This window comes from Sarcophilus harrisii, chromosome 3 (genome assembly GCF_902635505.1).
Source record: "Sarcophilus harrisii chromosome 3, mSarHar1.11, whole genome shotgun sequence".
Taxonomy (NCBI): Eukaryota; Metazoa; Chordata; class Mammalia; order Dasyuromorphia; family Dasyuridae; genus Sarcophilus; species Sarcophilus harrisii.
Genome location: NC_045428.1, coordinates 38411206 through 38483294, shown reverse-complemented (window position 1 = coordinate 38483294; position 72089 = coordinate 38411206). Strand labels below are relative to the sequence as shown.

Here is a 72089-nt window from a genome sequence, read left to right as displayed (position 1 = left end):
TTTTATCTGTTTTCCTGCTACTTAAAGTTTTATTGATATTTAGATGAGTAAGCAGAGCTATAGAGGAGTTAAATGACATATGGGAATAGTATTTACTTGTAAGTTTACATCCTTTAATATAAATGGTATTGATCACCAACAGTCATAGTTGAATACCTGAGAAAGGTAGAACCAGCTTGAATAGAGAGAGCCAATTGTTAAATTTTCTGTGTGAGCACTTACTCCTCAGAAACGAGAAAACACTACAAGTCCAGGCTTAACTTATTTTGTTGATTTTTGAGATTTAAGAAAGTAATTGAAAAATGTTAACTCAGGTTCAATTTTAAAGTATGGTGCGTTTTTTGGTTTGTTTGTTTTGTTTTTTTTTAAGCGCCAATTGTTAAACATTGGCCTCACTAGAAATACATAAGGTAATGGATAGAGCATCAACCCTGAAGTCAGGAGGACCTGAGTTCAAATCTGGCTTCAGACACTTAACACTTCCTATCTGTGTGACCTGGGCAAGTCACTGAACCCCAGTTGCCTCAGCAGAAAAAAAGAAAAAGTAAACAAATACTTAAGCTTTGTATACAGGGGGTTTTGTTTGTTTTTGCAGCAGACATCTTAATGGTCACATACCTTACTGAGAGATAGTGTAAGCCTGCATAGTCCCTATGATCTGATAATTACAAAAAAGCACTTGATAATGCAAATTTCCACATTTTCTTTGAAGAAATATTACTCTTTTCTCTGTGAAGCATTTAAAGGTTATACAAGATTCCATACCAGATCTAATCCCAGAAATGATGTTCAGGGATCTACTAGTAAAACCATAGTCATAAAATAAGCCCTGTACTCCCCTTGCCACTGTAATGGAGGAGCTCTTACACCCAATCCAAAGAGAGACTTCTTTGTAGAGATTCTACGGATGCACTCAAGGGTGACTTGCATCAAAATCTGGAATCAGTACAGGGCCTCTTCAAGGAAATCCATAGTCACTCAGATATCACCCTCCTGATGTCATTGGTCCTCTTCAAGAACAATGACTCAAAAGATAACAAACTACCCATTCACAAGAGAAAAATAAAGTGGATTTTTTAAAAATGCGTATTAACCAGATCATGACATGCAGTTGGCTGGGCAACCCAATAAATTAACCTACCGGTACATCTATCTTAGTCTTTGAAGCCTGATATAAGTCTAAGATTAAATCGGGCAAGCACATTTAAATTATACTGGCACACCTGCATGCTCCTATCTCCCCCCACGTTCGCACATGTCTGAGTGCATGTTGGTTCTCTTCCTTTTGTGCTTATTGTTTCCTGAATTTAAGTGAATGGATATCCTGGTTAAATGAGAAGATAAAAACCATCAGATGATGGTCTCTCCAACCCTCATACCCGTGACAATAATTCTGTAAAGAGCAGCCTAGCCTGGTGAGGCACCAAGTAACCACCAAGCAATCTGCTTGACCCGGCCCAGAAGATCAAGGGGTGATTCAACTATTCATCACCAATGCCTCACCTCAAATTAATTTTGTGGGCACTCCAAAAAGGGAGAAAAGGGCTTTCAAAGTCTAAATTTGTGAGGTCCTTTGTGTTCCCTACATGGGTTTGTACCTCACTACCTTTGTACTCTAAATTTGAGCCCACATACACTCCCAAGGGACTATGTTACGTGCAGAGGGGGAAATGAGTCTCACTTGGGGGGACGCCAATCAGTCAACACACATTTATTAAATGTTTAAGATGTGTCAACACTGAAGATACAAAGATAAGCATGGTCCCTCCCTTCAAGGAGCTTATTTTCTTAACTAGGGAGGGTTGTCACAGATCTGGATTTTGGGGAACTCACTTGGGCAGCTGAGAAAAATATGAACTGGAGTGGGGAAATGGGAGGCAGGAAAACCAACCAGAAAGTTCCTGGTAATCATCCAGAGCCGACCCACTATGATGGCTATGTGAGTAGAGAAAAGGGAACATACATGAGCCATGTTGTGGATGCAGGAACGAGACTTGGCCATAGAATGGAGAGTAAGGCATTGGGGATGACGGTGAAAATGTTAAATCTGTTTAACTGAGATCAGGATGGTGTCCTCAGCACTGATAAGGCATCAGTTATGGTGGTTTACTTTTACTAGAGAATAGTAAAAGTTTGTAAAATGGGAGAGTTTGGGGTGAAGGGGATGAGTATATTTTGGACATGTTAATTTTAAGTTGCCTCTAGGGCATTCAATTTGAGATGTCTAATAGGTGATTGGTGGTAGGAGATTGGAGTTAAGAAAGGATAAGGTTCTAAAATTAGAGCTGAGAATCATCTCCATAGGGGTGATCATTGAACCCATAAGAGCTGATAAGATTGCCAAGTGACAGTATACAGAGAAAAGAGAAGAGATCCCAGGGCAGACCCTTAGAGGAAAGCCACAGTTATTTGCCATTATCTGGAATATCAAGCAAAGGCATCTGAAAAAGAGCAGTCAGATAGGTGGAGAACCAGGAGAAAATAGTGTCAAAAATCTAGAGAAGAGAGAGAACTCTGGGAAAGAGTGAGATTGGCCCTATTAGACTATACAGAAGTCATGAAAGATGAAGATAAAGAAGGTCAACAGATTTGGCAAATGAGAGATCATAGGAAACTTTGGAGAAAAGAAGGCTAGTTGCATGTTTTGTAACTTGTATCCTTGCAATATTTTCCCAACCAATACCCTTTCATAAAAACTAAAAAAATGACCAAACAAGTACATGTTTTTGTCATTGATGTCTCACCATTTTCTCTTGAAAAGGTCAGTATTTTCTTGATGCTGCTATATTGGTATGAAACATGGAAAATCATCAATCAGAAGAGTTGCAAAGGAAAGGTGTGTGATGTTTTTAAAAGGCTGCAGGTGATTAACAAGATCAACTTGCTCCAAAGAAGTGTTATAAAATACTTGATATCAAGGACAAGTGTGGTCAAAAATGGTGAGCCTTTATTACCAGAGCTAGGACTGAAACCATGGACCATCTTCCTTTCTGTTTTACTACAGTTGCCTAATTTACTTAAAGAAGTTGAAAATAGCAGATGAATAAATGAACAAACATTTCTAAAATGCTTACAATGTGCCCAGGTCCTAGGCTCTCAAGGAGCTCATGTTCTATTGAGAGAGATCACAAGTAAACAACTACATACAAGCAAAATGTAGCTGAGATCAATTGGGAATCATTTCAGAGGGAAGATACTAAGATTTAGGAGGACTTGGAAAAGATTCTTGCAGAAAGTGGGTCTTCAATTAAGACTTGAAACCAACAAGTGACAGGGAGGAGAGATTTCTGGGGGGAATTTGGGGCACAGCCTGTGAAAATGCACAGATTGGAAGGTGATTGAGTTTTCTTTCTGAGAAACAGGAGGATTGTGTCTTTGAATCGGAGTGGAAAGAAGTGAAGTGTAAGAAGGCTGGAAAATTAGCAGGGGCTTTGAATGCCAAACAGAGCCTCTTATGTTTGATTCTGGAAGTGAGGGGGAGCATTTTTTATGACTAGGTAGTGATAATGGTTTTAGGAATACTGGCTGACCCTGTTGCTCACTCAGTTTGCACATCCAGGTGATGCAGACAGCCAAAGCCATCTTCCTGATACGTCAAGGAAACTGTGACAGGCTCCAAAACTTGCTTTTTTGGAAACAAAGTATGATATCTTCTGTCTTTTTGGTCACAAAGATAGAGGGCAAACTATGTTCATAACAAAACTACCATTCTCTAAGTCTGACTTTCCACATTTGGAGAATATAGCATGGCCCCAGAGGGCAGGGCATCCAGGCACTCCCAGTGCCACTTGGACACCGGCTCAGAGGGACCCACTTGCAGGCCTCGGGATTCTGAGGACAGAGGTCAGAACTGGCCTTGACAAGTATCAGGTTCCCTGAGCCAGCTAGCTCCTGGCTGGGCCTCCCATCGGGTCACCTTTCATCTCTGCCAGCAGCTCAGCAAGGCCGGCACGCTCCTGTCTGGGCGAGGGGGTCCAAGTCACCTCCAGCGCTGCTCTGGTGGCGTAACTTTCCCAAAGTAGAATCCCTGGGTCTCTGTGCTTGGGATCACGGCCTGTGTCTAGGCCCTGATGGCTCCCACCAGCCATCCCTTGAAAAAGGGCATCGGCCCCTCAGATGAAAGGGCATAATGACTTCCAAGGTGCTTGAAGGAGCCATGGTTTCATGGAGGTGGGTAGGACCTTCCTACTCATGAATAGACCTCCAGTCACCTCTCTTTGGGCTTCTCCACTGTGCACTGTATCCCTGGGCCCAGTGACTGCCTGCTCGCTATAAGGCATCCCATCTCCTAATTATAATTTCTCTAATGGCTCCTCCCATGCCCGGAAGTCCGGCTTCTCTGGTCGTGTCCTACCTGCCTCGCGACTCCATGGACCACACAGTGAACCAGCACTGTCTGAGGGCTTTTCTGGGCAAGGATCCTGGATCCTTTCTCTAGATTAAGGCAAATGGAGATCAGATGACTTGTCCAAGATCACAGAGCTAGTGAGTATCTAAGGTAGGGAACTCTTTCCCCTAAGCTTGCCCTGGTTGAATGGGGATTGGGATCATGGCCAAACTCCTTCCCAATGGCTGCCTTGACAGCTTCGATGTCTGACCATGTTCTTAAGTGCTCCCAAGCACTTCCTTCAGTGGCCTTCATGGCCATTGGACATCTCCCTAACTGAAGTATGATGTTCCGTGAATTCTTACAGCTTCTAGACTTAAAGGGTCACAGACTCCTTTTGACTTTTCTAGGTCTTCACCAACTGGCTCCAGACTGTCGCTCCAGATTTACTGAACATAAGTCCCTTTCACACATTCTGTGGTCCAGTCACACTGGCTTCTTTGCTGTCCCTCATGAACAGTGCATTTGCCCTCTCAGTGCCTTAAGCAGGGCCAATGGCCAGCCATGTCTAGATTCTGATGTTCTTTTACCTCCATCTCTTAGAATCCCTAACTTTACAAATCACTCGATCCATCCACCTGTGACAGTAAGGTCTTTTCTGACTCCCATCAGTCATCCACACTTCCCCTCCCATACTCCTTTGCATTTATTCTGCAGGAATTTTGCATTTCTCATCATACATGTTATTTTCTCCCAGAAGAGTGTCAGCACCTTGAGGAGAGGGCTTTTTAAATATTTTGTTTGGTTTTATTCCTTAGATCTGGAGCACTTAGCACAGTACCTGGTGCTTAATACATTAGCAATCAATGGTAAATGCTGGAAAGAGATCAGCGTCTTCGTTTCCAAGTCATTCCTGGAGGCAATTTACACGACTAAGTGTACAAAGAGCTCCTCACCTGAGAGGGTTTTCCTTCTTTAAATTTTCCAAGAGCACTTTAAGCTCGTTTCTTGGAATCCATCCAATCCAATGTGATTGGTGCCCTTAACAAATCCCTGTTACAACTCCAAGGTCATGGATAGTAGACACTTTTTATTCTCTAGTTTTAGACTTCCTGGACCTTGCATTCATGTAATTAGGCCCTAGATGAGAAGGGAAGAAGAGTCTCATTTTGCTGGTTGGGAGTGGGCACTCGATTGATCAAAATAAAAACTCCAGTTACTTCTTCTTATCTCCAGGATCAAATATGAAATCGTGATTGGCTTTTATAAGCTGGCTCATTCAACATTTTCAGTCTTTTTATATTTTCCATCCTTACATGTAATTCTTAGATCCAGGGATTAGATCCTGGCTTCCTTATAGTCCTCCAGTTTTGATAGGCAGGCTTCCAAATCCGTGCATTTTCAGTGACTGTTCCCCTCATACCTAGAATCTTCTTAATCTTCACCTCTGTCTCCTTTCAAGTCTGAGTTTAAATCTCACTTTCTGTTACAGGCTTCTCCCGATCTCTTCCTCCTCCCCCACTCTCATCTCTCTTCTCTGAGATGATGATGATGATAATAATAATAATAATAATAGCTAGCATTTATATATTGTGTTAAGGTTCCCAAAGTGCTTTGCAAATATTTTATCCTCAAAACAACTCTGGCAGATGTCTGGTACCTAGAAAGTGCTTAATAAATGCTTACTTAATAAACTGCTTAATTCAATAGGCAATGGGGAGCTAGTCATAGCTTTTGAGATGACCGTTGGTCCATTAAGGTCACATTTAGGATGGATTATGGAGTCACAATTATTTCAAAGTTGAAAGAGAGCTCATGTGAGTTAGTCCAACTAGCTCCTCCCAGTGGCTGGTACCTAAGTACTTAATGAGACAAGTAGTCATTCAAACTTTGTTTAAAGACTTCTCAATGGTTATAAGTGCTTTCCAAAATCATCTTGTCCAACTTCACCAGGAAAGGAATATGTTCCTGTAATATCCATGAAAAGACCTCAAGATCTTCAGTGAAGGGGGACCTGATACTTTTTTTTTCCCGAGGCAATTGGGGTTAAATGACTTGCCCAGGGTCACACAGCTAGGTAGTGTTAAGTGTCTGAGACCAAATTTGAACTCAGGTCTTTCTGAGAACCCAATACCTTTGATGCAGTCCATTCCACTTGGGGTCCTGCTCTCCCTCCAAAGGTCTCCCTCCCTTTGACTCCCAGCCTTCCACGTTTCCTAGTTATGAAAAAATCCAGCAACCCTTTCAATGCTTGAAATAGCTCTTCCCTTTTCCAGGCTAGATGTGCCAGGTGCCTGAAAAGATCATTTGACACGGCCTCCAGTTCCCTGGCCTTCCTTAGTCTTGGACTTCTGAGTCCCAAGGGCAGATGTCTTTCTACTCCGTGCCCAGTGGGCCTGGACCACCTAGTTCGGACGCTCCAAGGACTGTGACACTGCTGAAGGGAAGGAGGGAGCAGACTATCACAGAAGTAACATCCCTAGCTGTGAGAACTATTTTGGTGAAAACCCAGCAAGGTCCCACACCAGGATGGGGAGGTCGTAAAGAAAAGCCAGTTTTCATTGGGGGCGCATTGAGTTTGGATTCCCCACACCAGCCAGGATGGAGCGACGAGCTGGCAGCCACCCCTGGCTCTCCAGAGAAGACTTTGGGGGCAGCGAGTTCAAATGGGACCTCTGACACTGGACGCCTCCTCGACCCTATAAGAGTCACTTAGCCTAATGTGTCACAGAAACCAAACCAAACCAAAGCGAGCCTGTGGGCCACAAGCGTGGAAATGATGGTTACGGTGAAGTACAGGAGTTAATGACCTAAAACGAGCCAAACAAAAGTCAAGACGGTAACGTACACCATGGTCACAACAGTGCAAAAGGAACCATCACCACAAAACAACTGCCTGTGACGGTTCGAGCTCACCAACAAGAAGCCTGGCTCCAGTGAAGGGACAGGACAAAAGCCTTGCTCCTTTGCAGAGGTTGGGGTGGAGGGACAGGAGGAGAGGTGGCCCAGAGACACACAATACTGCCTGTGCCGTCAGATTTTTGGATGGGCTGGTTCTGCTGTTTCATCATTTTTTTTTTCTTTTGAAAAGAAATTCCATTATATGGAAGGGATAGTTGGAATTAGGGGAAGAGATGAGGAAATGACCAGAAAATCTTCTCTCCAGGAAAGAGGAAGAGAATTTCTGAGATTTCAGAGGTGGAAAGATTTGAAATCAGAGCGTTGGACTTGGCGACAACTCTTTGGTGAGAGAGCAAATCCAATGTCAGCAGTGCTGGGTAGAGAAGCCAGAAAAATGCATGGGGGTGAGGAACAGAGCAAAAGGTGGAGGAAGTTTTCCAGCATGGTCACCACAGAAAAACACGGCAAGACATGGCAACTTATGACCACCATCAAGGAAGCAAAAAGCAGAAGAGAAAATGACCACACAATAAAGACCAGAACCGTTAACCTAAAAGAAGCTGTGGCAGAAATGATCCGGCCCAAAAAGAGAGAGAAGCACCCGTTTGCAGAAATGGAGGGCTATGGGTGTGCAGCACTGCCTCAGCCTTTCTAATACATATTTTCTTTCTAATATACTTTCTTTCTAAATACTACTTCCCCCACATATAATTCTTTACTAAAAAGGGATGATTCTCAGGGAGGGAAAGGCAGTAGTATTACACTGGGAAATGTAGTTGATCAAAGAAACCCTTCTTTTGAAAAAGTTTGACAGTGAAATCAGATGCTAGATTGACTGCAAATCAATTCATAAATGACATTTACTCAGCACTTATGTACCTGTAACTGTGCTAAGATCTAGGTGAAAAAAAAAAGTCTTTCTTTCTTATTTATATTTATATTTGTTGCATGTTGTCTTCTCCATTGGATTGCAGGGCAGGGCCTTTTTCTTCTTCCAGTATCCACAGTATTTGCCATTACATGCAGTAGGCACTTATTGTTTATCGATTGATCAACTGATCGATTTTTAGGGCATGGGAAATCTAAGCGTGGTTTTAGATGGAGAACAAGTAGAGAAAAAAAAGATTAAAAAAGGCAAACTCCAGAATGGTATGAAGATAGATCTGAGTGAACTCAGATGCTAGAGGAGTTAGTATTCATAGAAATTTTTTCTGGAGACAAGGCACACACAAGATTTTGAGATGGAGAGGTCATATGATTTCTAGTGAGGTAAGGCTCACTTTGGTCTAAGGTAAGGGCTTAGGAAGTCAAGAAAGGGATAAAGGGATGGAATATAACTATCTGGAAGCGGACTTGGGGGGAAAGAGGAAGGATTAAATAAACAAAAAGGATTATGAAATAGCTGACCAAGAGCACGCTTTAATTCTTCAAAGCGATGACAGTCGACCAAGAGTGAGAGTGGCTTAGGGAGGGTGAAAGGCAGCAGGTACAAGCAGAGAAGGGTCACTAAGACAAAGCATTTCTTGCTGATCAAGGAAGGGTTCTCTGGCTTGAGTGGGTTTGTAGAGCTATCAAATGATTTCAAATTCATCTGAGTTTCAAGCCTAAAGTTTGAATCTTTGTAGGCACCTCTTTTTTTGGGGGGGGGTGGTGAGGAAATTGAAGGCCTGGAGAGATTGTGGAATCAACAATAGGTATCACATAACAGAACCAGGATTTGAAACCACATTCTCCAAAATCCATTTACTGTTAACAAATTCTAGTTGTGAATAGGATAGATAGAAAATATTTGCCCTCAGAATTTTTGAGGTGCTCTTGGCTCCCAAGAAGGGAGTAGAGCCAAGAGAACTCCCAGAATTCAAATCCCACTCCCAACATCTCAGCTTGTGGTCCCTTTCACTTTCAATTCCTTAACCAACTACCAGAGCAGCAGTATTTGTGGAGGTACACGTCAGACAAAGTTAATAGCTCAAGCAAATAAAACAAAGCTCCCACAAATATGAAGGTCCATGGAAGATAGACTTGACTTCTCCCACTGCCCTGGATGCACCATTTCCTCTGGGTATTCATCAATTGTCCCTCTTCAGGGCAGTTGTCTCCCTTGGCCTTCTGTAAGCTTCAGTTCAGCTAAGACCCCTATCTAAGTCCTTCCTGGACCTCAGTTTTAGGGATTTCCCTCTGGGATATTCTCTCCTTTATCCTGTATATATTTATAAATGTTTGCATATCATTTCTCCCATTTAACAACGGGATCTTATAAGCAGAGTTTATTTTTTGCCTTTTACTGGGGGGAAGGGGATACCCCTTAATTGGAGTGAATTCCTCAGCGATCTTACAAACAGCACCAATAAATAAATTTAAGTCCCACCACCTACGTCGCCGTGTCATTTGCTCCCTTGAAAGTTCAGAAAGCACAAAGATATGTGCTGAGCGTATTTTTCCAGTGTAGGATTGCTGGACCCATTGATTCTACTTTAGGGATAGGAAATATGGATGGCATCTGATGTAGGACATAAAGGAGACCAATCAGTTACTAGTCAACACCCCAAACTAACTGAATTATTCTATTTCAGCACTGAAAAGCTAGGTAAAGACCTGTGGAGGGATAGCCACTCCAAGCCCTCCCCACACCCCACTTTTTAAATGACCACTCTCTCCAAAATACAAAACCAAGGAAATGCAGTCCTCTTTTGCACTGTAACAATTTTCACAAGTTTGATTTGAAGTTCAATATTTTAACTGATTTCACTGAGTGCTATGTCAAGGCTTGTCAAGCTTTCCTCAGATCGCCATCTGTAGCTGAAGCATTTATGTCTTACGTTTGATCACCCTAGGTAGATAATTTATTGGTTTAAAAGCTGTTCTACAATTTCCTTAATCCAATTTTTCACCTAAGGTACAAACCCCCCCCTCACAATTCTTCCCAGGCTTGATACCCACAAGGTTAGAGGATTCACGGCTAGAAGTAATCTTGGTGATATTCTAATCTCTCATTTTAGGCCCAAGGGAGGTTTAATATGGGGTTCATGGTAACATTTCAATGGGATGTTTCTTATGTATTTCATATTCTGAATTTACCAACATTCTTTTTTTGAATTGAACTTCTTCAGATTGACAGGAGTATCCTATGAGGGAAAAAAAAGACTGTGTGTTGTGGCAGAGATGGTGATGTTCCCCGTTTGAGGTGATCTAAATGATTCTCTGAATCCAGATCTAACATACTTTGCCTATAAACCACAGAGAACTGAGGGGAATGGAGGGGGAAATTCAGTAATACTTTCTTTCCAATGAAGGACCCCCTATCCATTTTATAGCTCATTTATAACTTGGGAAGTGGAGAGCAAAGATGAAAGGGAATAAAAATTAACAAGTAATATGAACTTTGCCAAAATTTTGGTGGGAAAACTTAAAAGATTGAGTTTACGTATTTAGTTTTCCTCTTATCCATAACAGTGAAGAACTTTCCCTCCCCATTCCCAACCCTCCTGAAACCAAGTGCAGTCTTTGCAGTCAGTATTGGATGGCAGTAACCCAGTCTGCTTAAATAGTGCAAACATGCCCATCAACTGTTTTGTATCAAGAAAATTGTGACAATTTTTTTTTTCCCTGAGGCAATTGGGATTAAGTAACTTGCCTAGGGTCACACAGCTAGGAAGTGTTAAGCGTCATTTGAACTCTGGTCCTTCTGACTTCCAGGGCTGGTGATCTATCTACTCTGCCAACTAGCTGCCCCATGACCATTATTTTTAAATGGGGACAAATTAAAGGTTTATTTTTTTTTTTAACCAAATCAGTAGTTTTAGTTTTAAATAAATAACTGAAGTTTTAAAAGTCCAGTTTAAAGTCATCACGTTTTCCAAGCATGCAAAAAGTGCAAACCACACAGCATCAATGATAGACCCCAGGAGCCCAGGAAAAAGTGACTTGAGCAATCCAGTCACAGCAAGTAGCAAAGCCAGACTCGAGCCCTAATTTGATTGCCAGTGTGGTTTCCACTTTTGTAGCCAAGTCATGCACCCTGGGAAACTGCCTCTATGAAACCCTAACAATTTCCAAGACAAAAGGGAAGATCCATTTCTTAAGTGCATTTTCTGATAGTTTTAGACAGACAGATTATCAAAGATTAAGTGGCTTAAGGGGCAGAAAGACTTTAAAAGCATACTATTTGGCAACTGAAAAATAAGTCAAAAATTCCTTTTTAATAAAAAGGAAAAACATAGGGCAGTTAAGTAGAGAGCCCAATATAATTTAAGGTCGATCTCAAAATGCTCTGAAGTCTGATTAACTTGTTTTAAGAATATTTCTAACAGATAATTCAAACATTCATGTGAAGAAAATGAAAAAAGCATTCAAATGTCTACTGTTCAATCAGGTTTATCTTCCTAACAGGATAGTGAAGGGAAAAAAAATATATGACATTAAGCCATTATTTACAGATGGGTCATCTCCAATCAATGATCTCAAAAATCTCTACTTCACTTATTAAATCAAATATAAACTTTTGTTTCAAAATACCTTTCACATACTTTCTAAAAAAAAAATCAAATTCTTTTATCCTAATATGAAAGTTAATTTCTGGAGAATAGGTGAGAGAGAATGGGGGTGGGAGAAAAAGTGACCCAAATCAGATTCAGCCCAACTAAAATGACTCAATTTTCCAATTTAATCTAAAATAAATGAAAATGGGATTTCTTCCATTAGGTTTGCAAAATGAATTTGCTGGATTGCAATGCTACCATAAAAATTTTCACCAAGATATAAATTTTTTTCTGGGACTGAAAAGGGAAGAGTGTGAGGGAGGAGAAAGTCACAATTTCAATGGAAATAGAATCTCTTTATGGCTATACCATACTCAAATCTTCAAATTTGCTCTTTGGAATAAAATTTTCAAGTCAATTTTTCATGGCACAAATTACCTAACTGTCTTCAGGGCATTCAAAAATCATTTTAAAATTCAATAGAAAATTAAATCTAGATTTAAATTTATAATTCATGTCCATAATTGCATAAAAGGCACTGTATTTCAAATTAAGAAATTAGTTTTTATGATTAGCAAAGGGGAAGCTTCTCTAGGCCTATTCAGGTTTGTTTGTTTGTTTGTTTGTTTTTTTGACTTTGAACAACTGGGATAGAAAAGTAAAAGTTAAAATCCAGCAAATGGAAGATCAAAGTTTATTTTTTACTACCTGCATACAAAAACATATTGCACATCAAACAACCAAAACAAAAATAAAAATACTCTACTAAGGACTAACATATGTAGTTTATACAGAATAAACCTTCTGGAAATTGATCTTTTCAGTAGTTCAGGTTATGTCTGAATGGACATGACTAATTCAGCTTAGTGTTTTAACTAAAGCTATGTTTGATTTTTAAATACTGTACAGTTTAATAAATAAACCAAACAAAGCCTCAATGTAGAACAGTCACTGCCAATATCACCCAGTGTCCCTGCAGTTTGAGAATTTAACAAATGTATTCCAGTGGTCTGCAGCTTTTCCTCTACATACAGCATTTAAAAAACATGTATTAAAACAGACCAGTTTCCAGACTAAACTAATGGAGAAATTACAATTCAGTGCAAAATATTTTAGACTGCATTTCGTTCTAGTTTTCCTCAGGTGAAGAAGTGGTTGCATATTATTAAAAATGTAACAAAAGCAGCTAATGCTTTCATAAAGAATATTACGTTAGGGATCCCCCCTCCCCCCATCTCTGCCATATTTCGAAAACAAAATAACATTTCCTATAGCCAGCAATTCTTTTTAATGTTACATATACTATCTCAAGGCACATCTGATGATATATTTATAACACAGTAGGTGTCAAAGAATGTTTTAACATATGATTTCTTCAGGATCCCTCCCCTTTCTGTATTCCAAATGGAGGAACTGAAAGTGCGGTGTCAAGACTGGCGATCCATATCCTATCTTTGGCAAGCTGTACGAGCACTATTGTAAAATGTAATGTAAAAGAACTGTAAACTAGCAACTTCAGTTTATGACACGCCGTTGAGCACAGCGGCTTCCTCAGGAGAATTCTCTTCTTCTTTCAAGATGCTGGACTTCTCTTCTTCAGGGCCGTGCTGCAGTTTAGATGCTTCATCGCCAGATGCACTCGTTGGGCCATTGACAGCCTTTTCTGAAGGAGCATGCTCTTCAATCACGTCTTTTGCCTGCCAAAGGGAGACAACTTTTTCAGCTTTGTTATAAATGTCATCTAGGGCGGTGGAGGAACAGAGCTACGTGAAAGTGTCCTAGGCACCAAGAAAAGCATGGAGGAGCTTCATTTCCCTGTCCCTACCTGATTCCAAGCTTAACGAAAACCAAGAGACAATCTAGTCTGCTCTCCAAACAAGGTCTGTTTCAAGTGCTCCTGATTTACACCACTTTCTCATAGCCTAATAGAACCTGGGACCACCTCCTCACTCAGGAAGCCTAGGGCCAAGAAGCTCTCTCTGCCCAACTCAGGCCCCCCTGGCCAAACGCTCCACTGGGCAGACACGCCTGCTCAAACCTCAATGATCCAATGCAACCTCGGTGCAAAGGCCTTTTAATCTTTCACAATATTAGAAGTGACCATAACTCGTAAGTCTTAAGACTTATCACAATGCATATGATAAGGAACTCACTGTGAAAAGGAATCACAACTTTTATTAATTGGATAATCTTCCTCTCATTCATCTGGTTTGTAAATCCAAACTGTTCAAATTTGGTCAATGCAGGATACACATATATTTAAGATCGGAAATTTCAGGATTCCCAAGATTCATCATTTAAGAAAGAGTTGTACAGAATACTTTGAAGCATAGATAATTAAGAGCTGGAAGGGAATTTACAGATCACCTCTTCAAATGCCCTCACTAACAAGGAAACTGAGGCCCAGAGAGATCAAGTCGCTTGTCCCAAGTAACACCATTAGTGATGCAAATGAATCATGGCTCTGAATTATGCCCCTGAATACCATCAGTTCAGTGCTCTATGACTCCAAAGAACTGCCTCCCCTTTTCATATAGCTTACTTCCCAAATCAAGAATGGGACATTTCCTAAGAGTTTTTATTTGTTTGTTTGGTTTGGTTTTGGTAACCAAGTTGATCAATTAAATCAGGTTTTAACTCAATGACAAACACAGTGCGTCAATATAATTAACTGCACTTTTTTTTTCAAATTCTCACCTAATAAATCATTAATTACCTGATGTTAAGCACAATAGCAAAGAATCCTTTTCTGAGGGAAAGGAAGTTATGTAGATTTTAAATTAATATAAACTTCATGAAGGCACAGAATATATAACACATGTGGATTTGTAATTCTAGTGCCCAGCACATAGTAGGTGCTCATCAACCTATTGTTTCTAAGTTTGCAACAAAGAGAATTAAAGAGGAAAGGGGGGAGGGGCTACAGATTTAATTCTGCTTACCATTTCTTTCTTGTTTTTAGTCAAAGTTTCCCTTGGCAAGTTTCTTTGTCTGCTCTGAGACTCAGCTCTGGATATATAATCTGCAACTGTGACTGTTAGAGATGAGAGAGAAAAATTACAGGTACTGAAATATAACAGAACATCCCAAAATGTTCTGGATTTAAAGGGCAGTTCCACTACTGAAGGAGGACTAATAGGTTTCCCATTTCTCTATAACTAAGTAGAATGGATCATATCATACCAACATTAATGGAATGTAAAACTTATCTACACTGGCTTATGGCAGCTGAAGAAAACGTGGGCAAGACATTCCTCAGCCAGAGTTTTGTTGCTGATGATGTTCAGATAGGCAAGGGTTTGGGGACTGAGGACTATGGTATAAAAACAACCCCCACAACCTCAGATCCCACAGGGAAGAAGAAAAAATAGTTGACATGAATGTGTGAAGGCATAGAAATTGCCAACCTCTTTTTGAACCTCCCCCACTAATTTCAACTGTTGAGCAGAACACAAAAATTAATAAACTAATAATTCACCTCCTACACCCTACAGCAAAATCAAAAGAATAAATTTCTATGAATACTAATTGATGAATTTTAAAAATGAGACATTTTTAAAAGCTGAAAACCTCCATTCAACTTTAAGGAATAAATTATATAGCTAAATCCTGCACAATGTTTTACAAATTTGCACTTGTCAAAAAATAATGATGCAGGAACAATATTCTTGTAAGTGGAGATATTTAATCAGAAAACTCAAATTGTCACAGATATGCAAGTTTGTTTTTTTTAAAATGGCTTTTGAAAAAACACAAATGAAACATTTGCATGTATATTTTTACCATTTAATGCCAACATACTGTATCCAAATCAGGGAATATAGGAACACCAATGAAAAGCATCATGGGGAATTATGTAACTCACAAGCAGTTGCAGAACAACATGCTAATAAATGGGCCAACACTGGGCAAAGCACACATCCTTGAAGAGAAAGAAAGGTGCAAAAGGGAAACCTGGAATCACTCTCCTGGTCCTGTCACCTGTGGCTGGCGTGGGGATGGTGGAAATAAAAAAGTACCAGCACTGTACATCCAGTGATCTCATGTGAAGAAAACCTGAACTCTTGTGGAAGACCATGAAGGTCACCCTTGGTTCTGTGCACAGAGGGTAGCCTAGAAATACCACGATGTCCTGATATAACTTATATAAATATATAAATTAACTAAGCCAACTTCATAGGCAATTATTTACCCACAATTGTTGACATCTCAAAGGGGACGTGTACATATGCTATGTATATGTAGGAAACTAGACACCAAAGCTCAGAGAATCTTATTTACGATGGCTGTTAAAACCTGGGGGGGCTTCAACTCTACGTGAAAAATGAAAACCAAAACCAATCCTCTTAAATAAAACCAAATATGGGGGCACATGTCAATAAATCTCAGGTTCAGACAATGTCCTCAGTGGATGATCCATTAGGAAGATTGGGGGTGTCTAGAACTGTTTTCATCACTGCAAGGGAATGCCCGGGGCAAAATTTGCCTCGGCTCATTTATGAGATTAGCAATCCTATCCTCTTCTAATTTAAGATCAAGGCACAGAGATTAGGTGGCTTGTCCAATTAGACTGTTGTTACATGTTAGAAGTGAAAAACCCCAAGTCTTCTGATACACATCAGCTTCTCCTATAAGCTGTGCTACAACGACTATCTCAAAAACACTAACTGAAGAAACACTTCCCAATTTCAAGGAAAATTTCCCCCAAAAGTTAAATTTCTGGTTCACTTTCACAAAGTCTTCATTGTGATTACTTCAACCTAATTATTTACAAACTTTAACTGGCTAATTTCAAGTATTTTTTAAAAATTGTGTGTTGGTGTTTTCGTCGTTTATTCCAAACTCTGAAATAGGAATTTACAAATTAAAGATAGAGGAATGGTCCCACACATTTTTGCTCACAAATACCTTGGAAATCAAGATTTCAATTTTGAAATTATCTCCTGCTTTTTCCATTGCAAATGTGCAACTAAAAAGGAGACTTATGAGATAAAATGCTTTGTTCTTAAGAGGGCTCCATGTGTGCACAAATGCATGTATTTACACATGCATTTCTTCACAAGTGCATCTATTTTAAAAAGATTCCCAACATTATTTTAACTTTGCTTCTGAGTAAAACTACTAGTCAGTTTAGGAGTTTTCACAGTGGCTCCATTCTCGGCCATAGGATAGGAACATTGCTCTCATATTACTAGGTTCAACAGCAAGTTTTTGGAATTTTTTCCCTTTAAATGCATGGATAGGATATACATGAAGTTCTGATATTAGATCAGTTAGAGAAAGAGTGTTCTGTTGATCATCCAAAGCAGGGAGCCATGTGCCAATAAGCTAAATATACTATACTGGGTCCTCTCAAAAACAGCTAAAATCCAGCTTCCAAAGCCTAAGAAATAGGTAAATATATTTCCTTATGATAATCTAACTCTACTTGGTCCGATGTACAATTTCAAAAGTGAGCTGATACACATTTTCGAGAAACCTCTGGGATGAGATCTATCCCTAGTCCACCTTTTGCCTAGTTTAAAATCCATGCTGAAGGAGGAGGAGATAGGGAATTGTGTGAGTGAGGTAGGGAAAACAGGAAATTGTTTCATTTTACTGTAAATGAGAGATGCGAACGTCCATGTCATTCATATTGTATTTTTCAACTAGGCCTGTGATCTGGTAGTGAAAGATGATGAGAGAGGACCTCAGACTCCTAAGCCTGCCTGGGTCATGAGGAGACCGGCCCCAGGTCATACAAGCCAGGACATCTCAGAGAGCATTAGAGCCCAGCTTGTCCATGAGGCCAGGCTGATTCAATCCACTACATCAAGCTGGTTCTTGCAAAACATTTCCGGACTATTTTCAATAAAATGCATGTCAGAGTTCAATGCCAACGGCTGTGTACCAATTTACTGGATGTGCCCTAGCAGGGAACCTCCTTCTCCCGGGGCTGGCTCCTGGACCTGGAATTCAGGCTGCCAGGCGCTTCTCCTCTGTGGGGTGAGGTGGGGCCTAGAGAGTGAGGACAGGCCCTCAAGAGTTGGGGGGAGGGAAGGGGAGGCCAGTGGGACCAAAGGGCAGGCCAGATAATAAAGCACCTGGACCAATGATCACAGATTTAACATAAATGGGGGTGGAAATGGTTTTAATAGTCTTCTCAAATTTGGGGACAGCTACAGAAGAATGGAGGACCTTGGAATAATACCCTGTGATTGATTAAAAAGGATTTGCTGTAGGCGTGTAGTGTCCAATGCCCTTTAGTCTACCAAAACCCAACTGCATCACAAAATTAAAGGTATCAAAAGGACCCGAATCCACATAAAACTTTTGATTTCATGAACTGTATTTAAGTCCTTCTTTTGATGTTTCAACTAATTTTAAAAGCTTTATCAGTTTTGCAATGGATTTTTATGCCCACGATATTTAGATTAAATAATAAGGGTACTGGCATTTTCAGGTTTTATTTGGGGAGAACCACGAAAGGCTGTTATGAAAAAAATCAAAAATTGCTGAATTTAAAAGGGTTTATTTCTGGCTTACACAATTTCTTCACTGGAACTATACATGTGATTTCTCTGAACATAAGAAATAGAAATGTGCTCAAAACAACAGACAGAGCAAATAATTTCCTTTAAAGTACAAATCATGATCATTTCTTTTAAAATAAGTTAGCATTCTTTAAATTAGGTTAAGTATTATTAATTTGTAAAAGGTTAGTAAGTATAAAGGAAGGGAATCACACACACCATAATAACAGAACATGCATTTGCCTTGTTAGAAAAAAGGGACACTTTATATTTGGTTCAAAAAACTCATCATAATGGCCCATAAAAATGAGGTGTTGGATCCAGGTCCAATAAACAGGCACCACCATGCAAGCTGCCCACACGTCAGTCCATCTCAATCACAATCTAGAACACACTCCTGAGGACCAGAGCAGACTTCCTTCCATCTCAAATGTGAAGAGTCTGACAATTATGTCAAAATTGGAGTAGGGAAGGGGTGATGGAGTAGGGAGAGATATTCTTCTTATAAAATTTATTTGTATAGGGCTGGGACATGGAGGAGAACAAGACAAAATATTAGTTCAATTAGACAGGTTATTAAACACTTATTGTGTCTTATTAGTTGAGTCAACAATTTATGCAATGCAAATCTTCAACGTATATGCACACACGTGTGCACTGTTAAGTAGAAAATAGATATTTTTTAAAAGCAGACATGACATTTTTTCATGCTTGTGACCTGATGTTATCAACAGGTCCACACTCAAGTTACCTGGCTGTCTATCTTCTGCCTGACCCCTGAAGCGACGCCTGCGGCTACGATTGCGTCGCTGGGGTTTTTTTTCACTATCATCTGCAATTGCAAAGTTTACCATGAACTATTCTGACAATAAAAAGTCTTTCCTTCAAAGATTTAAGGGGGAAAGAAAAATTGTTTAAACAAACACCAATGATAAACAATATACAGTACTTTTATGAAATACACTGCTATACAGTAAACACTCTACAAAGAGATGATAAATTGAATATAGTCTACAGATTATGGGATGCACAACATTTAAGAATCACAAACATTCCTCAGACTAATGAGAAGGTAAGGCATGTTTATCTAGGGGATTATGGGCTGAGGAATATTTTCTATAATACTGACATTTTAACCTGCTCTTACAACCACACACATAAATATGGACAGAGATCTATACACCTGCACAAGTGAGGTGTTAACAGAAATATATCAATTAAAGTTCCAATTCTGAGGTTTTGCTCTCTACCTTGGGGTGGTATCTGGGGAAGGTATCTTAAAAGAGCAATGAGAGCAAGGTGTGCCTTATATTGCTTCAGTACTTCACTGATTCAAGAGCAGCTCTGATAGGCACTCCAGCTACGCCACCCACACTGACACCACCATGGCATCTGGCTATAAAATGGACTTTAAAGGCTGAGAACTAGAGTCACATGGGTCTCTACTTAGGTCAGACAAGTTACCAATGCTGCTTATAATAAGTTCTCAACTAAAATACAACTTGTAAATCACATTTGAAATGTCACATCTTAATGATAATATGTACCTAAGTGTTTACATACCTAGACCATTTTCATTAACAGAAGCAGTGTCTGACTCTGTCATCCCATCCATAAGGACAGCATCGTCATCAGTCCTCCGTCTGCGAGACCGCCGGCGGCGGTTAGTGCTGTGATGAGACTCACTGGCATCAGTGTCTGCAGTCTGGTCAGATTCTGTGTTGTCCAGCAGGCTGTAAGGATTGCTGTCCGGATCTTTAAGCACTACATTGAGTTGAAGAAAAAAAATTATGTTCCAGTTAGGACTTTTATTTGCACTATCAACAATTTCATCAAAGATAAAATATTTGAAAATAAAAAGATGGGGGAAAAAAAGTTCACACTATCCAGAAGTGTTTTTCTATATAAAATTCTAAAGTTCAGAATCCAAAATCCAACTATTACTGAAATAAATTTTTCCTTTGCCAATTACAGGCTCATGATGGCTACATGATGTTACTCTAACAGAAACAATCAGAACCACAGACAAAAGCAGAAAGAACACTGAAGCTGGGAAAAGTCTATTGCTACAGTAACTGCTAAACTACAACTTGTAAACTACAAAAGTGGTTCAAATCATCGCTCTAACCGGGAAAGAAAACGCCAATGATTAATTCGATTATTTATGGTCCTTTTACATTTTTAAAGCAATTTACCTACAATTAAGGCTTGCCTCCCAGAAATCTTGAAGTTGCTGCTCTATTATTCCCATTTCAGAGACAAGAAAAGGAAGAAACTCAGGGGAGTTAAACGACTTGGTCATTCCGCTTTGTCTTGAGATTGAGATTCAAATCTAGGTCTTTCCTAATTCTAAGAGAGCATTCATATGATGCTATCTCTTGGGATAACCACAATCATATATCCCAATGAACTAAAGAAAAAAACTTCATGAGCTAGGTCACAAGAGGAAAGCTATTCAGCACCTCTCCCACCCCCCACCCCAAATCAAAAACATCACAAATTTTCTTATAGTAACTAAGAGAACACCGACACAACACTTGTGGCTAAAGGATACTGCTGAGGACAATCATGGAGAGTAAAAAAAGACTAGGAAGACATCTTCATATTCAATATAGAAATTATATACCTTAAGCTCACTTTCTGGTTCATATCCTTCCAACAGAAAAAAGTAGTGTCACACACTACTTAATTAATCTGGTGCAGACAGGACTCTTGCTAAATGGAGACAGTGTTAGGTGTCTTATGGGCATCCCTTGCCTTTAAGAAACATACCTCTGGGGTAACCCTCACCTGGTATTTATGAGAATACAGCAGAAGCAGCAGTTGTATATCTACAGCTTTGTAACAAGAAACTAAAAAGTGCCAGGCTCACATAGCTTTTGAGAAATAACCCTAACGTCGCAGAGCATATTACCGGAGCTAATTGATGACTTTCCACCACGGGGCCCCCCACGCCCTCGACCCCCTGAAACACTTCGGCCTCTCCCTCCAGGGCGTCTCCGGCTGTCCCGCTGGTGCCTGCTCTCTCGGTCATCTTCTCCGGCCAGTGACCAATCACTCAGCTCATCTTTACGCTCGGACTCTGTTTCGGAGGGATTAGAGAGTTCGGAGTTTGTGCCTGAAGCAAAAACAAAACAAAACAAACACATAAACCAGTTGGATTAAGCCAACATCCAACAACACAATCAATATTTGCTTAGATATCAATAGCTACCTCTGAACAAACTATAATAAGCTGTCCAACATATTGAAACAGCAATTAAACTCTGCCAAATTAAAGATGCCACCATCAGCAAATTCTGAAAAACTTACCTTTCTTGGGTGGCAAATGTGATATCAAAAGTCATGATGTGCAAAGTTGTCACATGACTAGAATGTGGTATTTAAGAATTTTTAGATGTGAAAGTTCATAAAGATGTCGTATGTTGGAAATTTTACAAATGAATAAAAACTGAAAATCTTAGGCTGAACTTATAAGCAACTAATGGCTATCTTCTATGATTTCTATAACAATGAAAACTGATTTGTGATCTGAAATCATGTATAAAAGTGTAATTCAGTTGAATGGAACTTGGGAGGTCAAAATTTACTCTGCTGTCAAAGGCTATTTTATATTCCTTTTATCACACCTATAAAAAGTCAGTAGTGTTTTCTACATTACATCCTTATTGTCAAATCTTTCTCCAAAGTTCTCTCCATTACGAAGAATGCCCCGTACTTCTATGTATCTAAAACCAAAACCCATTCTTTAATAGTTCAGTTGTTTTTGCTCTTAGCCCAGCAATATCCTAAAAAACATAGTATAATATTCACATAGAAAAGTTAGTCCTTAAATGTGTTATAATTCAGATTTATTTTATGGTCTAGAAAGCCTGTTCCCTAAAATAGAACATAGGCTCCATGATGATATTAACATCTCTATGTATTTTCAAAATTGCTGGTGTTCCAAACTGCAAAGTACCACATAAACATTTAAAATGGGCCACAGGATATAAAGGGCTAATGAGTCTTTTATCAGTTGCATATATTTTTTCAGGCATCTTCTTTGAATAAGTCTAAGCCTCTCCAGCCATACAAAATGGACAATTTATAAATAATGAAGTTGCTTAGCAACTACTTTCAATTATGCATCTATTATATAAAAGGTTTAACTAATTTAACAATTTTTTAACAACTAATTTAACTTTAGTAAAGATCCAATGAAATCTCCTTTTCTACTTTCCCTTTTTAAACAAAATTCTCAAAAAGATCCTTTTCCCCCCTCCCATCCCAAGCAGCTCAATGTTTGAGTAGAGCACAATTCAGTAGTAACACACCAGGTGAAGGTGGCCGAGATTCTAAGACACTATAAGAAAAACTAGAGATTATACCGATTTAAAATTAATAATTTTACTTGAGAATGACAGTATGGACCTCAAAACCCCCAAATATTTCCAAATCTCAATGGTAAAGTAAAGTATGTAACTTGAGAACTTTTTATCATAAGGCTATGTGGTTAGCAAAAATAACAAAGGAAAGATAACCTGAAAAGGAAAAGGTGAGTTTTGGAGGTTCTATAATACTTTACCCAGTATTAAGATGATTATTAGCATACAGTATATACAGGTGGCCTTCAATGCATTTCAATCAAACCATTTTTTTGCTCCATCTTTTAGTCAAGAAAAGAGAGGGGAATCTACCCAATTTTCAAAAGTGTTCCAAAAAACACAAACAACAAAAAAAAAAACAAGTGACATTTGTAGTGGAGTATAAGGGACACATACATCCCCACCCCCCCCATCACAATGAATCACCTACAGAAGTCTCAGAAAAGCCCTCAAGTCACAGGTGGGGCAGAGAAGTGGGTAGTAAAGAAAGTCTAATGTGGAAAACATGAAACCATAATGGAAGGTAGAAGACTGGATACAAGAGAAAAGTGAAAGAAACTGGACAGATCTACATGGCAGAAATGTATAGTGGCTGGGATAAAGCCACGACAAACTCAAAATCTCACTTAGCCAATTAAGCTAAATGCAAAGTCTTATAGCTTTAACTACACTTACTGCTACTCTCACTTTAAAAAAAATTCCCTAAACTGTGCCTCCAAACTTAACTCGGATTAACTTCACTTTAAAAAAAAAAAAAATCTGTCACAAGGCATAGCCTGAGTACGGGAGAGAAGTTGAAAGAAGGCCTATTAGCTAAATATAAAGCGAAACATTCTATTTTATTTTTTTTTAAAATTATGATTTGAAAATTCAAAGGAAGAGTATAGCTATAAGAAACAACAAAGTTTGAATAAAAGATAATTTTGCTTTCACATTATTAGTCTAGAAAAACAATAGTACATTTTTGGAAGAAAAGTTTTAAAATAATTTCTTGTGAATATGTAAGGTTCGTTTGTCCATACTTTAAAATTCCCTAAAAATAAAATAAAAAACCACAGGAACCTTCTTTCTACCCTTCCCCAAAAAATAACAGCATAAAAATACATGCCCTGTCATAGGTGTATGCTCATAAGCAAATTTTACACACTAATTCAATTCAAAAATAACAACCAGACATGGTAAAGGCTATGAATTGTTTCTGAAGTGATTTAAATGAAAGAGTGCCATCTACTGAATAATCCAAAAGACTTTCTAGTTGTAGTGATTACCCCAAATTATTCGAAAGGGAGAAAGACAAAGTGTGCATATATAATGAGGAGGAGGTATTGAGGTTTGGGGGGGAAAAATTCAGCAAGACTTCATGCCAATAGTAAGCTATTGAAAAACTCATGGGGTAAAGGTGGGATGGAAAAATATTGAAGGCTCATGGGGTAGGGGTGGATAAGGACATTAGGCAACTGGGAATTAACTTGAAGAGGAGCTGGTAAAGGAGTGGCAAAAGCCATCTATTTGATTGGCATGTAGATGGTGGGTGCAGTGGTAGTGAGGAGCAGGTAGGAGTCAGAAGGGAATTCACTAGCCACCTAGCAAATAAAAGGCCCACTCACTACACTGTACCTAGGGATTCCTGCAGGCTGTATGGTGATTTTTTTTTTTTTAGGAGAATAATAGTTTTATTGAGAAAAAATAGAGAAATGTGGTGGGAGAATTATTTTTGAACATAAGTGATAAGTCTGTTTTTAGCATGTTGAGTTGTTCATTTATTTGTTTTTAACTTTTTTTGTTTTTATATATTCATTTGATCTTACCAGACCTACAATTTTATAAGTATTAGGAACCCACAATGAGAAAAAACCCCTCTATCAGAGTGATGCCTGCTCTTATATTTTTAGAGCATTGCCTGGGGTACTAATAAGTTAAGTGGCTTGTTTATTACTACACTATGTTGAGTTCAAGATGATGGATGGACATTCCAATGAAAACTTCTAACAAGCATTTGAAAGTACCAGAAAGAGACAGAGAGAAACACCGAGAGAGAGAGAGAAAAGAAAAAGATTAAAGAGGAAGAGAAGGAGGAGGAGGAAAAGGAGAATGAGATGGAGAAGGAGAAGGAGAAGAAGAAAGAAGAAAGCAGAAACTTAGGAGTTATCTGGTAGACCTGCCAATTAACGATTTGAGAATAGAAACTATCTTCAAAGCAAAATAGAGAAAAGGAGATAATTGTGGGCTGAACTTTCATGAATATTTCAAATATTTCAACATTTAGAAGGAAGGAAAAAGAGGTAGATTAGTACTGCTCAAAATTGCTAAAATGTATGGTGACTTATTAACACTACTTTGCAAAACATTTCCAAATGACATTTTAATTTTGATTTGCCTTAGACCTGCATGGACTCTGCACTAAGGAGTACTGGGTCAGCTTTAAAAAAGCACTTTGGCAGCTCTGTGGAGATTATAAGGAGGGAATACTTGAGAATGGTGGGGTTAATAGTACCCACCAATAGATAGGGAAGCTCCAACTCAAGTGAGCAATGCCTGAGACTGGAATTCACTTTTTTAGATTTCAGAAATAAAAGGGCAAGAAGTGACTGGAGATAAGAAAAGCATCTCTCTATAAAGTAGGAAAACGAACACCCCTAACTCATAATATTTTTCAAACTATGGTCTTGGGTTTAAATGGCTAGTATAAAAAAGTGTTCTATCACAAGCAAGGACATTGTATGTAACCCAAAATAAATGTAAAATAGTTCAAAGAAATTAACCCATTAGTGTCAATACATTTTTATGACAAAATAATAAAAATTTGGTAATTGCTGTTATGTGAACACATGGTTCCTGATTTGTCAAAAACAAACAACTTATAATTGGGGGGTAGAAGGGGAAGATTCAAAGCATATTTGTGATAATAGATTTTGCCTTGAACAAAAGGCCAAAAAAACACTGTCCACAGTAACAACATTTCTTTTTTCTCTGCAAAAATATAACTAAAATACTTTCCTTTTGATATGTGTGTTGGAAGGAAACAAGGGATCTATGGAATAAATTTTTCTTTTAGTCTTTGTAAACAAGTTTCTATACAGAGTTCCATTTCTTTTCTTTTCTCAGAAAACGGCTAAAAAAAAAAGTGTTCTTTATGCCGTGACCAGGAAAATCATAAACTAATTCAGTGCCAAGTGAGCTAAATTATCTTTAAAATATACATTTTTGACAATAAAAACTTTAAAAATCATCCTTCTATGTAAAACCTCCAAGTTATCTTCTACAAAGGAGAACTTGGTGATAAATATACTCCGGCTCCCGAAGTAGTTAAAGCATGAAGAGAGGGTCTACATCTAGTGTGATAGCTAGCTGTGCAAGCACTAGAGAACACTGGTTGGCAATAAATGCCTTTCCTACTTTCCTAGCCAATTTTTATAAATGTAGATTAGGTTAACATAATGAAGTAGAAAGAAAAAGGAGAAGAATGAAATTGGTAATGACAAAGTAATGGTAAGGACAAGAACAGAAATCATCACCCCAAACTCCAAGTTCTCCTGTTTGGAATCCCCAGAAGCTCCAGGCACAAGACACCTTTGGAAGAGGGCAGAGGTCTTACCAAGTTCATCTGACCAGCACTCCAACAGTGATACATAGGGGAACCCTGTCATACAGTCATATATTTCAACCTGTAAAATGTCTACACAAGCAATTAATCCAAAGAGGAGACGGCTATCTCATAGAAATCCTGATGTATGGATTCTTCATGTCTCCAAACGGCCCTCTGCGTATTACTATCAGTCATTATGCTGAACTATCCATTCAATTAGTTTTTCATAGTCACTCTACCTTTAAGACCAATTGGCAAATCACTTGCTATTTAAGGGAATATTTAAGATTTCCTACCAAATATTGAAAGTTTAAGTTTAAGTTTTGTGAAATATGTGACACAGACAGGTACACTTAATAAAAAAAAAAAAAAACAAACAAACAAAAAAAAAAACAAAAACAAAAACATAACGGAGCATATCAATAAATACGAATCATTCTTTTTACCATAACCAGATGTATAATTAGGGCCCCGACGACCTCTGCCTCTTCCACTATAAGACCTAGAACCTTGTACAGAAGAAACGGTACTCTCATCAGTGGCATATCCTTTTTCCTTTTCAGGCCCTCGGGTGGAGGAGGGTCTGAAACCCATACCGATCTGCCGGAGCTGCTCATCAATCTGGAGTCTCTCCATTCGTAGCTGCTCTACTTCCTGCAATGAAAGGTGGAGCCCTGTCAGTCCCCAGCCTCCAGAGCCTGCGCATCCATTCCATTCTTTCCCATCCTGAGAGAAGTTGGCCCACCAGAGTGTGTATGTATTCAGTCCTCAAAAAAACACTGGGTCTCATCCCTGCTATTTGGAACAGTTACTAAAAAGTTTTACTTTATGAAAATATAATTCCAATCCTTTTTTTTAAAACAACCGACTTTAGCAGCTCAGCTTCCAAACCATGTTATCAAGAACGAATTTTTAAATAATGCATCTTAGAATACCTTTACAATGCTTTTGAACAAAATGACTAAAGCCAGAGAAAAAACCTTTAGCTTTATTTTAAAATGTTTAAAAGTATATTTCCATTATCAAGTTCTTCAGGTACTATACTTAAACTCCTGAATCAGTTGATTATTGGCACAAAGATGACCTGAAAAGTTATATGGAATTTAAGAAATTTTCAAGCAATGCCACTAAAAGAATTGACTAAAAGAGGAGAGAGATCTTTTTTTTTTTTTTTAAGGTGAGAACACAAAAGTATTCAGTTTATGTTGAACTCAGAAGCATCTGTATCTATGTATTTTCTACATTAAAGATACATGTTATTTTCAATTCTCTGTCATATAGAGAAAAGAGCAGAGGATATTATGGTATCTAATACAAATGTTATAATATATAGACACTAAGATTATACTTTTTCCCTAATTCTCTCAGTTTAGCACACAATATTAGATTTCCCCTGTAACCAAGAGAACAAATTTTGATTGAAGGTACATGATTCAAGAACTTTAAGTGCCTGATAAAAATAAGGTTTCAGAAGCTTTGAAACAAATACCTTACATAAAATCTGAAGTCAAGAATCAAAGATTAGAAATAAGAGCAAATAAAATGTTCAACAAGAGGAAAGTACTGAATTACACAAGATTATCTGTATCAAATCACTTTGCATCATGTATAATTACTGCCAAGGAAGAGAGATGGTAGTGACTTTTCAAAACAAATTCTTAAATAGGAGCTGAATTTTTATATAACATGAAATAGAAAAGACTCAACATGTTTCAACTGCCCTACCCCCCCCAAAAAAAACTACCAACAAAAAACAAAAACACACCTCAGCAAAATAAAATTGATATTTTGATTTAGAGTACATACCTTTAGGTAAGCAATATGATATTCTAGAAGAACTTGCACATTTCCAATGCTTTCTTTAGTGCCAACAAATACAAATGGGACCATTCCCTGGAAAGAGAAGGGATAAAGGGAGTGTGTGGAAAAGCAAAAAGAATCTTCATTATAAAAATTCCAAAGTGAAACTGGATAGCAATATTCAAATAAAATTAAATAAAAACAAAACAAACATTCACTTTTTATAAATTGATGAAAACAAAATTAAGTTTTATAAAGAATCTAAAACATAAAATGTTTAGTTCCCTTTCAAACTTCTTAAAAATCCTATTTTTGTATTCAAAGACTAAGAATAGCAGTTGTTTTTCCCCCTTTAAAGCAAGACTTGTTTTCCCATTTGATACAATTTTCAAAACCTTTTCCCATTTGATACAATTTTCAAAACCTTTAAAAGCTAGAAAACTTCCCTATTCCTTCAATAGTAAAAATTCATACCAAAGATCTCTCCATAAAAAGTACTCAGCCAATTTGCCTACAGTAAAGTAGAGTCCTCCACTCTGTACTAGCTCAAATTGTTATAAAGTTTTTTGTACAAGATAGCAAGGCCATCCATACAACATATATACAAAATGGATGAAATTCAAGTTGACCTCAATGCATAACATATAGACACTATGGCATACAGTGAGTGTAGTTAAGTGCATTTCTTAACTATTCTTCAATTTTAAAATACCTAAAAGAACCCAATAAATTTAAGACCATACACTTCAGGAAGGGAAAGGAGAGAAAAGGGCGAGTTGGTTCAGTATTACTGGTGGATGCCTCTGCCCTCCTTTTTGTTGAATGGATGGGATAAAGAAGTAGCCATTTTGTTACTGAACCTTTTGAACCAATTTGAATTAATGGCTCAAATCTGAAAGGTAAAAGCAGGAGGGAGGAGGGGAGAGAGTGTGCAGTAGTCTTCAATAATGGTAGAATAACCAAATGTTAATGTTTTTTGTCTTACCTTCTAAAAATATATCATCTTTAGTTTTTAATCCAAAGAACTAAAATCACTGCCTAAATCTTATAAAGGCTTTAAATAACTGTTCTTCTCAAGAGAATCAGTCAATCACTGAGCAATTTAACTCATCAGTAGTCAATCACTATTTATAAAACAATGACTATGATAGAAACTGCACTTCATAATGTTTTTTACATTTGAAAAAGGACAAATACACTCACTGCCTGTGTTAGTTAAGATAACACACTATCAGGTAAAATACAAGACAAATAATAATTCAATGCAGTTACATAAGCAATGTCACTAGATATATATTACTGTTTAATTAGGGAACAAATGAAAAGACAATAGATGTAGAAGTCAGAAGTGAGAAGCTTGCCAAGTAGAGGAGCTGTGGAGCTCTGCAGGCCCTTGAAGGACACAGGAGGAAGCCAAGGCAGTGAGTTGTTAAGTGGAAGGCACACAATTGAGGTGGAGCTATGTCCATCTCACTTAACTTCAGACTGAGAGAAAGCCAGGCTGACGTTGGAGTGGAGAGTAACTTGAGGAAATGGGATAAAGAACAATGTAGCTGGAGGATGAACAAGAGGATGTCACTGGATTCCTGGGATGTGCATGATTCACTCCCAAAGAGGAATAAATACAGATTTGGTGAATGGTGTGCATGGAGAATTGAAGAAGGGCAGTCAAAGATTAAATTGTTGATTTTAATCAGTTACTAATAGACAGGCATCAACAGGCAAATGGGGGAAGTGAGGAGGGGCTTGGAGAATAAAGTTGTGTTTAAAGTGAGTGGCCTGTATGTGTAGCAGGCAATTGAAAAAGTAGTATAGTTGCTCTGGGGACAAGTGAAAACTTAGGGCAATAAACTATGTAGAAAAGAGAGATGAAGCCACAGGAGCATAAGAGCTCTCCAAGGGAAAGAACAGGAGAAAAACAGAAAGCTCATGACAACATTAGGGAATATTTATGTATATTATTGAAGCAAGCAAAAAAAAAAAAAAAGAGCACTGAAAAGCAAAAAGACGTTATGCAAAAGCAATTTTCAAAGTGAGGGCAAAAAATATTCCCAAATGAGATTCAGAGGCAAATAAATGCCTTTAGCAGAGAACCAGGACCCATGATGTGCCATAACTGTTACTTTAAACAATAAAGCATTTTTATCGACAGGTTCACAAAATCTCCTAAAATCTTTTTACACTATATTTAACAACTTTGAAGAAAATGAAAAAGAAAAATTTCAAGTCAGTAGACAGACTTAGCTCTCCAAACCTAAAATACCACCAAATTCTCAAAGGGTCCATGGGTCCATCACTCTTTTACTACTTAGTAAATTCTCTAAAATATTCTACCATTTCCTTAAATTTCAACATTGTTCAGTATAAGCAATACTAAGGCAGCCTTATTAGGGAGACCAAGAATAGTAAATTTATTGAAAAACAACACTAGTTATCTAGTTAGAGTAACTGCAAATTTTAAAAATTATTTTTTAAGTTAGGAAATTAATTAGGAAAAGCATGTGAAAATAAAGTTTCAAATAAGGAAATACTTAAAAAAAAAAAATCAACTTACATCTTCTCTTGGGAGTTTATTTTCATTGTCTCCTTCAATTCTCACCCTAACTACTCCAGATTTGTCCACAATCTCTTGAATCACCTTGCCATTTTTCCCAATAACTTTTCCTTTAATGAGAAAACAAGGACATAACTTAATAAAATGCCATTTTTGTAACTGTACCAGCAACATGAACAAATTATTACAAGCTCTAAGCTTGTAAGCCAAACTAACCCTTGCTTCATTGCCAATTCACCAGAAGTCAGAAGATTCGCCAACAAAACATGAGGCAATCCAAAATCCTCAGTGAAAAGGACATATGCCTCCACAATATTGTTATTACACGAAAGTCAGTTGTGAGACCACATGAACATTCCTTACAAGTCACTGCTGGAATAAACTTCTGTTTTTATTTAAAATATAAATTCCTGTGGACTTAGCTTTCATAAAGCTTAAATAATATACTTGGAAGGTCAGCAAGTGACTGGCATTATCCAGCTAACAATTGAAGGATATACATTTACTTTTTTAATTTAGAAGATACCTGGATACCTGTAATTTCCTGTAATTTGATCAATGTGTAAACTCTAATCCTACATTGGTCAAAAAAATCTACTCGAATTAAGAATTTAAATAGCTTTGCACACACACATTTGTGTGTGAAATGCAGAAGCTTGAAACCAGGTCTTCCTGGCACTATGATTTAGCCCCCTTAAGTACTGCACGTTATGACACAGATATATTTATAATGACATGTATATATTGACAATATTGGTGTGATTATTAGTAAATGATCACATTTCCTCAAGGCACTGGGAATCCTCCAATTCCAGTGCCTCATTAAAGGAATCTGGCTTTTCACAGATTATACAACTAAAATCCTACAATAAAGGAATCTTCGAAAAGAAATTGTCTGTTGTCTATGGATAGACAGGTTCATCACAAGAAGGCTGACCCTACCAGATGGAGCCCCACACCAATGTTCATGCTATCCTTCAGTACAATCAAGTGTTCTATTTCGACAAGTCTTGTGACTTACACCACGAAGGCAGCTTTCTACTTAAGGCAGCACAGAGAACATGAAGCATGATTAATCTAACTGTTTTCCTTATTCATACATTGGCTGGTGGTAGAACACAAAAAACATCATGAATCCATTTCTGTGATTTTTCACATGTTTAATTTATATTTCAGTCACTTGTTGAAGACCCATTGTGAACAGGATACTATTCACAGTACTGTGGGAAAAACATAAAAAGAGGATATCTCTCTGTCTTATGATAACTCAAAAAGTAGTTTGCTAACTAGACATCCCTGTGGAAAAAGGGAATTATCACTTAGCATGCTCCCAACTTATGTTGCCAGTGGCAGCTTTACGGTTCACAAAGCACTTTCCTCACAACAACCCTGTGAGGTAGGTTGGGCAATGACCACTCCACTCCTCCCTCCTTTAAAGATGGTTAAAAAAAAATGTGGCCCAGAAATATTAAAGGACATGTCCCATGTTACACAACTACTGGTAGGTCAAAGCAATAGAAATCAAGTCGGGACTCCTCTCACAAAGTCCAGTGCAATTTCCACCATACTATCCTCTAGCAAATCAAACCCGGAATTGGGAATTGTTTGGTAAACCTATACAAAGAATATTATGCAAGTTCCACTTCTCCCTTTAATAAATATAAATTAATAATAAATCATATTCATTCTCTCAGAACTATCATTGACCTGGACCCGTGACTGTAGAAACCCCATCTTTTGCCACAGCATGCAGGGAAAGTTGGACCCAATACAAAAGGGTAAATAATAGGGCAGTGGCAGCATCAGGCCAGCCTGCAGCCAAGCGGTGAAAAGGTCCATCTCCTCCAGCTTCATCCCCCACCATAATAGTCAGAGAAGGCAACATCAACCCAAGAGTTGTCAGCATCAGCAGTAGCAGCAGCAGCCAGGCATTGAATCAAGGAGAAACGCTGATGGGACAGCTCCTCTCAGTCCTGAGTAGTAGCATCCCCAACAGGAAGTCAGCAGGTTAATCCAATGGCAGCCTTTCTTTGCCAATTCTGTGGAGTCCTACCAGGGATTCCATCCTTGGCTCCAAGATGCAGGCAATTTATTGAGGAGAAAGCAAGCCCCTCTTTTGCAGTCTCCCAGCCCCATTTTCTCCCGAAATCCTAAGGTGTCTGACCCTCCCTCCCCTCCCATGTGAGCTATAGCAGCAATAGGTGAATTCAAATCACCATTCTTGGGGCCAGTGGCAGGAACCTACCTGCAAGTTTTAATCAGCCCCACCACAGACTGAATCTGTACCTTAATTGATCATTTCCATAGGTATAAATTCCACAGAGCAGACTGACAAAGTGAAGCACACCTGCAGTACAAATTGAGCATAAGTGCTGGGGGGGACACAGAGTGGAGAGGTGAACTGGATGTAGGGAATTTGGGAAACATAAGGCTGTCATGGGGGAAATTCACAATCTAAAAAATTTGAGCTATGAAATACCAAACATCCATGTTGGACTTAATTTCCTGGTAGTCATGACCAAGAATGAACAAAATCCATTTCTCATCTCACTACTCTGTTTCTTTTTCTCATGTGCCATGAATATTCAGAATTTAAAGAAAAATGGCTAAGGGCAATGCTGCATGCATGTCATAGAAAACTCTCTTCTACAAGCCTGAGGCAGTCTCTAGGTTCCACTATTCTCCAGTCCTGCTCAGGATCATGCAAAACAACACAAGGGCAATCCAAGCTGAATAGGAGAAGAGACTTAAAAAACCGAGAGAGATAGGCATTCAAAAAAGCTGTTCCTAAGCAAAAGGAACCAGGCACTTGTCAATCCTGGAAACCTTTTAAGAAAGGTCAATTCAACATTTAAAACAATCGAAGATGAACTCACTATTGAAGATGAGATAATTGAGGCTGCTAATATAGGAATACATGGCAGCTATTTCTTTAATTAGGCCCATCATCAAAAACAGCCTGTCAAACAAACTAGCAGGGAATAAAAGTATATCCCATCAAGTTTTCTGTCTTTGGATTGCATTTTCACCCTTCGATGCCTTATTCAACCAAAGATGGATATAGCATCATATGAAAGTTAAAATCCCAATACTACGAAATTCAAAGATGTGTCCCAAAAATCTGATTGTAAAAATAAAATATTCTAGCATTTTAAAATAAATTATACAAAATTGAGCTATTGAGTATTCATGTAGTATAGCCATGTCTTTTTGCTGGTAAGGAAAGAAAATTCCGGAAGTGAAATATTTTGCTCAAAGCCCTAGGAGAGAGCTGGGATCTGAAGCCAGCTTCTCTTGACTCCAAATTCAATGTCCTTATTACTGCTGCCTTTGAGATTCAGGCAACAGTTGCTTGTAGTAAGAGTCATATTTCATTCTTTAGATTCCAAATTTAAATTCAGAAAGAGTCCTTTAAATTCTATTTTTAAAATGCCACCTTAAATCAATCATTTTTATTTCAAACAGTTCAATATTCTATGTTTATAGCAAATAATCAGAAATGGAGATCATTATGAAGGGAAAAGAAACTAGAGTACCAAGAAGGATTATGCCCTAAATGAAAGCAAGTATTGCCCCAACTCTATTAATTATCTTCTTGATTTCTAATCCAAAGGTCCTCAAAGAAATCAGGGGCTGCTCCAATAGTATCAAATGGGAGCTAAAAATAGCCAAGTTTCTCTTCCCCAATGTCAATTTTTAAGTCTTCTCACTTTTTCCCCACTCTAATGTAAGCGAAGAAACAAATTTTTCACATCCTAAACAAAAATGAAAGTTACAACTTTTCAGGAAGATGGGGGCAATATGAGCTCAACATAAATAATGTCCTACAACATTATGAGGGAGGGGGCACGCCACACTAGTAATCTGAAGGGATGAGTCAAGTACAGGAAGTAGAAGTAGTTCATTTCCAAAAACTAACTTCTTTAGTGTTTCATACACAATACAGAAAACAAACATTTTACTTTTCTTTTTCACACGAGTAAATAACAAGAATAAGGGACAAAGTAGCAAGATGCAAAATACAATTCTATAGATACTAAATTCTCACTACAGATGTGAACATAAGTGTTATCTTCAAGTTTATGCAGCCTAAATACAAGAATAAAGTATCATCACATATTTAATTTAATATCAAATCATTATCAAATTAAGCATTTAAAAAAAATAAATTTAAGATTTAATAAAATTACATACCAACTAGATTTCTAGGAACCTGAATAAAATCCTCCACAAATTCCAAGAAACCTCTAGCCTTTTTTACTGCATCAGCACTCTAGAAAAGGGGAAAAGACAAACAAATTATTAGAGCTATTCAGCCACACCTGAAATGCTGTGTAAGAAAAAAGGCCATTTTCTAAGTGGCCTATTGCCACTCCTCTAAAAGGTAGGCTAAACACTGTAGACACAATGGGATTGTGATTAAGTATTAAATGATATTCTAAGATTAACAGAAGATAAAACATATCGCCACTGTTATGTGCCTCTAAGAATCAAAAATTTGTGTTTTGGACAACACAAATATCATCTATTCCAAGATCTTAATTTAACAAATGAGATTAGATTATTGTATCAGGACAATGAGAGCATGACTTCAAACCCAAGACTAAAGACCTCATATCCAAGTTTTTCTTCCAATAATAGTACAGAAATGGCTTTAAAATGTACTATGTCCAAAATGCTTTTCCAAAGACAAGAGTAAAAGTATTTTAAATTGACAACATTAAGATTTTATTTTTTAATGAGCTGACTTTAAAATTATTTAACCAGATGCTTTTCAACCTGAGTGTTGACTGCAAAATTTTAAGGGAAATCTGAAGAAAGAGTTGCAGAGTTGAAAGAAACAAAGCTAAATGACACCAAGTTAACCTGAAAGAGAGAACACTGCCTTCACTTCTGAAAAGTTTTAATAACCATTGTGAAACTAGTAACAACAACAAAAAAAGGATGGAGGAAGAAATTAATTGACTTATATCACTTAAAAGTACTAAAAATGAAATTTTAAAAAAATTCCCAATATGATTTCAACCATTCATGTTTGGAAGAATGACTTGGGTAAAATTCAAGTTTTAATTAGTATACCCTCTCTGGTATAGAAAGAAAGAAATTGGCTACTATGTTGTAATATCATTCATGCTTTTCATTAATAGACTATAAGAATCAACACTATGAAGAAATCAGTTTGGGGCACGTACCCAAACACAATCAAAGCATCACACATTTCTAGGAAGTGGAATATTATATATACATGTAATATAATTAATTATTAATACTTATACACATATATAATACATATTATATAAAGTAAAAGCTGCATTTCCAAATCACTTATATATAAAGTCTGCCTTCCAAAAAACCCTAATACTTAAAAATTTTTATGTTAATATATAACCTAATTTCTTTCCACAACATTGACTTGAGAAATTCTTCCTTAGGTTAGAATAATAAATATCCAAACTTGGGTTACAATGAATAATCATTTAGCCAATATAAAGAAAAAGGATTTTTAAAGTAAGTAAATTTGAAAGTAATACTTGAAATGTAACCATTATGGAAAAACCCAACAAAGTTCACCTCTCCGTAGATCCTAAATGTTCCAGTATCTTCATCCAGTTCAATTGCTGTGACTCCTGGAACCTTTCTAGCTTGCTGGATATTACTACCATGGGTTCCTATTGCTAGACCCATTAAGTCTTCTCTCACAATAAATTCTTCATGAAATGCTGCTGCCAATTGCTTTGTACACTAGAAGACATAAAAAATTACTTACTGTATAGCATATTATCACAGAAAAAAATCAAACAATTACAATTGATAATTCTCAAGATAATACAATAATTAGCAAAAGTAGCATTTTGTTGTAGTTTGTGGTACAGAATCCCTAAAATCAAATGGATGTTAAAGTTTGATTATATGTTAATTGGAATTCAGAAATCATTTTACCCCCCCCCCCAAAAAAAAAAAACCCACCACATTACAAATAAAAACTGTTAGCAGAATGGGGCAAGCAAATGTCTCAGTTGTGTTATGGGCTAACTTTGTCTGAAGATAACCGTGGTAATGTATTAACCCACATTTCAGCCATCACAGAAAACAGGGAACACTAAAAGGGAAGAAATGATTGTACTTTGTACAATCACGGAACAGCTTGGTTACTGTATGCTTAGAGGAAAAAGAAAACCACCACCTACATGTCCTTCCTTCATGTACATGAAAATCAGTAGTATCAAATTCAAATAGGCAAAGTAACATAGGAAAATTTATTTAGATTTATGATGTTTCTCATTATTTCTGTTAAACACTTCCCCAGATACATCTTAAGCTGCTTAGGGGTTTCTTAGAATTTTTACAACTTTTGCTCTGGACTCACTAATCAGATAACTAGTGCCCACAGTCAAGCAAATAACGATTTATGATAATGAAATAACTGGACATTAAATAAAACCTACTTACTTCTAAATGTTTGGTGGCTTCTTCATTTCTTGACATAAGCATCAGCTTGGTACGAATACTTCGCAAATGCATATCACTTAAAATATTGACCCTCTTCACAGTTGCTTCACTGGCAGACTACAAAATAAAAACATGCAAATGGAAATGTTCACAACATATGTTCATATCATTAGTAAATATATTCAGAAATGAGATAATCATCTACTTAATGCCATTTTACTTAAGTTCTGGATATACAAAAAAGAAAAAGAAAGTTGGTCCTGCCCTAAAGTCACTCACCATCTCTCAGGTGAGACAATCTACACAAAGAAATGTATATAAAATAAAGGGTTCTGTGATTCCATCATCAGGAAAATAGATTATAAAATGTAATATATAATATGTAACAAAGTATAAAAAACTCAAAAAAGATCATTATCAGATTTTTTAAAAAATTGTTTTGCTCATCTTTCCCTCCCCACTCTGGCTTTCTTCTCCTTTAGAAAAAGGATACAATGGGGGGAAAAAAATTAGACAATATGAAATTTTCTTTCCTAAATATGTCAGTGTTACAAGAATTAGAAAGTGGCCTGGATGAATCAGGTGAATCAGCAAGACTAAGGTTCTTAAGAATTAAAAGGCTTGGAAGGTTAGGTAACATCTACATTACTGCAAGTAGTAGCCTCCCCCCCCCCCTCACCTCCCTTTACTTCTCCCCCCCTCCCCAAAGGATCCTTGATGCTATAAAGACATTATTTAAATTGGAGATGTTCTGTTTAAAATGTAGTAAGATCTTACCAGTATCATTAACTGTGTGGTTTCAGCATGGTAAAAAATCCGGCATGCTCCCACCGCTTTTTTAAAATCTTTATGTGCATTTTCATTAGCACACCTAGGGAAAAAAAAAAGATGTATAGGTTTTTATTAATACGTAATATTACAAAGGCAGTGACTAAATATCACAGAAAAACCAGGAGTAGGATTCTGATTATATTCTTCCCCATAATAATTTTGCTTCACAGAAATCTTTTCTTCTAAAAGATTTTAATGGGCATTTAGAGAAAGGGGATTTATGCAGCAAGAAGTAGTCATTTTAAACACTTAAAATGATTGAATAGTAAACAGAATTACTCACGCCTCCCTTAAATCCTCAGGAACATCTACTGTGCATTTAAAGAAGGTGTTTTTTTTGACAGTTTTGTTTTGATTGACAGGTCGAAGTCGTTCAAAGGTGACGATTTCATTGTAAGTGGCATCACAAGCAGCATATTCAATGACATAAAACTGGAAAAAAATAAGATAGACTAAAACACTCTCATCTGAAAAGGTACAAATATTCTTGTGCGAAACTTCCCCAAATGCTGTTCAACTTTTGTGGGTTGTAATTTGTGCACTCCTGACCTAAGTGTAGCTCAATTGCTTTTGCTTAAGATTAAAAGATTAAAGTATCTACATTTGTATGACTTAGTGGATTTTCTCATGTTTCTAATCCCTAGATTCCCAAAAACTTGTGGCATTTCAGATTAGATTAGATGTGGGTGCTTTTCATAATTGCCATTATCATCTCAGTAATGATCTTAGGTTTAAGAGCAACAGACACAGCAATCAACACTTACATGTATTGTATGCCATGACATCAGACACAATTCCTTATAACAATATATTAATGTCTACCTCTTTTTCAGGCCCAGAAAAGTCATTAGGGACCATGGTTACAACAGTAGGTGGCACAGAAGACCTAACACTTTTAATTCCAATTTCAGTGCTCTCTCCACTGTTTTGCAGTTTTACCTATGTGAAGATTAGAAGCATTATACAGTTGAAGAGAAATCCTATTTGCAATTTAAATCTTTACAAACCATATTTTTAAAAAAAAATCCCTTCTACATCTTCATTTTTTCATATTTGAAATTTAAATTCTTAAGACTTTTATTTTTAACTCTACCCCCACCACCATATCATCACTAATTCCAAAGGTATGACAAAAAGTTTACAAAAAGGGAAGTTTTAATTTGAACATCAATGAGGTCATTCTGTCAGTCTAGCGAATTACCAGAGAACTGGAAACCAAAAACTTTCTTCTTCCTCCTAAATATAGCTTTGATTATTATATGAAATGATATAAATTATCAAATTAGTAGCCCCAATCCAACAAAGTAAGAAACACTTTTAGCTAGGGGTATCCAATACAGATCTTACAAGGAAACAGACTTACTAGCGAAATCATTAACTTGTCCATGGTCACAAAAGTTCAAGAAGTCATAACATAGAACCCAGACTGGTGGACTGTCCACTGAAGTGCTGATGGAATGAGCCTAGGCCAGCCGATTCCAAAGTGGACTATTCTGAGTACCTCTTGATGCAGCAGTCCTTGGGTTACATTACACTTTTAACAATTTTCTCTTTATCTCTGTCCCATTTCATCCAGTGCCCCCTGCCAAGTATGTACCCACCCATCTTAAATTTAGATATTCCTGGTGGTTCTACTGTGGGTATACAGGGGTGTTTTCATGGTGAGGCTGATAAGTGATTGTATTATTAGCTAGTGGTAGTGCCCAACTATTCAAGAGCTCTTCTTGAGAAATACTCATTTCTGCATATAACTTCAAAAGTGCAATCTGCAGAACACTCAAATGGAATCCTCTTTCAAAAGGTACTTGGTTCTAGATATATTATTACTTACCAAATTACTTATCAAATATTTCAACCATCTAAATGAATGACTGCAAAAAACCTACTTCTTACTGCCGCCTCTCATTCTACATAAAACAGGATTTCTTAGAGACAGAATTTTGAAGTCAAAAAGATATTTAAAGTGTGTTACTACTATTACTTTCAGCAATGATTCTTTTCCTAAACAATTATTCAATGACTAAGATTGTTCTGAATTCAATCTTCATTCACTAGTTGGGCTAGGGTGGAAGGTGGAAGATATAAGGAAATGCACCTTTGGGGTATTAATAACTTACTTCTCCTTTCATCATCCGAACTTTTGCAAGCCACCATCCACATGGTTCTTGGTCATTTGCTCTTGAATAAACCTGAAAGGACAATTATAAAATGTAAACACTCAGATCACATCACAAATTACCATCCACAGAAATTTCATTATCCAAAAGGAAATATGAATGAGTCTATTAGGATAATCAGTAGGGTCTAAATTATTTTAGTAATTTTTATTGTTTAATTCTGCTTCAAGGAAATGCTTCCAATACATTTAAGATGTTAATATTACAATATTGCATTTAATAAACAGGAAAAAGGCCCTGAGCTTAAAGTCTAGATTTCCTAGATTTTTACCATATTGAGTAATTACTTGTTTGAATTCCTCCTCAGCAAGGCTCCACCCAATCTAAGACAACCATCTTGTTTCAGTTTTGTTAAGATTTTGTTTTCGAGTCCTCTCAGATTCTCCATGACCCCATTTTGGGCAAAGATCCTGTAGTGGTTTGCCATTTCCTTCTCCAGCTCATTTTACAGATGAAATTGAAGTAAACAGGGTTAAGTGACTTATCTAGGCTCACATAACCTAAGTATCTGAAGTCAGATTAGGTCTCCCTAACTTCAAAAGAGCCACCTATTTGGCTCATTATAATGAATCAACTGTTTCCAAATGTTAATGAACCTTTCTTTCATGACAATTCACATTAAGCCAAGCATTATATTTAGCTTCTCCGACAGGAATGTAAATTAAACTGATAACTACACTCATGGCTACTAGAAAAATAGACACAGACTATATTCATTATGTTTTCAAAAACAGATTCTTAACTACTGTTAAATTCTGCTATAAGACCCTTCAAATTATTGGGGATGCGAAAGAAACTGGCAAGCTCGTTGGTCTACTATATCTATCTTATCAGTGTAAATGAGCACCCAAAGCAGCTTTTTTTTTTTGACTACTATGTTCAGTTAAAAAGTTATCTTATTGATAGAGAAGGTAAACAAATAACTAAAACAATCAAATCTACAACTTCTCTATTAAAAAAAAAAAAATCTTCCAGAAAAAAAATTGTATTTTCCCTTTACAACAATAGAGGCTTAGAAAATTTTATATTTTGTTTCCTGAACTGTAAAGTATATGAGAGGCTGTAAAAAAAAATTATTCTTTTAAAAAACAAATCTTCACAGTTTCATGTCTTGGACTGTCACAAATTCTATCTAAAATAGCAAAATCTGTTTAAAATACTCCATTTTAAATTTGTAATTCAAAACTTAAATATTAAAAATTTATTTTAACAACTGAAGAAGAAAATATAACATATATCAGGAAAAATGTTCCATTGATGAAGAAAAATTACTTATAGCAATCTGTCTTACAAAATGTTTTTCCATTATTTCCCAAGGTTAAAAATCTCTATGAAGACTGAATTGTGTTCTTTTCCTTCTCAAATTTGTCTGAGAATGGTTGTTGCCACTTTCCATGATAAACTTAAATATATATATTTCACTAAGTTGTTTGGGTGGGTAGAATTACAAAATATTCTATCTTATGTTCTTGGTTTTACCTTAAAGACCTGGCGGTAAATCTGGAAGGACTCTATAAAGTGATTTAATGATCAAACAGAAGGAAGAAGTCCTGGAATAGAGTTCACCACTGATCAAGGGGAAAGGAGAATAGGAAAAGGAAATAGCTCAAGGGAGACTGAGTTTTAGAAAAATTATTTTCCAAAGGGCCAAGCTAAGTAGACAATTATTTCACTAAATAAAACTTTTATCTGTTATAACTTTATTTTTATCATATTCTGGCATTTTGTATTTGAGAATACAATAAAACTGAATAAAAATAGATTGTGGAACTCTCTTTTTAGGGATAATAAGCTTAATACAAATGTGACAGAACTATGCTCCAAAGGGAGCAAAAGCCATTGGTATTATTTTTGCCCTCATCTTTCATTTGTTTACTTTTTCACTTAATTTTGTCCCGAAAAATATGCTTGGTTTTTTTCTGTGTATATAAGTCTGCTTTCAATTCTGATCCTTCATCTTCTTCTATTTACATTTTTATCATCTTGTATGCTTTTCCACCACTTCCTGATGATCTAGTTTTGTTTTTACCCTGTTCTATTTAAAAAAAAACAAAAAAACAAAAAACAAAAAAACAAACAAAAAAAAACAACAACAAAAAAAACACACACAAACATCAATAACCTCTAAATATGAATAATTAAAATCCCTTAGGCTATTTTTCTTGAGAGTTGTCATCATTTACTTTCCTGTGTTTTCTCTTTAGAATTGGAAATCTGGAAGGGGGTTAAGGTAGGGGATGAGGGAATGCAATAGAAAATGTGGGTGAATGGGGAGACTATGGAGGTGAAAAGCTTCATGTCATCAGCCTTTGCTACCATATGGCTAAATTGCCTTTTTCCTATTCTTTGTAATAAAGCATAGCTCACCGAGGAAAGGGAAAAGGAAGAATGTGGAAATGAAATTGCAAGTAAATATCCCTCGGAAATGGGGGTGGTGAAGGGATACAAAATTTACTAAAAAGTATTGGATAAGATGAATTGGTTAAAATTCCAGGTAATAATTCTGAATTTAATTACAACTGACTTTTATGCCTATAACAGTGAAGATAAAAAAGGTTAACTATTCACAAACTGTTTCTAATCAGCAAGGCCTTTTCAAAATTCCTAAGAAAACTGATAGGAAATAATTTCAGTGCAAACATACAGATGAACAGAATGGTGAGAGAACCTGTCTTTCCAGTCCTTCTCTTCCTTCCTCTGGCTTCCCTTCATTTTTCTCTCTGGTCCTTTTATCCTTGTCCTTGTTTCCCAGCCCTCAATTTCTTGCTCTTATTTAAAAGGACTACTAACAGAGTTTGAGGTTTGTGGTTTTTGTTTTTGCTTTTTTTGTTAAAAGCTCCCTTTGTCTTCTAAACATATTTGTAGGCCTAACCTTTTCTCAGTGTACTAGGCACCTCTTAACTTCAAAAAAGGAAAAACACATTTTCTAGAACCAAAACAAGAATCTCTCAGAACACAAGAACTGTCTGAATTCTCTACAAATGACTTGCTGGTTATACTCATTTTATAGTAGAGCCAGTGACAGCAAAGAAAAACAAGGAATCAATTTATTCCACTTTAAATAGAAACCAAATATATATATATAAAATTAACCATGGAAGCACTTACCTCTACTTCATCTCCTTCACTAATTTCTTTTTTTATATCAGGAGGAGGAGGTAATCTTACTTCATTAAATGGAACTTGGCGTTCAGGCTGCCAGCTGAAAATTAAAGATGTATTATGTAATAATTACATTATTACATTTTTTGGGTAATTAATTTCATAGGTACCATCAACCAAAAGTGAAACAGTATTTTAGATAGCAGTAGGGTAGCAACATAGAAGAAATTCAAACATCTCATACATTGATTTATGAAGATTTATGAACATAAACTCAACTATACCTACCAGAAATGACCATAATCCATAATTTAGATAAACTAATGCTTAGGGGCAGTAAACTTTGGAAATGGCATGGGCATGTAATATTTGCTCTAGGCGTTTTGTCCTTTGTTTGAGAGGGAGGAATAGGTAAAAAAAGAAATAACTAAAAATTCTGAACTATGTCCCATGCAGTTATAAGCTAACAGAATTGCTATCTAAAAATCCAAACATCTTAGAAACTGAATGTGCTAGTCCCCAACTTTCAGTGCTGCTTGAAAAATGGAAAATCTGTGCCTTGTTTACAAATATAGATGGAGAAATCTCTGCTGTTAGATTCTCCTGTCCCCAGTTGCTCTTTTATGTTAAAAACAGCAGCTCCTTGGGCAGAGGTCTGTTCAAAGTAGATAGAATGTTGATTTTGGGGGGAATGCTCACATGTACTCAGAGGGGATCTGGCAGTTGTACCTGGTGCGAATATAATTATGTAAACTATGTGCCTCCATCAAACCTTTCCAGACTGACACAACTCAAAATAACCTCTGCCTTTCCTATTTTTTCTGTTTCCATGCCATCACTCATATTTGTTATGAGGACCCAGCACTTGACAATATAGAGCCTTGAATGGTTTATTTGTTATACCAAACTGATCAAAATATAACTATAAATTTCAGAATATATACAAGTGCTTCCTTTTAAAAAGGTCTTAAATTGTGCTGGAGCACATTTAGACTAAGTTTTTCCCTAAAGGGAAATTTAGAGCCTTTTACTTTCTTCTACATCCTAAAATATGCTGCATGAATACTATTATCCCAAGACTAGTGACAATACTTTATTTCTTTCATTTTATCCTCCAGTTTCAAGCTCTGTTCAATTCATTCAGAAACAAACCTGTCCTTTGTACTTATCTTTTTATACCTATTTTTATGCATTCCTCTGGAAAGAATATGTGTATAGATCAAAGAAAGGCAACTAAAATTCTTTCTAAACTCAAGACTTAGAAACAAACAGATGATGGATGCATTAATAAAAAAATAAAACCCTTAAGACTCCACACTTTTAAAGATTAACAGTAAGAAAAACTTACTTATTTTCAAAAACAACTGTCAGGGAATCCTCATGAACATCTTTGATAAATCCCTATAAAAACAAAAAACAAGGCCATATATAGTCAGTTAAATGTTAGATATAAAAGTTTTAATAACTCAAAACACAAAATGATTGTTATTTTTATTATAAAGATCAGGTCATTAAATTAAAAAAAATTTTTTAACCGAGCATCATGTTAAAATCATGAAGTCTTAGAGAAAAAAGTTCAAAGGTCATACTGGCAAAGTAAGGAGTGAGGGGATAGAGAGGAAAAAACTGATATCTCACTGCAATACTACAAAGCAAATAGTTTTATTATCTCCCCAGGAGAAGAAGCAGAGATCATAGAACATTCTGCATAAGATTGTTTCTTATACACAAAGTGCCACAATTTCTTAAAATGACCAAGGATATTTTGTTTATCTGCCCTCCTTTGTTTCTATTACCAAAAGAAAGTCTAATTCTTTTCCACCATAAGAGTCCTTCTTCAAATATTTTAGGATAAGAAGGACAAGGAAAGTACAAAGAGAAAAGTAATGTTAGAAATGGGATATAGACATCTTAACCTACATAGCATAATTATTTAAATACAGATGTAATCACAATATTTTTTAAAAAAGCCAAATCATAGAAAAATCAGAAAAGAACCAGATCATTTTTCACAAAATGACTAGGAAGAGAATCCTTAAAGCACTTTCAAAGAACTGAAACTGAAAAGCAAGGGCAAATAAATAGGTTAAGAAGGGAAACTAATGGGGGGGGGGGGAGGAAGGAGGGGAAAAGAAGCAGATGAAAGAGTTAGTAGTGTTATAATCTATGTAGTACCATTTTATGTAAGATTCTGAAATTTAAGATGTATAAAATGATTAAGGATTATTAAGAATCTTTCCCTAGTGAGGGAAAGGACAAAGTTTTCGATTCTTTTTTTTTTTTTTTTTTTTTGGGGGGGGGGGGGGCGCGCGCGAAGAAACTACAAAAGAATTGTAAACTGATGTTTTGTCCTTCATTCTGAAAGAGGGCCATGACATCAAAGAGGTAGTAGTACCAGAACATGCAAGTGAATTGAATTTGACTGAAATGAAAGGCTACACAAAGCCACCAAACTCGCTTTCTCCTCTGGAGCCATTTAGGACCAGTGGCCAGATAGAGATGAAGATGACTAGGGATAGCTCTGGATGAAGTTTTGTAAATTACTAGCAAACACATATCTGTTCCAATACTAGAAGAAATACAAATACAAAAATAACCAATAAAGGATGAGAATACTTATGATGAAGGGGTTGTAAGAAAACAATTGCAAGTAAATCAATCAAAAAACATTCATCACATTCCTAAGCGTGGAGGATATTCCCTGTCCTCACAAAGCTTACACTTAGAAAAGATTCAGAGAAGATACTCAGCACAAGATCTTGTTGCCATCTAGTCGGACTCAAGGAATGCAACTAGAAGAAGAAGAAAGGAGAAAAAGAAACCTGGCATACCTTATGGAGGCATCCACAATTAGCGGAGTTATAAAATGGAAATCCATATCCTTTTTGTCTCATATGCTAGTTACATAACCCAAGGAGATCAATACAAAAAAAATTTATAGCAGAACGTTTTTTACTGCTATGTTTTTATAAAGATACATATGCATATGCATGTATGTATATGTATATAGTAATAAGTAGTTTGTAACAAAGTAATTACCCATTCATTCACTTGAGAAATGGATAAGAAAGCTTTGGTACACTAATATAATGGAATATTAATATACTAAAAATTATTAAAATGAATACAAGAATAAGAAAGGGAAATGGTGGAATGGGAAAAAAATTCTGTATCAAATTTCTCTAACAAGGGGTTGGTATCTAAGATATATAAGCAAATTCTGTATGCGTATATGTAAATGACCATAAACCATTACCAATAGTTAAGTGATCCAAAGATAGGAAATACTGCAAAAATCACTGAGAAATGAAATGTAAAAAAGTTATCATAAATAGCTCTTATGTCTTAATTATCTTGAACCTTATAATATAGTTCACTAACTTTAGCTTTTTCCTTGTTTCTCTTCAAAGTGACTAATTTAACAGAAGACAAACTTCTTAACCCTTCATTCCACACCTCCGAATTCTAACTTCAACTGGTAGGCTCTTTCTCCCAACCACTACCTCTTATATCAAGTTATTCTACCATCAAATTGAACTATTTGATGTTCCCCAAACATAATATGCCATTTTCTACATCCCTGGTTGGGTTCATAATGTTCTCTTTTCTCTGATGTGTTCACGTTCTACCAGTTTTATCCATGCAACTGTTTTTGATCCTTAAGTCAAGGTTGAACAAATGTCCTTTCTTAACTGATGTAAGAACCTTCCTATCTCCCTTATTGTTCTTTCAAATTATAGTTTGAAGACCAGGTCTTGTTCCCACTAGAGAAAATTTCTCACAGCCAGAGCCCATAGAAACTATCATCTTGATATCCTTTCATGGATAATAAAGGGACAGGTTTTACCTGAAAAGAGATAATATAAAAGAGATAATATAATCTTATGATTCAGCAAACAGTTATCAAATATTTACTATGTGTCATGATCTAGGAGGGAAAACCCCCCAGTTTCAATCCTCAAGGAGCTTGTATTCTATAAGGGAAAAGCACATGTACAAAGATATTTCTTTACTTTGCATATATATATTTATTCTTCACTGTGATGAAATCATAGTTTCTGATTCTCTATTATCTAGTCTGTTCCACTATTTCTCTTTAAAAAGAACCACCCCCCCATCCTACCCCCCCAAAAAATCTGCAAGTTTTGATAACCATGGTGCTTCTCAGGTTTGTTTTTAAATTAAAAGTGGATACTTCGTTAAATAAAATATATTCAAAATATAAAATACATGAAAAAAAAAAAACACAAAAATACAAAGCATAGATTCATGAGCAACTAAGAAGCCAGACTATTAAAACTACTGCCAATACTGCCAGTTTGATTAACAATTGCTATTCAAAATATGTTTGGACTTTAGTTATATGTAGTGTGCTGATAATTTTTGTAATAAATTGAAAGTACCTAAAAGAAAATCATCTTTCATTATTTCTGATACCAAAAATCTAAAATTATTTTTAAAAATAAAATGTTAGTAAGAGCAAAAGCATTAAAATATTTTCCGAAATCTAATGTAAAATACCAATTTGATGTGTAACACTATAAACACTTAAAAAAATTGGAGTGAAGGTGAGATTTCCTGGAATAATACAGGAGTTATAAAAGGCCTCCTACTGTAGAAGATATAACCTGAATACTCAAGGAATCTAGGGGATGAAACCTATTCTGAAGGGAAACCCTAGCAGATGGGGAAGACCTAAGAAGGGAGATAGAATACAGTCTAAAGAACCTGGAATGGTAGGTTGGAGCCTGGATTGTGAACAGGGTATTTAAATTCCAGGATCTCTTCTCCAAAGGCTAAGAGTAGAATGAAGAATGTCAGGGTCAGATTTGAGCTTTAGAATATTACTGGCAGGTTTTAGTTCCCTGGGAAATAGAGATGGAAAGATACTTAAAGAAAAGAATTTGGGGACTTACTGAAATAGGCCTTAACTAGTGGAATAGTTTTGATTTTGAAGATGGGGAAAGGGATAAAAACAGAGACCCAGCTAAATTATTACAATTACACAACTTGTTCTACATATCAAAACCAAATCTATAAAGCACTTAGTGAAGTTAGCACTTAGTGAAGTTCATGGCATATGGTAGACACTTTAGAAACATGCCGCACCCCCAGATAGGAAGAAATCGTAGACCAGATTTAGAAGTGGAAGGGACTCATTTCTACACAATGGAGGTGCAACTTTGTTAGTAGAAAGAGAAGAGCAGCAGAAATGAAATTCCATAGGAATTTCAAGCTTCCATAGGAAGTAGCAGAGCTTGAATTTATAAATTCCTTTAAAGATTTGGGACTCTCATGTACAGGTCTCATGTACAGGTATATTAAAAGCAGCAATGGAGATTAACAACAACAACTACAGAAAAGTCTAAAGGAAACAGGAACCCAAAGTAAATATTCACTTTTAATTAAAAAAAAAAAAAAAAAAAAAAAAACTATGGAGATTGAATGCAAATTGAAACATACTATTTTCATCTTTGTTTTTTATTTGGTGGTTTTTTTCCCCCTTTTATTCTGATTTTTCTCTCCCAACATGACTCATGGAAATATGTTAAAAAATGTATAAATTTAAAAGGGTTTGCACAAAGCCAATGAAGCCAAAATTAGAAGGAAAGCAGAAAACTGGGAAACAAATTTTTACAGCCAGTGTTTCTAATTCTAATTCTAATTCTAATCTCATTTCTAAAATTACATAGAGAACTGACTTAAATTTATAAGAATACAAGTCATTCCTCAACAGATAAGTCACCACCCCAATACTCTGTATCACTAAGTGATTTAGACATGCAAATTAAAACTGAAGTTGTTTTGCCTCACACTTCACACCTATCAGATTGACTATTACAAAAAAGGAAAATGATCAATGTTAGAGACAATGTGGGAAAACTGAAACACAAATAGCACTGTTGATGGAGCTCTGAATTGATCCAACCATTCTGGTAAAGCAATTTGGAACTAGGTTCAAAGGGCTACAAAACTGTGTATATCCTTCAGTAGTGCCATTTACTGGATCTGTATCCCAGAGATAATAAAAAAGGAAAAAGGACGCACAAACAAAAATGTTTGAAGCAGCCCTTTCTGTAGTAGGAAGGAACTGGAATGGAATGGATGCCCATCACTTGAAGAATGGCTGAACAGGTTCTGGTAAAATGGAATATTGTTGCAAGAAATGATAAGTAGGCTGACTTCAGAAAGACTGAAGAGACTTGCATGAACTGATGCTTAATGAAGTGAGTAGAACCAAGAGAACATTGTACACAGCAGCAAAATTATGTGGATGATCAATTGTGATAGATTTGGCTTTTCTCAACAATGTGGGGATTCAGGGCAATTCCAATAGACTTGAAATGGAAAGAAAATGCCATTTGAATCCAGATAGAGAATTATGGGGACCAAATGTGATTCAAAACACATTATTTTCACTTTTTTGTTTTCTTTTATCTACTTTTCTTGTACAATACGACAAATATGCAAATATGTTTAAAAGGATTGCACATATTTAATCTCTATCAAGATTGCTTGCTGTATTGGAGAGGGAGAATTTAGAACAAAAGATTTACAAAAATGAATGTTGAAAACTATTTTTACATGTATTTGGAAACATGAAATTATTTAAAAAGTGAATGTACATGTGTAATCTAAAGAGAGGAAAAAAACCTTATCAACCACTAAAATCTTGGAATTTTTTTTTTTCTGGAGGGTTTTTATGCTTCCTGAAATCATAAAGTTCTATTTCCTCCCTCCCCCCCTTCAATTGAGAAAGGAGTTTTGAAATGAAACTAAGTTATCTTTAAGTCGGTCAGTATGTCAAACATAGAAGTGGTTATTTTAAATATAAATGATACTGCTTTTTCTTTTAAATAAACAAACAGTTGAGACTTGATATGGCAAAAAAAAAAAAGTGAACCAGGAAAGTCACACAAGCTAGGATCTATGATTAAGCAAGGAAGTCATAGATCTGTCTAGCCTAGTTGATTTTCTTAAGTATTCATAACAACCCGCTCTTTGGGAACACTTCTTACACTTTTGTCTTTGCATTTCAAAACCTAGCAGCAGCAGAGAGTCTGGCATTTAGTTAATATTTATTGACTAAGTCACATGACTTCGAATTTTTTTTTCCTAGGCCTAAAATTTCCATTAATGACAGGTAGTCTCATTCCCCGAGAATTTATCAATGACTCACAATGCTCCATCAAGAAAATAAGGCCTTGATTTCTCAGCTTTTTTCTTTTTGACTTCTTGGACTTTTCTTGATTTCTGCCTTAGGGTTTCATGGAAAAACTCAGAAGGGAAAAAGAAGCTTTTTAAAGCTAGTTAATTATTTCTCAGTTATACCCCACAGTTATAACCCAAATACATATTTTTCAAGCCATAAACAGCCCTATCAAGAGTAGGGTTAAGGGGCCAAACTTCCCTACTATCCTTTGTTGGAGAGGCAGGATAGTATACAAAAAAAATTAAAGAAAATGGGGCAAAACAGATTCTGCAGTACATAAATTAAAATGACATTTGTGTGTGTGTGTGTATAAAGTTAATTAACTGTATTGGCTGTATTTTGAAGTAATCCAACTTTTTGGAAAATAATTTTTTAAAAATGAATTGTTCTTTAACTTTTGACCTTGTAATGCCACTGGATATATATATATATATATATATATATATTCCAAAGTTAAAAGCAGTGGAAATAGCCTCATAAAAAGCATATATTAACAGGGGAAAAAGGCAGGGGCTGGACCCAGGATTTCATGGATATAGGGAATTCATGGGTGGAGAAACTACTACTAATAGAAGTAGCAAACACTTCATGGTCTTCAACATAGCTGCATCTGTGAAGGGTTTTAAGTTTTGCAAGTGATTGACCATTTTATTTTCACAACAACCCTGGAAGGTAATTGTTATTACCCCTAATTTTATAGATGAGAAAAATGAAGTAAACACGTCATAATAATGTACCAAGAATTGTACAGTTAATAAGTGTCTGAGACTGGATATAAATTGAGATCATTTTGTCATAAGTCCAATACATGTTATCTACGAGAATTTGGAATAATAGAGAAAAATAATAGAGAAAATCATGTTCATATTTTTTTATTAAAGCTTTTTTATTTTCAAAACATATGCAGATATTTTTCAACTTTCATTGCTACAAAACTTTTGTGTTCCTTTTTCCCCCCTCCCTTTCCTCCACCCCATCCCCTTGACAGCAAATCCTCCAATGTTAAACAAGTGCAATTCTTCTATACACATTCCTACAATTACAGATCACATTAACAAATGAAAATCACACTAAAACATCAGAATTCAAAAAGATCAACCTTGACTCCAGTTTGACTTCATTTAACTGATGATAATGAAACTCCTATTTCCCACCTCATTGAGGATTGGTAGACAATTATGGATTAAGATTTTCTGCTCTAAGATCCAGCTTTATATAACAATCAGTAACTGTTTGATTTGTATAGTTTAGATGAATGCAACTTCTATTTTATATTTCTCATATAGCATATTAGAACTAGAAGTGACTTTAAAGATTGTTTAGTCTAAGGTCTACATTTTACAAATATTAAGTAACTGAAATTTGGAAGAATTAAATTGGATACACATAGTTAGTATCTAGTCAGAAGCAGATAAAGTACCCTGATCTCAGCTGTTCCAATGGCTGACAGGAATTCAAATGGAAATTTAAGAACAAAAATGCTTTCAAAACTTCTATGAACTAAAATTGCCCCTCATAACAATTTATAATTACCTATAGCTGCTGATACCCAAGTTATCCAAATTACTCTTCCCAAAGCCCTTCAAAATTCTAAAAATGAGGCAAAACCACTTTCAAATGAATAAATTACAATTTAAAAAATTCATTTTAGGGTGTTTTCTTTTACCTCTATGGGAAGCACTTTGAATAACAAAATCAATATAACAGGTGAGATAAACTACTATGTGCTCTGTGTTAAGGTAGATAAAACAGCATAAAAACCAAACATTTACTGATATCATTTCATGATATCCACATTCAGTTATGAGATCCCATATGGGGTTGGTGATTCACAATTGAAGAAGCTGGGCTTTTACTATACATTAAAATCCCAATTAAAGACAAGTGAAGTACACTGATGTACTAAGACTTATAAAGGGAAATAAACATTGTAATTGAAAAGCACTCTTAGTAGCTACCAAAACAGGTGCTGTTGTTGAGTGGTTTCAGTCGTATCCAACTTTTCACGACCCCATTTGAAAGTTTTCTTGGCAAACTTCTCCAGGTTCACTGCATAGATGAGGAACTGAAGTTAAACAGGGTGAAGTGAATTACCCAGGGTTTTAGACCTAGAGAATGTCTAGAGATTGATCTGAACTCATGAAGATAAAGTCTTTCTAAAAACAGGTACACTTGTAAATTGCTGGTAGAAATAGCAAGAGGTTCGGACAATTCAGAAGGCAATTTGGAACTAAGCCTTTAGAATCACTTAAACGAGCATGTATCTTTGTCACTCAATTCAAAGAGCCAAAGAAAGAAAAACTTATAGATAAAACTACTGATTTTGGCATATGAATGTAACAAATTATTGTTATGTGGTAAGAAATAAAGATATTCTGCTATAACTGACCAAATCCACAGAAATCTCAAGGATTTAAGATGGTATTAATTTATGATAATAAAAATTCCATTTTCTAGGCCACTTTCAAGCTGGATGTCCAGAGAGGCATCCAAGATGGCAAGAAACTATTTCAGTACAAAGGACCACTTGAAGAAGTTAGGGAACTTAGCCTGGAGAAGATAAGATTTAGGGAGGAAAGAGAGCTTTTTAAGTATATTAAGGACTATACTATGAAAAAGGAACTAGTGTTGATTTCCCCCCCCCCCCTGTTGTTGTTTAGTATTTGGTTTCCCCAGTTAACATGTGGAGAGTTTTTAACATTTGTTTTTGAAACTTTTGAGTTCCGGATTATTTTCTTGTGAGTAGAGTCGGGAACAATTTATACAACACAAGAGGAAAACAAGCTTTTAAATTAAGATTTGAAAACGCTATATAAATTATAAATTCTATAAAAATCACTATAATCACACTATATTCTAGGGAAACATCTGATAGGTGATGAACTTAAGATGCATTATAAGACTTTTTAGATGGGGTTAATTTTCTTAAGCATATTTTTTCAAGAGTTTTCTTTTTTAGTTGTTCAATAGGAAATTGGGGGGAGGGGAGAAGAAGGAATAGAAAAGAAATTCCTGTTAACTGAAAAATATTTTTAAAAAGAGCACTGAACTAAGTGCAATCTAGACCAAATCACAGGATAAAAAAGTCAAGAAAATTAGAACCCAACATACAGTTGTGAAGCATTTAGTGAATCAGGAAATGTGAGGGATTCTGATGATACTACAGAATAGATAGATCAAACCCTGATCTCAATGAATTTACATCATAAGGAGGAAAACAAATTCTGTTGTGGTCATGTATTTCAAACACCAATAGTGCATCCTGTTTGAAATGTCCAATGAAATTGGTGATGGGAGACTGGCTTCACAACAAGAACTAAATAAATTAGATAAAGGAACAAACTGCATTCCAAGTTCATAACTGGACCCACAAGAGATGAGAGAAAATGAAGTGTGTGTAGGAAAAAAGGCTCAGAATAGAGCCTTGGAATATATCTAAATGGACATGGATGATAAATCTGGCAAAGGAAAGTAAAAAGTTGCACCAAGATTAGGCAACTATCAACTCCAAGTTAAGTAATACAGATGTCCAGTATATATTGTAAAAAGATCTCTTCCCCCCAAATATAGATTGGATCTGGCATGTGATAATTACCCAATTATAAAATTGAGACCTGGAAAGGGACATTAATCTATTCAATCTCTTTCAGAAATGGGGAAGTAAGGTTCCAGAAAAAAGTTACCTGCCTCAAATCTCAAAAGCAAAAATAAATGACTAGATTTGAACCCAGGTACTCTGAAGAACAAATCCAAAGTTTTCTTAATTCTATATAAACCTGTTCTCTCCATTTGTGACAAAAGGACATGAGTAGCATAACAGTTCTTTAAATTATAGTAAACTTAATTTGACAAAATTCTAGAGCTGTTATCAAATACCTAGAGAAAAGGTAACTAATCACAAAACCTCACAATGTTATCACTAGCAGGTAATAGCAGATTAACCTCATTTTCCTTTTTCTGAGATAAGTGGATCTAGACAATGACACAGATTTGGGGTACATAAATTTTAGCACAATTTTTTTCTTTTGGAAAAGATATGGTGATAAGGCTAGATAACCTCAGTTAAGTGGATTTGATTAGTTTAGTGTCTAGACCAGAGTCCTGATCCAATGCTCTCACATTTTATAGTCAAGAAACTGAAGCTCAGGTAGGTAATGTGTTCAGGGAGCAAACTAGTATTAAATAGGAGATCTGCGATTTAAGCCTAATGTCCTGACAGCAAATCCAGCGTTCTTTCAATCAAATCACTCAAAATCAGATGTCGATTTGGTAAAGCAATCCTCACTACTGGTCTTTTGCACAGACCATTGTTGTTTCAAGTTTTTTTTAAATCAATGATTCCTATAAAAGCATTGACCAGATAAAACCAGTAAGAACTGTTAATGTGCTTTGAGTCAAGCTCTAAAAAGATTGGCAAACTAGAGCACTGGGTCACAGCCAACAAGATGCTGTTTACACAAGGACAAAACACCAAATCTCATTTGGCTTAACAACAACAACAACCCAAAAAACAAACAAACAAACAAAACCCAAACCTTTAACATAGGAAAGCTACTCCTAGACAACAATTTGTCCAGCTCTCCCACAAAGAAAAGAAACTACTAAGTGACTTCTAGGGAATGCAAGTTCATAGAGTCAACAATTGAGATGGTGACCTGAAAATCAGAATAATCTTAGGCTACTCAAAGTCATGGTGTTAAATTGGTCCTAGTCATACCATAGTGGGATTATCATTTTCAATGTCAATTTCACATTTTAGGAAGGACATTGATAGGCTGAGGGGAAATACAGAAAATGATGACCAAGATGAGAAAACGACTTAAGGCCAAGAATCATCTAAAGAAACCCAAGTAATTTTACCCTGTAGACTATTTGAAAGGACATGTAGTTTGAAAAAAACATTATTTTTAAAAGTTACTACAAAATTTAATGGGCAGCTTCAGGAGATAGTGAGGTATAAAGGAGACAGAGAAGTCTGGGTCAGGATTCCATGGAAAAGGAGCATTCCAATACAGGAAGAAGCTAAACCCTGCAAAAGGAGATCCACAGATGCAGCACAGAGGGGCCTTAATGTCTGAGGATACAGGAACATGTAAGCAAGTGGCAGGTCGGTCTCTACCCAGTTTCACATCAGAGAACTAGGAAAGAATGAAGAGGAGACATGCACCAAGTAATGGGAGTTCCAGGACAAGGGACAAGTTCAGAAGGAAGCAAACGTGAGATTCTGACTCCAGAGTCTAGTAGTCTGATTTCCAACTTCCAACAGAGAAAGCAGTGTTTTGAAACCAAATGATTTAAGAATTAACTAATAAAAAGTAGTAGTTGACGATCAAAAGCTGCAGAAACAGAGAGAGGTTAAGGCCTGAAAAAAGCTACTAGAGGTCAGGGAGAAAATTCTTAACCAGACAAGGAATAAAAATCACAAAGGATGGATGGCTTAAGATATTATTGGTTTATCTGAAATTGAAAAAGCTTTTGGGGGGAAGGTTAAAAAAAAATTAAGAAAAAATGGGTGAAGGAAGAATCTTTTCAAATACACTGTTGGAGTTATGTATACCAAAAATTCTCAAAAACACCTGGTTTTTAAAATGTCTTTAAAAAATGACTAAAACAAGCCAACTTTTCTGATCCCACTCCTGGACACATAATTCAGGTAGATCAAAGACAGAAAGGCTTTATCTCATCTATACCAAAGATATCCAGAACAGCAATTTCATGGTAGAATTTTTTTTTTTTTTTTACAAGTAATTATCCTTTGAGAAGGGAGTATTGCACTTGGACAAATATGAAGAATTCCAGAAGAACTGATGAAGACTGAAGTAGGCATGAGCAAATTAAAAAAAAAAATTACATATAGATAATGTAAAAGTAAAAGACAATAAAATATCATGATTAAGATCAAACTTCACCCTGACAAAGAGAGTTGTTATTCATGTTTTCCTGGGCCAATTTCTTCCTTCTTTTTGAATCCTTGCTCCCTATGTATGGAAATAGAGAAGAACATTCAGAAAAGACTGTCATGCCAACAAAAGGCTCTAGTTAAAAACAACAACAAAGGTAATTTGAAAATAGCTGATTTGAAGGTCACAGGTGAACAGTTTTAGTAGCATACTGGGACATACTCCTCAGCCAAGGATTACATAAGAAGAGTAATGGCTAAAAAGGCAATGAAGGCACCAGGGGAAGATATTTTTCCTCCAACAAATTTACCAATAAAGGAGAGGAAGAGATAGGACAGTATTCTAAAGATGGGCTTAAAAAGCTATGTTTGGAGTGATGTCTCCCTGTTTCCTAAAAAGGAAACAAAATTTTTTTTAAGTGTGTACTTTACACCAGAAATATTGCTGAAGTCCTATAGGATTACTTAATTTGATTGTCAATTCCGGGAGAGAGCTAGGTGCTACTTTCCAATCCCCATTTTACAATCGAGGAAAGGCCTCATTAGGTGCTTTCACTCCATCCAGTCTCCTAGCTGCCTCTGGAAAAAAAAAAAAAGGTCTTGAAGGCTAGAGGGTATTTCAACAAGGGAGCCTCAGTAATTAGAAATAACTCAAGGGTGAGAAGAAAGCTGAAAAAAAGTTTAAGAAAAAACCAAGGAAGCTCAACTCTGATGTTGTTATTCTAGGTGAATGAGGCTAGGTCACTGTGGGGTAAATGGAGAGGCCCAGCAGCCTTTAAGTAGAAGCTTAGAAATCAGATAATGGATAATATAGATAAGGACTCACAGGTCAGGAGTTTGAGGAATAAAGCAAACAAAAAAAAGCTCATACCAGATGGCCTCAATCTTCTTAGTCAAAGACAAAGTTAGATCTCATCTGTTGGTCAAGGGATTCTAGAATAAGTAACTACTGAAACATTAAAAAAGCCACACTAGTCTATGTGGGAGAGTACATGGTTCAAGCAATCAACAGCTCCCAGAGATAAAACTGACAGGCATAGAGCCAGTGAATGAACTGGGAGAGAGAATTCTCCGTAGCTGTGATCAGACAGAAAAATGCCCAAGAATTAGAAATTTTGTTGTGAGTTAAGTGGTGGCAAAGTTGGTGTGAGGTAATGGAAGTCTAAAAGTCAGGAATTGAGGTGAAAGCTTTTAAACTCTTCAATATGACTAAAATATCAAGTTAATATTATTACTCCCCCCTCAAACTCTTGGCTCTCTCCTGTTCCTGTTTAGAACTGACCTTTAATCCCTAGCACCTAGTGCCCGTTACTTTTTGAAAGACCAAAAATGGGGGCATCAATTTCATTTCAAACATTTTCCAAGTTATTCAAGACAATGAGCACACAAATTCAAAATACAGATCTGAGCCCTCAGAAAGCTCACATTTATTTGATTGGAAGGTGAAACGTGCATATAAGATAAATAAAGTAATCTGAAAAGAGAGCAGACCAGAGAGGAAGGTGTTATATAGTTGGGAGCATGACACCAGAACTGACCTTAAGCAGGACAGGAATTCTGAAAGAAATGAGAAGTGGATAATAGATAGAAAATAGCTTCAGGAAAAATTGATTGATACTACCAGCAAGAGTTTGGGGGAATAAGCTGATAAGATTGTTTTGTTCATCTTTATTTGTTATGAGATGGAAGAAGAGAGAATCAGTGTAAAGTGTAACTTTTTACTGGAAAAGACCTAAGTTCAAATACAGCTTCAGACACTAAGTACCGCAAAGCTGAGTGAAGTGAAGATGTGATTTGAATAAGAGAAACTAGAAGGAATCCCTAAATAGAGAATAGTCTTCATTTACTTTGTCAAGTTATGTGCTAAATGAGTAAGGGTGGTTAGTGTTGACTTTGGAGCTAAATTAGAAAAATAGCTTGCAAGAGGGTTCTAGAGTAATAATTAGGAAAAAAAAAAAAAATAAAAGAATTGCCTTGAAGCAGATGTTAGAAACCTGAAATTAAAGATAAAAAATTTATTTGGAATGGGATCAGGGGATAGTTTTGAGTTTCTCTTCAAAGCTGCAAAAGACAGTAGGAGTGGAATTCAGGGTTGAGGAATACATCAAAATTTTCTCACAATTTGAAGTTGAAAATCGTTCCTTAAGGCCAGTAGCTCCAAAAAATATTTAATGTTTTTTCATAGTGAAAATGAGTCCAAAGCAATAAGGTGGATGGACAAGAGACTAAAGGAACGAATAAATAGGTTTAAGAAAAAGGAGCTAGATGGACATAGATGAAAATATAGGAGGGTAAGGGATTCTCTAGAGAATCCAGGATTCTGGATTGCAAATACTAAACTCATCAAGTCTACTCCACAGGAGTAGAAGATGATACAAGAAAGATCAGTGAAGGATGTTGGTAAATAAATTATCTAGTGTTGAAAGAATCTCCAATTCTAAGAGGGACAAAAGTGGCCATCAAGAGAAGTTTGGTTTGCCAGTGAGGGAAGGGAGTCCAACTTTCTCTTAAGTAGAAATAACACTATATAAAGAAATATACACTTCATAGCAAACCCATTGCCAATGACTTATTGTGGAACTCCAACAATAAACAATGTATGGTTCATTCAAAAAATAACTCCAGGTTTTTGTTTTGTTTTGTTTTCAATTTCTGAGAATTCTTCCCCTAATAGTCCATCACCAGAAAGTGCAATATAATTTGTGATACCATGAAGCTATTTAAATCTGCCACGAGTAATAAAATGAGTACTTATATTATGAAATCACAGATCCCTTAAGTATTCAAGTAAGAACAGACAAAACTATGATATAAAGAAAGCCTACCTTATATATAAGATGCAGTTATAGCTAAGTCGTAAATGAAATGAACAGCTAGCTCTGATCTAGAGAAATGATTGCTTAACAAGTATCTATTGATATTGACTCCAATCTATTAATGGTCTGGAACCTGGAGATACATTCAAAAATGTACCAAACAGTCTGGCCCCAGAATTTTATATTTTACTTACATTCTATGAAAAATAGCTACAGATTAGGAAGGAAATTGAGGATTCTAAAAAGTCATGGATAAAGAGTGACAACCAGATAACGAAGAAATATAAATGTATGGATTAGGGCAGGGGTTCCTCAAACTTTTTAAATAGGGGGCCAGTTCACTGTCCCTCAGACTGTTGGAGGGCCAGACTACAGTAAAAACAAAAACTTTGTTTTGTGAGCCTTTAAATAAAGAAACTTCATAGCCCTGGGTAAGGGGAATAATGGTCCTTAGCTGCCGCATCTGGACCGCAGGCCGTAGTTTAAAGACCCCTGGATTAGGGGAAATACAGTATCATCTGTGAGAAAGAACAAGAAGCCTTAGTGTATACTTAAACATGTACAAAGTACCAAGTCTGGGAATGTAAATTCAGGTTAGAATGGGATAGATACTGGAAAGCATTCCTTTGACTTATTTCCACTCCCAGATATGTAGAAGACAATGGAAAAAAAGAATTATTTCAATAATACCACCATTCCTATCTCCACACTGAAGCATTCTAGTATGGTAAAGATAAAAACACTACAAAAATACAAAGGATTTCTGCTCTGCCCCCTTGGATTCCAAAAGGTGGAATTTTATCTATTTTATAAAGGACTTTTGGAACCATGCCCCAAAATTATCAAACCATTATTAACTTTTGACTCAGCCATATCACTACTGGGCTATTCCCCAAGTTTAAAAAAAAAAAAAAAGTACAAAAACTACAGCAGCTCTTTTTGTAGTGGCAAAGAACTGTATCCTAAGGAACTTTTGGAATGACTCGACAAATAATGTAATTATAACAGAATTCTACAGTACCATAAGAAGTGATGGTTTCAGAGAAATTGGTCAGATTTGTATGAACTGATGCAGAGTGAATAAGCAGAACCAGGAGAATAATTTATACAATAACGACTTGGTAAAGGCAAAACTTTGAAAGATTTAAGAACTGCATGCAATGCAATAACCAATCTTCAGAGTTCCAGAAGACTACCAATGAAACCTGCCATCCAGTTTCTGGAGACAACTAAAGGATTTTAAGATAAAGAATGATATAATATAATAATTTGCCACATAATTTGGGCATATAGCTACAGGGGGGATTTGTTTTGCTTAGCTATGCTTATGCGATTCTTCTTCCCTCCCCAAATCCAAAGGGCTCTGCTCCGGAGCCCTAGAGGACAGCAGAAAATAAGATGTTAATTCTAAAAATGTTAACAAAAAAGTTTGGCTCAGTAATTTTCTTCACTGAATTCTTAAATAGCATCAGGAGGAAATACCTATACTATGCCAACAAAAGATGGAATCATTTGATGGAAATAACTTTTGGCCCTTCATTTATGAAGGATAATTTTTGACTTCCCTGTCCATAGTATTGTTGCTAAATGAAAATATTCATAGGATCTTCCAATAGGAATAATTGTAGATTTAGTCTCAAATTTGAAGTTCTTTAAAATACAACTGTTATTTAGCACACAGAACGCTAAGGAAAACTCCTTTACTCTATACCCCAAATCTAGAAGAACATACACTTGCAAATGGAAGTTCATTTATCACACTGAAATCAAAGAAAAAGGGAACTTTCCTTAAAATGCTAAATGTAACTAAAGCATGTAACTAAAACCTAAGAACCAGGCATCATTTGTGATGAGACTAAGCTAAAGATCTTTTTACTAAGATCAGGAAGTTATAGCAAGTTATTTCCATCACTAATGGAAAGATCACCATCACCACTTGCTATTGTGCTAGAAATAAATGCTAACTACAAGAAATTGAACAATAGGAAGAATAAACACTAAATGATCACTTTTTGCAGTTAACTTAAGAGAACCTTAGAAATAAGACACACCCCTTACACCTGAGCTCCCAAAGAAGTGCATAGGAACTATATGAACAAAATCACAAAACATTCTTTATGTAAAGACAAACTGAAATACATAGGTAGGCTGAATTGATATTTTTTTTTGAAAATAACACTAAATTACTTCATTTACTCAGTGCAATAATCAAACTACAACAATTCATAAAACTAGAGAAAAATATAATTCTTCAGAGGAGCAGAAAGGACAATATCAAAGGAATTAATATAGTAAGAAAGCAATCATCAAAACTTTGTATTGGTTAAGAAATAGGTCAGTAGAACATTTTAGGTACACTAACCAGAAGTAAAACAATCACAGTATCCTGGTGTCTGATAGACCCAAAGATCACAGTTATTCTGGCAAGAACTCACTTGAAACTAGGCATACCCTTTCACCCAGTGATATTTCAAAGATCAAAGAGAAAGAGGAGTCATGTAGAAAAATATTAGCAGCAGCTCTTATGGAAAATTGAAGAAACTATGGGAAAACTCATTAATTGGAGATGTGACCAAAAAAAAAAAAAAAAAAAAAAAAAAAGAATATGTGAATGAGATCAAATATTACTGTGTTGTAAAAGAAATGATTCATAGAACAGATTCAGAAAAACCTTAAGACTTGTACGAAGAGAAGCCAAGTGAAATTAGCTGTACTAAGAGAACAATTTACACAACAGCAATATTGATTGATCATATATTTAGGCATATGAAATGTATAATTCTCTAAATTAAAATATGCAAATATTAATTACTAATAGTTTCATAAGTTTCCAATTCCAGAATCAATAGTGGCCTTAATTTAAATATTACAAGATTTCTTGCCCATATAGCAATAAGCATTATATTTCATACAACTTACATGGAAATATATTCCTGTGGCTAGTCATAGTCGCTATGCCACCCTCAAGGAGGGCAAATGATATAAAACAGCTGTGGAAAATCATGGCTGAAAGCAACACATTTCATGTAGGAAATTTGTAAATCAACTACCATTTAATTACTTATTCCATTAGGATTAGGCAAAGCAGTTATTCACAACTTTCAGGTAGATACTTATTAAAGCATTAGGAATTTCAAAAAAGTCTAAAAAGAGTCCCTGCCCTCACAGAGTCACAGTCTAGTAAGAGAAACAAGTGAACTGTGTGAACAAACAGAATGTATACGGGTAAATTGGAGGTAATCTCCAAGGGAAGGTACTAGTAATTAAGGACTAACGAGAAAGGGAAATTTAGCTGAAGTTTCAAGGAAGCTGTCAAAGTTATTCCAGGCATGAAGCACAGCAGGGAGTTGGGTGGGATATTGGGGGTGGGGGGGAAAGAGAGGGAAGGTGGCAGAGAAGGGACAGACAAAAACAAACCCCTGAATAGGTTTCATGAGACCAAGGTATATAAGAAGATTGGAAAAATAGAAGGGAACCAGGTTTTAAAGGACTTTAAAAGACAAATAGAGGATTATATATTTGATCCTGGAAATGATTAGGAGCCCCTGGGTGTTTAACGGGAGAGGGAGAATGAAGTGAAGTGAAGTGAAGTGAAGTGAAGTGAAGTGAAGTGAAGTGAAGTGAAGTGTAGTGTAGTGTGTGATCATCAGACCTGCAATTTTAGGGAAATCAGTGACTAAGTTGACAATGAATTGTAGTGGGGAAAGATGAGACTAGAAGACCAATTAGGAAGCTATTAAACTGATTCAGGATTGAGATAAGGATTGCATCAGACAGTTAAATGTTTACAAAACTGGTAAATGTTTTGAAGCTACAAACAAAACTTGGCACAGATAAGAGTTTAACAGCTAGGTTACCAGTCTAAAGTGATTGAGAGGAGGGTTGGGGGAGGGGGGAGAGATAATGAGTTCGGTCTTGAACATGTTGAATTTTAAATGTCTATAGGACTATTTGTTCAGAAAATATGGAAAGTCTTGCACAACCCAGATTTTTATACAGACCAACATCTCACACCATATACTAAAACATGCTCCAAAAGGAGCAAATGATTTAGACAATAAAAGCAACATCCTAAAGAAATTCCTATGGATAGGAAAATAATTTATAATACAACAAAAGAATTCTAAGATAAAATGGCCAATTTCCATCACAAAAATAAAATGGTTTTGTACAAGTCAATTCAGCTACAATTGGAGAAATAGACAAAAATTGCAGCAAGTTACTCTCTTAAAATCTCATTCAAAGAATTATAGATAAATGTTGGTATATGATAAGATAGCTATTACATAGATATCTATAGGTATATCTAGCTACCTGGAACCAATTCCCTCTACATAAGCACACACACAAGATACTAATAGAGCATATATCTATCTGGAACTGAGTCAGATTGAAAAGAATAGGAATCATTTCCCCCATATGAACAGAGAAATTTCATACAAATAATTCCAAGCTACCAAAAGCCATATGAAAACCACGCTCTGAATCATTAGTAGAGAAAATCAAATTAAAAATAACTCAGTGATTCTACTATGAGACTGGCTACATTAACAACAAAAAGTTGTGTTAGAAGAACTGTGGGAAAAACAGGTACATGCTGGTACTATAGGAAGAGCTAGATGGTACTACAGGTACTATAAGGAAGAGCTGCCAGCTGGTCTGGTAAAATCACGCACACACCTTCTGACTCAGGTCTGTATCCTAAAGAGATCAGAGAGAGGAAAAGAAAACATCCAGATTCAGTTTCAGAGAAACCTGGTAAAAGTTAGATGAACTGATACAGAGTAAGTGAACAGAAACCGGGAAACCAATTTGTACAATAGTAGTATCACTAAGACAACTATGAAAGTTTTAAAAACTAAAAGCAGTAACCAGAGACTCAGAAAACTACTACACATTGTCATGCAACTACAGTTAGACCTGTAAATATCTACATGAGGCTAAGCATCATTTAACTTTTTCTTGGGAGGAAAAGGGGAGGAGGTATAGCCTCAGGAAGGAAAGCCTTCACTTCCAGTGAGAAGAGAGATCAGAGGGGAAAGGAATCTGAATATTTAGAAATGAGGAAGGGTACACAGAGAGAGGGGCAAGGTTCTCAGCTGAGAGTCAAGGCAGGGAGAACTATGGAAGGTTTGAGGAGGGATTAAAAAAAAAAAAAACACCTCAGAAAAACTGCTATGACTGACTAAGATAATGAATGGATAATGAGATGTAAAAGTGTTACCTTGCTGCAAAGTAGGGCCCATTTGAGATTACTTAACAAATCTGTAACATTAAGTAGCAGAGCAGAAGTGATTAGGGGTAATCCAAAACTGAGGACTTGACAAAAATTGCTATCCATTATGAATAGACAATTTTTTCAGATGGAAATGAAATTAAAAAAAAAAAAAAGGAAAAAATGCTCTAAATCTACTAATCGGATAAATGCAAAATAAGACAACTCTGAGGTACCACTACACACCTCTCAAATTGGCTAATAGAAAAAGATAATGAACTCAGAAGGAAAACTGGGACACTAATACATTGCTGGTGGAGTTGTGAACTGATCCAATCATTTTGGAAAGCAATTTGGAACTATACCCCAAGAACAAACTGTGCATACCCTTTGATCCAGCAGTGTCTCTACTGGGTCTGTATCCCAAAGAGATCATAAAAAAAGGAAAAGGACCCACATGTGCAAAAATGTTTGTAGCAGCCCTTTTTGTAGTGGCAATGAACTAGAAAGCCTGTCAGCTGGAGAATGGTTGATTAAGTTATGGTATGTGAAGAACGTAATTGGGATATTATTGTTGTATATAAGAAACGGATCAGCAGAATGATTTCAGAAAGGCCTGGAGAGATTTACATGAACTGATGCTTAGTGAAGTAAGCAGAACCAAAGAACTTGTGCACAGCAACCTTATGATGATCAACTATGACGGATGTGTCCCTTTTCAACTGTGAAGTGATTCAGGACAATTCCAATGTGATGGAGAGAGCCATCTGCACCCAAAGAGAGGATTGTGGGAACTGAGTGTGGATTACTTGATGTCTAAGGGAGGGAGAAAATTTTGGAATATGAGGTTTTGCAAGGGGGAATGTTGAAAACTAACTTTGCATGTTTTGGAAATAAAAAGCTATTTTTTAAAAAAACTGCTGTCTGAATTCCTGACTGAATAGCGATAGACTCAAGCATTCAGAGCAAGATATATTTTCAAGATATAGCAAACTTAGGAATTTGTTTTGCGTGACTGTACATTTTTGTTGCAAAGGACTTTTCTTTAATTTCACTTGGGAAAAATTGTTTAATTTTACAAGCATCTAATTGGAGATGTCCAATTCACAGATGGAGATTCTATATTAGAGAGTGAGATACAGGTTTCATAAAGAGATTGGAATCTCAGCAGCCTATATGATAATTGAATCCTTGGCAACTAATGAGATAAGGAAGCTAAATAATATAGAGGAGGGATAAGGATACACCCTTGGGAAACCAACCAATTAATAGGAATGACCTGAATGAAGATCCAGTAAAGGTGACTAAAGGAGTAATCAGAGTGGCAAGAGAACCAGGGTATCTGGTTTTTTTTTTTTTAAATCTAGCAAAGAAAGTAACCAGGAAAGATGTCAAAGAATTTATCAAAAGAACATCAAAGCTTGTAGAGAAGACAAGGATACTGGTACTGAAGAAATAATTAATAACTTTGAAGAGTTTTTTCAGTTGAATGATTCAAAAGCCAGACTGCAGAATTAAGAAAAGGAAAAGGAGGCTAATTGTAGATAGCCTTTAAGAAACTTAGCCACAAAAAAATGATAGCTAGCAGGGATGGAGGGATGAAGAGTTTTATGAGGAACCTCTGAGACTTAAGTAGAGTTGAAAAAATAATGATTGGAAAAATAACGCTGTAATGAGTGGAATAATCAGTGGATTAGGGAGATGTAAAAAGGATTGCCTAAATACATAGAGGGCCCCAGCTGAGGTTACATAAGATAAATTTGTAGTAAACCCACTCAGCATCTCCCAATCTACTAAATTTTACCATGCCGACTAGCTACAAATGGAGAGTAAAATTTCTTGAAGAAAGACACTGTCTACAGGCAGATGCAACAATTTACCTCCACTTGTGAACAAGTCCAGGAAGCACTGGCAACACAAGAGGTACATTCTCTCCTTCCCTTCACTCTTATCTCTACACCCAAACTGACCAGATTCCTTGGGGACAATCATTTTGGATGAGATTAATACCAATTCTTCTTGGTGAGAGATGGAGGATCTCAAGGTTTTAACATATCCTCCCTGCCTGGCTGGCCTTGATGTACATCAGACAGACCCCCTTGGAACCATCACCTAATCTGGAAATGTAACCACAAGGACCCCATAGGCCTTGCCACCTTGCCTCCCAGCAGCCGAAATTTTTTTTTTGTTTCTCCCAATTAGACTACAAAGTCCTGGAGAGTAGGGACTAACTGGTGTTTTCCTTTTTGTTATCACCAGCCCTTAGCATATCTTGAACCAACTGATTCTTAATAATTTATCCCTTCATCCATACACAGTTGGTACTCAGTAAAATGGCCATTATTCTGGCCCCTTTACAAGATAACTATTACTATTTCTATTAACACAGTGAATAAAAAGGACAAAATTCTTTATCAGAAACTCAATTACCAGAGACAGAAACAACATTAAAAGCCTAGAGATACATTTTGAGGACATCAACTGTAAAGCCATGGCACCAAAATATTATTAAATATTAAACACAAAATGCACTGGAGGAAAATGATGTATTTTAGAAGTGGTCAGTTTGCTGTTTTGCTTGACCATACTTATCTGTGACAAGGATGGATTTAATGGGGACAAGGAGATCACTAAGTGATAATGACTTGGAGGAAAAAAAAACCCCCAACATCAATATACCCTCTGTAATGGAGAAAATGTAGCAAAAGACATGCAGTAAAACTAGCCCTACAGCAAGCATTCAAAGGCCTCAATCTACTCCTAAAATGCAGCCAGCAATCCTTAAACTGAATAGCTTTATCAGATCAAATAAGAGAGCATCTGTAAGTTGTCAAACAAATAGCATGATACAAAGTAGTGATCAGACTGGAAAGGAGAAGGGGCAAACCTATCCTCCTGTTACCTATTTGTAATTATGGTACTGTATTACAATATTTGTAAGGTGAAAGGACTGGCCATTATGTATAAAACTCTACCCTTTCTTATTATTAAGGTAGGAGAATGCTGACTCTCCTCAACAAAAGGAATGAAATGGGACAATGGGAATGCCAAATTCTTTACAGATTTATCCAGATCAAATCAATTTCCCCTGTCAACTGATGTTACTTAGAACAGTTAAAATCAATGCTTTAACATTTAAAAAAAAAAAAAGGGGGGGGGGCAATTCATATAAATTTTTCATTCCCAAAACTCATTTATCATCACTGTACCTATGTCAGCTTGATCTTAAATAAAGCAATATCTACCTTTAAAGTGTATGATATTTGTTAATACCTTCTAAAAGAAGGATACGTATTTTTTTTTTTTGGTGGGGGAGGGGGGGGACCCGACACATGGATCACCTTTGGCAATCTGCTGAAGCCTATGGACCTTCTCAAATTTTTTTTTTTAAATTTAAGAAAAATTGCACAGATATACAAAGGAAACCAATTAATTAGGGTGAAATAGTTACCGATAAAAAAAACTTTTGATACAAATTTGCGATTCTTTTTAAAGTCCTATTCTAGAGTGATTACAAGGTGGAGAGGCAAACAACATATAAACAAATGACCAGACTTTTCTGCTTCTTCAATTGGTTTCATAGTAAAAATGGTAATCTTAAAACTTGCCAACTATAAGCCCAATAACTACATTTGCAAATTGCATTAAAGTGCAGAAAAGACTTTAAATAACTTGTTTGATCTATATAATAATCTTGTTAAGTATATAAAGAGGTACTGCTTATTCCCACTTTATAAATAGTAAACTGAGGCTCAAAAGAGTATTAAGTATCTGGAAGAAAGATAAATTTTAGTAGGTAAACTTCAATTGAAGACTTAAGAAAAATGCAACATTTACCCACCAAATTAAATCACAACTTCCGAATTTTTACTTGAAAAGATCAATCTTTGAGTCTCTGACTATACAAAAATTTTGACCATTTGATTTCAATTTTTGTACTATTAACAGAAATCTCAGAATAATTTCTTAATGGAATATTTAAAAATGCAAATATTCATCATTTAAGGTGACTACCTATAAGGCACTGAATTGATGTGCAACATTAATGATTGGGAAGTTCTTCTGTGATAGATATATGAACAAAGACTGATGGGAATTTAGTAATAACTCCTAAATCTACTATCTGAAATCTATTTAATTAAAAAATTAGTACTTTTTAGGGTCAGGAGCTACTCATTTAAGTTCCCTAGGGGCTCAATCTATAAAACTGTACTACCTACCTTGTAGATGGTGAGGAATAAAAATATTAGGAATAATAAAAATCAGATTATTTTAATCTTTCATTTCTTAGAATTTAATAGTAAACTTAAGTGAGACTTTATAGTGGGAAAAGCACCAGACAAAAGACTTAGTTAAATGCTGCCTCTGTTGCATAAGTCACTTAGGGGTTTTAGCATTTCAAAAATATTTTTTAAATTGCCCATTTTTTTTCGAGAGTTACAAAGTGTTTTGTCAGATTATAAAATGTAATGCAAAAATGTGTAAATGACATGATTAGGGAATTTAATAAGTTTTGCTAAGCTTCAAGGCTTAGCAAAGGTACACAGTACTTATTAATGCCTTTCTCAATTAGGCCTAATTTTTGATGTCAAATGTACTAAAGGTGAATACAAATTTAAAAAAAAACAATCTTTACTACAGCTACCTAGGCTATCATATCGAACTGCAGAATTTCAACTCTTAACTTTAAATTTTCTGAATAGCAAATAAAGCTATAATTTAATATTTTTAAAACTAATTTTGCCAAGTAATCATGTATTCTAGAATTCTGATCTCAATTATAATTTAATTGAAATCCCAAATCTTTATATATGTATAGATATACATGTGTATACCTGTACACATTTTATTATTTTCTCAAAATGGAGGTAAATTAACAAGGAGGGCTTCAAATTTCATGCTACCAACCTGGCATTATTTTCCTTAGAAAGGACACCATGGAAACTTTTCCCTACATAAGTACAAGCATAGTATGACCTAATTTTCAACTTCTCCCTAAGCAAAGTGTATCCTTTGAAAATAGTTTAATGTTAAAACCCTTAAAGCTAATACAAGGATACCTTGAGAATTTTTTTAAAAATTTATCACGGTTAAGTTCTAAGGTTATTTTCTGAAGCTTCTCCAGATGTTAACAATAGTTAAGTAATAATCAGGTCTTTATTATCTCCCCCCACCCCCTTCTTAGTTTAAAAAAACCCTCTCTCCTTACAACTCAGTCAGGTAAGTAGAGCAATTATCATTCCCATTTAACAGACAAGTAAAAAGAAATAGATTAGTTAACAAGACCAATGAGATTACAGAAGAGCTGGAATTGTGGGATTTCAAACCCAGTATTCCGTCTACCACACATAGTGCTCAAAATGCATCACATTTGTCCTAATGCACTCCACAATGTTTTAAAGTTACATCTAAAAAATAAGTTTGAGACTATGGACAAAGAGTTTTCATCTCTATTTTCCACTTCTCATGCTTCATGATTGGTCTTTTAGTCCTTTCCAGTTTTTAACGAATTTTGTGAAAACATGAAAGAAAAGTTTCATCTCTCCTATATCTTACACAGGTTTCTGAAAATTATATTCCCTACTTGCAAATTAAGAGCCCTAAAAACAACTTATAAAAACTACCTTGGAAAAGTCATTGTAAACAGCAATTTGGCCCAAATGTTAACACATTTTTCTTTCCACCGGCCACGACAAATTAATGAAATACACTTAAATGAAATGTGGCCCCCTTCTCCATTGCCCACGTGGTGGTCTCCAGATGCAGTTAAAAGTCTGGGAAAAATCATCTCCCCCATGTCTCCTATAGCCAGAGGGTACTTCCTAGATCCACTGGGGCCACATCGAACTTTCAGGGTTAAATACTTAATTACAGGCGGTACTTCATACAAACAGAAAAGGGATTCTAAACTCCCCCCCTCCCCGGGGCCGACCCCAAGAGCCGTGACGCTACAATCCCCAGGGACTCGAGCCCCCAAGGCCCACACAAGCTCCACGCCCACAGGCGATCCCTCCTGGGGAGGCAGCCCGGCCGGAGCCCGGCGAGCCCCGGACCAGAACAAAGCTTCCTAAAGCACAAAGGCCACATGGAAAGGCAGGGCCGGAGGTTTCGGGGTTCCACCCTCGGGACCCGCCGAGAAACCCCGAGGATCCCAGGCAGACCGGTGCCCTAACAAGGGTTGGGGGAGGGCACGCCACCGGGCCCCCTTCTCGGGCCGAGCCCGCCCCACGGACACCCAAGGCCTCCACAAAAATAGCCCAGACTCGGAAACATCTGAGACCAGGCTTAGGCCGGATGACGGACAGCGACAGCTGGGGGGAGGGGAAAGCCGGGGGCGGGGGGGAGCCTCGTATTGATCTTGTAGCATCCCTGCCAGAGTGGGGGCGGGGCGAAAGCACAAAACAAAGTGGGGGGGGGGGGGGGGGGGGGGGGGAGGGGGGAGATGGGAGGCACAGCGGGAGTTTTCGGGGAGATTCTTGCACTTCTAGGCCTGACCACGTTCCCCGGCCTGCCCGGACCTCCTCGCCTTTCTTCTCGTCTCCACCCCGCCCCCCATTAAACGCCCCCCCCCCCCAAGGATCCGAGGTGCTCCAGGCGACACAACGCCCGAAATAAGGGCGGTCCCTCCACACACGCCCCCCCCCCCAGCCCTGGGGATTCCGGAGATTTCCAAGCACCGGCAGGCGCCCCCGGGCGGGTCCCGGCCCCACGCCCCCACTTTCCGGAGAGGTAGAGCGAGGCCCCGCGTGGGGCCCGAGAGGCCGGCCCAAGGTCACCGGGCCGCGGGCGCCGCCACCGGGGCCTCCCCGCCCCCTCGGCAGGCCTATGAACGCACAATCCCTGGGTATCCCGGGCCCGCCCCACCCCGGCCTGGCGCAGCGCGCCGCGGCGCCCGGAGGCTCCTGGCTGGCCCCGGGCGGCTTCAGAGCCTAACGGAGCCGCGGCCCGAGACCGTTAAACCGCGGCCGCCGGCGGCGCCAGGAGGCAGGGCCCGGGCCGGGCCGCCCGCTTGCCCGCCCGCGCCCCGGCCTGGGCCGCCCCCCCCCCTTTTCCTCCGGACTACCCCTTCCGACCCGGTCCCGGCCCCAGGCCCGGCCTCGCGTCCATCCCCATCGCCGCCCCCCTCTCCGCCCAGTCCCGGCCTCGGCCCCAGCCCCGACCCAGCTACCTTGTAGAAAGCCCCGTTAGAGCCGCGAACCTCCACCGTCAGCTCCGCCATGTTGGAACCGCAAGGGCCGCCGGGAAGGGGTTCTAGAAACTTTCCAACCAGAGGGGAGGAGGGGGGAGGGGCGTGGAGGAGGTGGGGTGAGGGGCGGGGGGGGAAAACAGGGCGGGGACTGGGGATCCCCCGCCCCGCACCCCGGGGTCTCGCCGCGCCGCTGCGCCGCCGCGCCGCCGCCCCCCCGGACGCTCCCGCCCGCCCGCCGCCCAGCCGGATCCCTCCGCCCGCCGGGCCTCAGCACGCCGCGGCCGCAGCGTGACCCGCCGGCTGCCTCCGCCCTCCCGCTGCAGCCTGCGAGCCTGCGAGCCAGCCAGCCGGGAAGCGCCGCGGGGCCTGGGGGCGGGGCCAGCCCGGAGCGGTGGGGGAGGGGAGAGGGGAGGGGCGCCCCGCCCCCCCCCCTCGCCGCCGCCACCGTCGCGGCCGCCGCCACCGCTGCCTGGCCGCTCTCCCCTCCGGCGACTCTGCCCCGCCCGGGTCATTCATTGGCCAACTTCCCCACCCCCACTTGGCCGAGAACCTGACCCCCTCCCCCGGGGTTCGAATCGTCCGCTCCCTTCCCCCAATCCTTTGTGCCCGGGACTTGGAGGGGCTTCCGTCGCTGGGGGATTGGGAGGCAGGGCCGAGCCCGTCTGCAGGCGA

At 37.1% G+C, this 72089-nt stretch overlaps 1 protein-coding gene across 5 annotated transcripts; it reads right to left on the bottom strand.

Moving 5' to 3' along the window:
- Positions 1-12377: 12377 nt before the first annotated feature.
- FXR1 (FMR1 autosomal homolog 1) lies at positions 12378-71607 on the bottom strand. Of its 5 annotated transcripts, XM_031957723.1 has the most exons (18): positions 71397-71607; positions 44434-44486; positions 43092-43185; positions 39924-39995; positions 38090-38238; positions 37753-37846; positions 36976-37092; positions 36097-36267; positions 34720-34798; positions 30526-30635; positions 27978-28064; positions 26768-26825; positions 26618-26680; positions 21133-21336; positions 19782-19982; positions 18970-19050; positions 14649-14740; positions 12378-13403 (listed from the first exon to the last, which is right to left on the bottom strand). In XM_031957723.1, the coding sequence occupies exons 1-18, from the start codon at positions 71445-71447 to the stop codon at positions 13227-13229; spliced, it is 1953 nt and encodes a 650-aa protein (XP_031813583.1). In that variant the 5' UTR covers positions 71448-71607; the 3' UTR covers positions 12378-13226. The 5 variants fall into 5 exon arrangements, with proteins under 5 accessions (XP_031813583.1, XP_031813581.1, XP_031813584.1 ...); XM_031957721.1 differs by having other exon boundaries at positions 26618-26825; XM_031957724.1 differs by lacking the exon at positions 18970-19050 and having other exon boundaries at positions 71397-71606.
- Between the last annotated feature and the right edge of the window lie 482 nt (positions 71608-72089).

Coding starts and splice junctions, on each gene's coding strand:
- FXR1 (XM_031957721.1), bottom strand. CDS start 71,447: ATGGCGGAGCTGACGGTGGAGGTTCGCGGCTCTAACGGGGCTTTCTAC. Junction 28,065..30,525: donor ATAAACTCCCAAGAGAAGAT/GTAAGTTGATTT, acceptor TTCTCTTTCCAG/GGAATGGTCCCATTTGTATT. Junction 26,826..27,977: donor ATCATATTGCTTACCTAAAG/GTATGTACTCTA, acceptor CTTTCATTGCAG/GAAGTAGAGCAGCTACGAAT.